General features: G+C 45.4%; 2 protein-coding genes across 2 annotated transcripts in view; one reads left to right on the top strand and one right to left on the bottom strand.

Moving 5' to 3' along the window:
- The window catches only part of CWC15 (CWC15 spliceosome associated protein homolog), a 15,116-nt gene extending 14,898 nt beyond the window's left edge, over positions 1–218 (top strand). The window contains exon 7 of the mRNA XM_053935814.1: positions 1–218. This exon is cut by the window's left edge and continues 132 nt beyond it. The gene's annotated coding sequence lies outside the window, so the exon portion shown is untranslated.
- An 11,764-nt stretch (positions 219–11,982) lies between these two features.
- Positions 11,983–66,545, bottom strand: AMOTL1 (angiomotin like 1). The gene is made up of 13 exons (XM_053935634.1): positions 66,510–66,545; positions 55,352–55,498; positions 51,842–52,727; positions 41,145–41,421; positions 37,081–37,225; positions 35,904–35,993; positions 29,367–29,512; positions 23,417–23,566; positions 19,745–19,935; positions 18,316–18,441; positions 16,848–17,074; positions 15,877–16,146; positions 11,983–14,939 (listed from the first exon to the last, which is right to left on the bottom strand). Exons 3-13 carry the CDS (start codon positions 52,666–52,668, stop codon positions 14,836–14,838), a joined length of 2,553 nt encoding a protein of 850 aa, XP_053791609.1. The 5' UTR covers positions 52,669–52,727; positions 55,352–55,498; positions 66,510–66,545; the 3' UTR covers positions 11,983–14,835.
- Positions 66,546–72,089: the final 5,544 nt, after the last annotated feature.

Raw genomic sequence — 72,089 nt, 5'->3', positions numbered from 1 at the left:
CAGTTTTATGTGCAGTAGTGCAGAAGGACTTGGTAGGTCGTGGCTGTTCCCTCCCTTTCCCTCAGAATCTAAGCCTGAATGTTTGGTCATGTATTCTCAAATGCTTTTCCAAGATCAGCAACAACTTCATAATTAATAAGTGCTGTGTCTCTGGAGTTTTTATTCCTGCATATTGTTTCCCTTTACAGTTTTAATTAAACCAGTTTGTGTCTCATGAATGATTTTTTTTTTTCTTCGTGTGTGTTTACTTTTACTGTCCACCTGTAAATGGTAAAAGGGAGAAGCTGATTTGCAATAAATGCTGCTGATCATTTAAATTGCTTTCCAAAATGCCCTGTATTTGTAGTGATGATGGTTTGTAACTTACACAACTTAGATAGATGTTAGTATTAATCAAAGGTGAGGAAGAGCTGAGTATGGTAAGCAGTGTGAGCTGAAAAGAACCATACTTTCTGTAGCAAACTGGACTTCCTCTTAAAAGCTAGTTAGAAACTTAGTTAATCTTTGTTTTTAGTTTCTTTTTTCAGGCTGTATGTGTGTCCTTTAATGGTAATAATAGAATTTTATCAAACAAGTGATACGAAGATACCATAGTACACTTTGTTTACTTCTCTAATGTCCATGTTAACACTTAGGTTGGTATAAAATATGAATGACTGCAAAAAAAAGCTAAAATGTGAAGGGTTTATTTTTTTTCTGTTCTTCTGTCATCTCAGTTGCATTTGAAATTTTGGCCAAGTGATACACTGGATAGGAACATAACATTTTCAAAATGGAGTAGTTACTTCCATGCCTAGGAGGTGACAGTAGCAGAACTCAGATGTATTTATGTAAAATTCTTGCCCTTTTTCTTGCCTGTGTTATGCTCAATTGGGTTTGTTCTCACAGATGCTGTTTCTTAGTATTATTTTCAATTTCTTAATTTGAAAACTTACCTGATTTTCGTAAGAAAGTAAATGTAGAGCACAATGTTTCAGATTTTTGTTTGGCATGACTGGTATCCTGTAAAAGCTTTCCTTAGCTTTAGCTGTGTTTGCCACCCTTTCGCTAAGCTATGCATAGCGTACTAATGCCAGCAGCTCATACCCGCCTTTACTTGGAAATGAGATTTTCAGCATGCTTGGGGTCATGTGAGCTACTGCAGGAATATGTGTTTGTGTTATTTCTGCTGCCTGCCTTACAATAGAAATGATTCTTGGGAAGCAGAAAAATGGGTGTAGTTTGTAAGTCTCGTAGAATAAAGCTACAAAAATCTTGGTGTATAGGCAGCATGTTTAGAAGGTGGGAAGAAAAGAAGTTAGGGGCGGTCCTTGTCAGGGCCTGGCAGTGGAGAAACCAGCTGCTGCTTTAGGTCCAACCTAGCAGCATAGTTGTCATGGCAACACCTAAAAATACGTTGGTCTCGCAGTATTGTGAGATCTGATTGCTGTGCCAAAGTGAGTGAGCGTAGAGTCTTATTGGATGGGGAGACATAGATGGAATGCCAGTTCAATGCCCGCATGGAAAATCACACGTGCAAAATGACCATCATTTGTGTTTCTGAAGTAATGTAACTTTTCTTGGAAAAAATAACTTTAGAGAAGTCAGATGGCTGAGGTTGAATGAAGTCTTCCACAGGCATGCAGGCAGCTGTTCTGCACACCTCCAGGAGCATCCCGTTCTTAAATTGAGGCATAACGCATAGCTGTGCTGGGTCATTTCTCCCAGTAGCTCCCTCCCTTGCAGGTTCTGGAGAAAGATCTGTAGGGACTGCAGAGCTCCAGGCTGCGGCTTCATTTGAGCTTTTTTGTTGGCATTGTTTTTCCACAGAATTTGCAGATTGTATCCCTGATGTTGTCCTTCAAAGCTTTTGTATTTTAGCCTCCTGGAGTGTAAGCTGACCCACAATCTGAGGACTCAGCAAAACACCAACACAATATGCTAATTAAGGAATCTCAAATCTTACCTTTTGGTAGGTTTTGTATCATTAATTACTGAACTTCTTTACTAGTACTGGAAAATCTGAAGTGCTCTGTAATTTTTTTGTCAGGGAAGTGCTTTCAGTATTGATGCTTTATTGATGTTTAATTTTCTACTGTGTATGCATCTAGGAAAAATAAGCAGGTAATTTGTTTTTGTAAAACTGCAGTGTGACTTTGAGTTCTTAAAAAAAAATCAGATTGACATTCTACACCTCTGCTCTCAGCAGAGTTTTTTTCCCAGAACCCCTGTTCAGTATGACAAATAGCTTTCAACAAGGACAGTGGACCTGGCAAAGGCAACTTGTTCCAGGAGGTGAAGTGGAAGAAAGTTAATGTTCAGTATTTCAAGGAAGGCATTATTTTGCAGTTCCTAGCAATCGGGATTGTTCAATCCTGTGTTTTTGTAAGCAACATCTGAACTTACTGTTAACTGGTAACAGTAAGGTAGGTATGTATAGACAAAGCCTATCTGCTTTATAAACAGTTTCCCTATTGTTCATGGCTACCTTTGGAATAGTATTGCAACTGAAAACTAGAATCTATTTTCCATGGGGGCTAATGGTTAAACTTCTAAGGTTTTTTTACAAAGCCTCATCTTTCAAATCTTTCTTGGAGTATGTTTTATACTTCTGAGGGGGTTAATAGTATGAGGAATAAAGCCTAATGATAGTCCTGTAGTTGGAAATAATTGTGCTGTGTGTATACAGGGTTCTAAAACATTTAGTGTCTATTTGTCTTCCTCGAGTAGATGGCTGAATATTACAGGCTTGCTATTGCAACCAGCAGGATTGCCATCTGCATTTTCAGGATTTCACATTGTTATAGGTACCAGGTAAGCATCCTATGAATGCCTAGAAAGAGTTCTTTTTTTAAAAAAAAACCCAACCAGACAAACCTTTTTTGGTGAATTCCAGTTTCTCTGTTCCCTTGTATTTCGTTTGAAGTAAAATCCTGGTGCAGAAGTGATCTGTTTCTTGTTCTGTTTCCCTTGGAGTGTCTCATGGGCCGCCCAGCTGGTGCCTGCTGTGGTGACAGCCCAGTGTCTCTTTTCAGCCAGGCAGGTATCAGTTCCCACTGAGGTGCTGAAATTTCTCTCTACAACTACAAATACCTGAAAGTCTTTCATCTGGAAGAGAGATCTGACACAAGGTCAAAGAATCAAATGCATGGGGGATGTTGCCCTCAAGTGTTTCACTTCAAAGAAATTTAGGATTCAAGCCTTGCAGGGATGTGCTGATGCTCAGAAAGTGCTTCAGACTCAAGTGTTTATTCATATCTGCAGCCAGGGCTAGTTGGAGTGTGAAGTTTTTTTTGGTTTTGTAAGGAAAGTCAGAATCACGTGTGGGCACTTCTCTGATTTTCTTTCTTTCTCATGGCATAGTGCTCTGCAATACAGATTCAGGAGGAGGGAAAGGAAATACCCACAGAAATGTTTTCATCCATGGACGTCCTCATTCCATCTCCTGTCAGCTTCTAGAAGGGACTTTAATTAATTGTTAACTCAAAACCAAAACTCCCTGTCTAATTTTGTCATGCCTATTTGGAAGAAAAATTTTGGGAAGCTTCTTCCAAGGAAACAAAGTCTTCTTGTGAGTTTTGCTGTGAGTTCAGCTGTATCTTCCTTACCAATGCAGATTGACAGGTCATATCTAGTGATAGAAGCAAGTACAGCCTTACAGCCTGTATGTCCCAAGATACAGTGCAAGCAGAGCAGAAAGGGGCTCATCTGGAAAATTCATGTTTCCTAAGAAAGGCTTTGAGCTCTTTTTGAAGTGTGGATAAGCAGAAAAAAGATTAATGTTTCCATACATGGCCCAGTCACTCATTTGAAGTAAATTTTTTTAAAAATCAAAAAACCAACCAAAACCACATTGAATTCTTATGTTGTTCAATCACAGATAGATATTACCATTGTGCTGCTTTCCTCCTTGGACTGAGGTCAGACAGGTTGGCTTTTCTGTATCTCAGACTTGACTTTGTTTTCTTGGCATAGGTGGGTGTATCATGGGATGTAACTCAAGAATAACCATAATATTGTGACTGGTGAGGAAGTAAGATTGAAAATTAAACAGTGACTATGTCTAGTTTTAAATTGCTTTAGTTCAGAGTTGGAATATACCTAAGGGTTGTGTAGTAAGTTTTTCTCTTCCCTTCGTAGCATCTGACCAGTAGCTCAGGACCAGAACCTTCATGTCACTGATTTTACTGAAATTTGTCATTTCATTAAACCAGACAAAGAAAAAAAGCACAAAATAGCTTGGAAGTCTAATGTGCCTAGTGCAGCTCTAATGAGAAGAAAGGGTCGTGTATATCTAAACAAATTATTTCTCCTAATCCAAATCCCACCAGTTTGCCACCAAGCCTAAGAAATGCATTCTGAAGTAGAGGGGGAAAAGCACTGTACAGGTAGTGAAAGAACGGAACAGAGAAATCTGATTGCTCTCTGTTGAAATCAGTATCATCTGCATAGGAAAACATTATTTCTACATTGTATACTAGAGTATCATTGGAAAGACCACAATGGGCATCTGTTATGGTAAGTTTTATGAAAACAGAGGCTGTAAAGGAGGCTGTATTCTGAAGGGCTTAATGCTCATTAGTCAGGGTGAAGGGCAGAATAAGAACAGGGAGTTCAGTCCCACAAAAAGCTGTATTTGGATGCTGAGTATTGAGCTGTTCTCTCCTTGGTATCTGCATTACTTACAAATCTGCTACTCCAACCAGCTCTTGTCTCAGAAGTACTCCTGTTAAGAAATTGGGCTATTTCTGGTTTTTCTGAGTTGTTTCTAGTGGGTGTGATTTCAAGCAGTTGAGCTTTCTCCAGTGAAAAATGGTTATTTTTCCTGCACAGGGAGAACAAGGTGTGAATTTGAGCTGGATGAGGGTGAAGGATGCATCTGCCAGTTAGTCTGCTTACTTTCAGATAGGGTCCCTGGTGGCTGGTCCCTTTTTTTGGGGCTGCCCAGTTGAAGTTGGTGGCACATGGGTGTTTGGGGTTGGTGGTGAAATGAGGCAGCAATGGAGGTTGTCAACACCAAACACAGAGTGGAAGAAGTTGGGGTCCTGTTGGGTTTCTTTCTTCTGGTGATGAGAACTGTCACTTGCACCTCTGAAGGGACTGCGTTAAACAAACTTCCCCAATACTTCTCCTAGCAATAGATGGATTCATCACATTTCTCACTGCAATGCTTGTTTTGGGTAGTGCAGCATTATGATTTATTTTAGAAGGTAAGACTTCATTGGAACGTCTTTGCAGCTTAAAACTTTGAGGGCTGAATTCATTTCATTTGGAGCATAAGTAAGCTGATGGTAACAACAATAAATCATGCTTTCTGAGAACTATAGAAATTATTCATAGATGTAGAAATCTCTAGCTGTTTTATCCCCACTTCATATTTTAATTTATGCTTGCTTTTCAAACTCCAGCTTTTAAAAATGTATAGTCTCTTTTTCAACACATCCTCTTTTCAAGTGAGAGAAGGAATAATTTTAGAAAATTCTGGGGCCAAATAATTAAAAAAAGATAAAAAGCAAACAAAAGTCCTTTATGCAATATCCCTGTCTACCATTTGTTCCAATAAAGAATAAAAGCCAGATGGTGTTATGTGGGCATTAGAGCAGGGGGTTGTAGCCAGGGCTCTGGTGTCTCTTTGCAGCCAAGATGGTGGCCTGGATTTTATTGCTCTTGATGGACTTGTGTTCCAGAACTTGTTATATTCCTGGAGTTGGGCACGAAGCAACAGGATGAAGCAATGATTTTAACCCTGCTCTGAGATGGGAGGGAAGCAGGGTTCAGGTTTTGGCTCTGCTTCAGCTTTTGTGAATTTACAGGAGTCGCCCAGGCATGGACTCTTCCAGTCCCAGCCCTGGATCTGAAGAGAGAACGGGGTGCTGGCATCCTGATGGAAATGGGTGTACCTTTACCCATTCAGTGCTGAACCACTTGGAGCGAGACAAGGACCCACCTTAGAGCATAAGGAGGTCACAAGAGAGATGCAGAAGCTCTGAGTTAATGTTCAAGGCAGGGGATAGCAGGAGAAGTGCTCAGCACTGGTCACTTGGGTAAGTTCTCACTTTCCAGGTCAGACTCCTGCAGGAGGATGGAGCTTGGGATGTTCCTTTGTTTGCTGAGATGTCTCTTAGCTCAGCCGTAGCTGCAGAGCATGAGAGCATGTCTGGATCCAGAGTGAGAATGCCTTTGGCATGAAGATTTCATTAAAATTCCACATTTTCAAAGTCAGTATTTTTCATCAGTTAGCAGTGATATGTATCAGAAACATTTTAAATTTTATTCTTCCTTTTAATAGAAAGCTACTAGCAATTGCTGATAGCAAATGGGAGCATGTATGGATAAAGCTTTTCTGTTCTCTACTGCTGTAGCCTTGCTGGCTCCCCTTCAGCAGTTGTTGGTTTGGAGTGGGTTTGTTATTTAATTTCATCCCTTTTTTTCCTCCCCAATAATTACTCCTTGCCAAGAGTATCAAATCTGAGAACTGGAGTGAGTGTGTTACAAGAAAATGGAGAGATGCCGCAAAGTGCCTTGGTACAAGAGAATGTGAGGAGGGATTTCACAGAAGAGTGGAGAGTGTTTGGGCTGCACTCCACTGGAGAGAAATACAGTGCAGACTGGCAGATGCAGAAAAAAGATAATAAAATAGTGAAATTAAGTAAAGGGAATAGATCAGAAGGAGGGTGATGAGTGATGAATAAGCAGAAAAGAGGAGCAGAGTAACATGGACAGAAAGGATCTCTTCCCACTGCCTCAATGTGGTTTTACACAAAGAGGTGATAACTCAGTGGGACCAGGTGGACTCGTTTGTGCTCTCCACAGCTCAGCAGCACTTGTTTCAGCTGCCCCAAAGAATGAGTTTCAGACTCAGCACAGATAGCTGCTCTTTTGACAGCCAGTTCAGGGACCTGTCAAGGGGCTTTCCAAAGGACACAGTGTCTGTGGGAAAATGCTGAGCAACGTCTGAGATTGTGGTCAGTTAAGAGCCATCTGAAAGGGAGCTGGAAGATTTTAAAGCTCTAATTTCTGTCCTAGAATGCTCAAAAAAACAGTGCTCTGAGATGTCAATCCTGTGACTGGCTTTATGGCTCTGATTTTATCCCAGTGTTTTACTGCTGGCTGTGGTGGAGTAAGTCTTGGTTCTTGCTGTTGTAAATGGGAGAGCAAGACCAAGATGTTTCTAAATACCTGGAATTCTTTTTTTTTTTTTTTTAGTGAAATACAATTTCTAGAGTGAAAATAACAATAAACCAAAGAGGTTTTTTAATATCCTGGACATCCTAAGAGTCATCTATGTCTTTTCCTGCCAAGTGTAGGGAGTCTGGTAGGATGAGCCACCCCTGGCAGCTGCAGGGACAGTGAATAATTGAGTGTTGGAGAAGTCAGCTCCAAACCCAAGGTGGCAAGCTGGGCATAGGAGGGGTGTTTTGATGCTGAATGGCATCATTATGGACAAACCCAGAAGCTGCTCTTCCTAAGAGATTTGTCAGGAAGCTGAAAACTCCTCACAAGTTTTCTTGGCCGATGCAGCAGAAACAGGGGAACTATAGGAACAGTGGAGTGGGAGCGTGAAGGACGCAGTGGGAGAAGCACTGTGTCTTCAGCAGAATCAGCTTCTGGAAATAAGGGAGTGAGTCCAGGGCTTGGTCCTTTTGGGGTTTTTTCATCCAGCATTCAGTAGGCCAAAATATACTTTTTCAATTTCATTTTGTGGTATCTTTGCTATCTTTTAATTTCATTTCATTTCTTGATTCCTCATTTCATCTATTTCATGAAATGAAATATTAAGATTTCAATTAAATAATTTCAAGAAATAAAGAATTTTCGTGAAGGAATTAAGTGAAAACAATGACATTGAATTGGAAGAAATGAAGTGCCTCAAAATGAAGCTAAAATAATGAAATAATTTTCATTGAAATCTCAAGATTTTGTTTGCTTTCATGAAATAAGGGGGTTTTGTCACAGCAGGGTACCCAGATTGCTCACTGAACACTTTATGAATCCAGCCATGGTAATGTGGATCTCAGCAGCAGCAATAAGCTGTCATTAGGGCTATAATTACTGTATAGTAATTATACATTATCACATGCTGGGCTCACCCTTCAAACCAAAACCCCCATCCCAGAGCCTTCCCAGTTTAAGGGCCAGGTAAGAGCAGCAGGATGAGCCAGCAGAGGGAGTGGTTCCCCCGCAGACGCCTTGTGCCAGCTGGCTTTGCCCAGGAGTTGGCCCATGGCTGCTGGAGAATGGCCCAGGGGACCTGTTCGTGGTGGATGGGGACAGGGATGATGTAGGCTGGTGGTGCAGTCCTGTTCGGGGTCGGGTGAGGCTTCAGAGCCCTGCAGGCAGAAGAGCCAGCACACACAGCCATCTGGGTAACACGATAAGGCACTCATGGCATCTGAAAAGAAAGGCTCAGCCATCTAAAAAAAGCCCTGTGGTGGGGATAAGGCATTATTTAACACCTTAACTGAAAGGGCTCTGACCTGTGCACCAGATTTAGGTTTGAGGAATGTGTACAATGATTTAATTTTAAAAGCAGAGGTGCACAGAGCTGGCATGCAGATAATAATAATTGTCAACAAATACACTTATTTACAGCTTATGAGTGTGATTTGGGGCTACCACACATGGCCCCACTGTGCAAGGCACTGTACAAGCACCTAGATGAGGGTAGCTCATACCTCTTAAGCTGTTCAGACTTAGGGTTGAGCAGGAAGAAGATGCTGGAGGCAGCAGAGCAGGGTAGGATGTGCACTGAGAGGATCAAAGGCAGAGCTACAGGAGGGATGTACAAGAAAGGCAGAGAGGGAGTTTTTACAAGGGCATGTAGTGGTGGGACAAGGGGTAACAGCTTTAAAGAAGAAAAGTTTAGATTGGATAGAAGGAAGAAATTCTGCACTGTGAGGGTGGGTGAGATAGTGGACCAGGCTGCCCAGAGAAGTTGTGGATGCCCACCCTGTTCCTGGAAACCTTCAAGGCCAGGTTGGATTGGCCTTTGAGCAACTTGGTCTCATAGAAGGTGTCACTGCTCAAGGCAGGGGTGTTGGAACTACATGTGGTCTTTAAGGTTCCTTCTATGAATTCAGATGGGATTTACACCAAGCAGCAATTTTTTTGCACACCAAATTGCATTGCAGTTTTAATAGCAAGCCTACCAGAAAGGGTCATCTTAAAAATGCTCCAAGTAACTGGCCAAGCAAGAGGACCTCCATCTCCTCACACCTTACAACACCTTTCTTCCTCCTGGAGCTTCCTCCAGCAGGATTTTTCCTACCTGGGCTGAGCAAGGCCCAAACCAGGGACCAGCAGAGGGATGTCAGCTGCCATCACGGTCCCCTCTTCTCATTCTGAGCCCAGCTGTCCTGGAGGAAGCTTCACATGCCTGGAGGGTCACTGGCTGTTCACTCTGCTTCTGCAGGGGACTGAGGGTGCTCCCAGGGCACCCAGGCACCAAGGGAGCCAGGAAACAAGGAGTCAGAGAGTCCACTAAACAACTGGAGAAGCCACCACAATGGTCAGGTCAGGTAGTATGTGAGTATGACCTCCCAAAAGGTGGTAGCACAACTATCCTCCAACTTTTAGCTTGCCAAAAGCTCCATTGCTGCCTCATCATGTGGTACCAGGGGAAAAAAAGTTCCCTTTCAGCACTAAAGTTTGCTGCAGGTCTTCAGCCTCTCACAGGATGGGGGGCCAACACAGACATGGGTCTCATGTCTTAATTGCTGCCCTGCTTTGTGTCAGACACAAAGGGCACTGGCATAGGACTGAGTTCTGGACTGCAGCAGGGCCGCGCAGGGTTACTCTGGAAAATATGCACACTGATATTTTGTTCGTCTAAAGCTGAAGTGGTCGGTATGAAAGAAAATAGCTCGTGGTCTTCATACCTCGAGTCAATGAATTCCTGGGCCTTTTATAGCTCAGGAATGCTGGGCACCCGTGTTTGGTTTTACAAGGCTTCGAAGCCACAGCTTAAGGTCTGGATGAACATTAATCACAGCGGCACGATGACAGCTGCTCGTGTTTTTACCCCTCTCTCAGGTGGGACTGCACTGTGGACATTGTGCCCTGTTTTCCCCACTTGCTTTGGTGTGCAGAGAGGGAGGTTACTACCTTCAGGCTGACTTATCTGACCCAGAGTGGTCGAGGAACACAGCGGGATGCTCAAGACCAGCCTGGTTTCTTGGATTGCATCCAGACACCAGACTGGGGATCCTGATGACAAGCAGGATCCTGGCAGCATCCGTCCTGCCAGGGAGTGAGATCTGAACTTTTCACATTTCACTGCCAGTGTACCTTAAGTCCAGACCCAGAGGGTATTTAAAGTCTGAAACACAGCTTTTCCCAAGAATGCAGGGAAAAACTGCTGTTTGTATGTTTGCCCCTCTCAAACTTTGGGAGGACAAAGCCCTGAACACAGTAACAAACAAGTGCAGAAGAGATGACAACAGCCACACAGTGCACTGAATCCAAGTGAATCCTAAAAAGGTCTTGTCATTTTGGATGGGACTAGATTTTTGAATGCTTCTAAATGGCAATCTTGCTAATATTTTTAGCTCTTCTGATCTCTTTCTTTACATGATGCAGGCCTGTTACTTACTTTTGGAATAATGGACTTTAATGTTTAAACAAACTGACTCCAGAAGTTTGCTTCTTTGCATGTTTATTCCTGACATTAATATGCAAAATATATTTAACCTGCAGAGAGTGTTAGAGACATTCTGTTTTTTTGGCCGGACCATCTGTGGTGAAGACACAACCCAAAAGTGGAATAAGCCCCTTCCTTGTTATACCTGAACACATGAGGCTTTTCCCATCCTAATATTGATTTGGCCTCTGTCAGTTTCCTTTTCTTCCATGGCTTTGAAAAACAAGATACATGCCAAATTTTACTGTCAAATCTTGAATTGAAGGAAGTTCAATAGCCACAATCTCAGCAATCACCAAACTTTCATTCTTGGCACAAAAAATTCTGCCAGCTGCCATATCTTGAAGATGGAGTGATAAATGGGTCAGGCTGACCTGTTGCTTGCATGAGGAACACACGGTGCTGGGATCTGGGTCAAGCAAACTTCTCCTCAAGTTTCTGCAGCCCCCCCTGGATCTTTGCTGACACACTCCTGCTCAGGACAGGAGACAGGTTGGTTTTTTTTAACATGTGCAAGGATCTGGGGAGAGAAAGTTGGGACAGGAAGAAAATTTATAGAGGAGAGAGGCCCTTAGTGGCATTCATGCCTTTCATGCCTGCAGCTCCCTGGGACCTGATTCAGGAATTTTTTAACAGACACTTTCAAGAGCATGTGAGAGCCTGCTGAGCAAACCTCCCTAACTCAGAGCCAGACACTTGGCTCACTTTTGCTCCCTTCCCCCATTTATTTCAGTTGCATAAACAAACATAGGAACAATATTTCCACCAGGCTGGAGCATTCCCCCTGCCAGCACTACGGCATGAAACGGGATCTGATCTTTATTCCTTACTGAGCACAGTATATAATTCAAGAACACCTACATATAAAAGATATTTAGGTACCTCACTCACACTGATCCAACATCTGTCAAATAAAGAAGCCCCAGACCCTCAATAAAAAAAATTTAAAAAAAAAAAAAAAAATCAGTGGGAGTTCTATGCTTAGCAGGAATAGGGCTAAAAAATATTCCTATCTTCACTAAAGTATCTCATTAAGTTTCCCCTCTCATTTCCTTCCAGTGAAGACAATCTCACTAAGACATCCTCTCTCATCTCTTCTTGATCATCTCTGAAATCATGCTCTTCTTGCTTGGGCAAGCTCCCAGTTTGATCCTCTGCCTTGGAGACCCACAGATTTCATGCCCAGGTGTCACCTGCTGTAGGGCCTTTCATTAACACCTGTGAAAAATGGAGAGGATGCAACCTTAAAAGTCCCTGAGGTATCTCCTCTTAGTCTTAACACATTGTTTGCAAAGCCTAAAAACTTTTTTTAAAGTCCTTTCTTCCAGAGGACTGAATGTATTCACACTGGAAAAGTGAGAAAATAAACATGTTTATACATTTATTATCTACAATATAAGGCACAAATTTAAACAGCAAAGAATAAGAAATCTTTGGCTGACCAACAATATCAACATTTGCTGGGGGTGACACATAACATCCTTCATTTCCCCCCCCTATGTACAAATAACCCTCCAGCTGTAAAACACTGTACACAAACTTCTCTATACAACCAACAACAATTAAAAATGACAGTATTTTACAACTAGTTATCACTGACATCACCTGGAATGGCTACAGCACAGTTTCCCAAAAACACAGAACAGTTCAAAGAGCTGGGAAAGCCAGCACAAATGGAGCTGGGCCGCTCTGCTCAGCGGGGCTGACATATGGCAGTAGTACCCCATCCAAGTCTTGCTTGGGCTGGAGGGAGACAATGACTCCTCCAGACCTTCCCTCCAGGAAAACGAACATCTCTTGAGTTCAACACAATTGGTGAGAATTTGGTTTATTTGAGCTGTTGCCTAAATGAGAGTTGCCTACCCACCGTCTCTAACAGTTTCCTGTATGTGACCATGAATCTGGGGCAGCATCAAGTGTCAAGCCAGCTTTGGATAGCAGAAACTGGAGAGACTGCGGTCTCCTCAAGGAGGAGTGCTGTACTCTAGCTGACTTGGAGAAATCGAGCTGAACCACTACCAAACATAACTAAGAGCTGATCCATGCTGATCCAGCACTGTTTCTCCTGGATGCCTCACTGCCAGCACACAACTTACTGGAGAGTTTCAGCAAAATAAATATTACAGCTGGTAACAAAATGCTTAGGAACTTTTAAGCACCTGGGTACCCTTATTTCTTGGATAAAAAGTGATGCAATTAAAAATTCACCAATATTTTACTTGTATTCCCTTGGTTTGTCTTTCTCCTGCCCCATTCCTACCACAGATGCTTGAGGAAGGGCCACAAAAGTGGATCAGTGGTGATGTCACACGCGGTCCCGGCTTTTATGCAAACAATTACAACGTTTAAATTAACTTTAGAGGGGAAAAAAATTATCTTACAAGGCATATATTAAGCTGCATAACATCTTCCAAGGGTTTTACACCTTTGGTTTCACAATGCAAAGCTGCTAATACTTGGAACATACAGTTTGCTTCCTGCACAACCTACCTACCACTACTTTGTTTAACAAGTGCGAAACTCAGAAAGAGGGTGACAACAACATACGTCTAATTCTAGGTACACGCAAAAATAAGTGCATAGCTTTAACATAGCTGTTTTGTTCTTTTTAAAAATAAAAGGTATCAGCCAGGCAGTATTGAGCACAAGGCTCTGGCCTGTGGAGGCTTTGAGTTCACAAGGACTTCAGTTTTTGGCAAAAGCAGAGTTTAAAATACCTGGTGCTCTCAACAGTCAAGGGCTCTGATTTGTCACCTACGGGAAGAGGTGACCTCGAGCCAGCCCTGAGTGCACGATTACTTCTAGCACACATCACTTTTCCACTCTGGGCAGCTTCACATTAGATCCCATCGCTCTTTTTCCCAAAGCCAAGCTCTCCTTAAAGTGCACCACAAGGCTCAGAAACTGCAAAGCCAATACAGAAATGCCTTACAGAGGAAAATTTCCCCATCGGCATGTGCAGTGCACCAAGCCATGAGTAACACAGTGGGTGAGCTGGCTGCCTCTTACTGAATTCAGGGACAAAGCTGAAAATAAGAAATGTTCCACCCTGGGTAAAATAAGGTGAAAAGAAACCGCAGCTCTGCACACAAAACACATGATGCTCATGTACTGCTTTGCAGTTAAACCCTTCCCTGCCTGCTCCTGCACTCCTTAATGTCTAGTCCCACCTCAGCTTGAACAGCAGGTTTGTATGCTCAAAGAAGCTAAGATTTGGCTATAAGAATTGAAAGTAAAGAAAAATCTTGTTCTTACCACAAATACACTGATTCTTCCAATATGATAAACCAATGCCCAAAAAGAGGTATCTTCTGATCTCACATGTGAACCCAGCTTAACTCCTCTAAAAACAAACCCATGCAGCTCCCCTCTGAAGGAACTCCGTAACACACAGCCCTTTAGGGAGCTGCTGGGATCCTCCCCCAACTTTCCCTCCTGAAACTTTCCTATGGTTACAACAGGGTTTGCTTCAGCAGGGTCCCCCCTCCCCCTTCTACATTCATCCACCAGGAGAATTCCAGCCAACAACTGCTCCTATCAAAAAAAGAAGTCTCAGCAAGCTCTGAGGTTTCAAGACATGAATATTTGTACTGTAAATTCAGCTCCAAGAGAAACATTTGTCCTGCCAGGAAAGAGGCACCTGACCTGCCTGCCCAGGAAAGCCACACCAATGCCACTTCAAATACTTACAAGAACCTGCCATGTACATCTACAGACCAATTATTCACAAAAATCAAGAAGTGAAATTTGTGAGACTGAAACCTTTGAAATGCATTGATACTGAGGAAGATGCAAGTTTTTCCTGGATTATTCAGAAACTCTCTGGCCTCCGAAGAGACAGCTTTTCACTCCCTGTCCTGGTTGCAGAGGCAGGAAAACAGAGCAGCAGCATGCAACCAGTCTGTAACTTCACTACTTTCTCTTTACAGCAGAAAACATAGTTTCCTTTTTCCTCAACACTCCCCTTCTCACACCACTTTCCATTTTCAACGATCCTTTCTGTTCAGAAAATGTCACACGTTCATTTCATCACTTCTCTTCAGTGCTCTTGACTTCTCGCCTGGTGAAAAGTCTCAACGTATCAGACTCTAGCTTCAATTTGGGAATAAACTTTGTCTTTTTTCAGACTCTCAGGGTTCGTTTTCAAGGTTGACACACTGAGGACCATCTTGGGCCTGGCTGTACACACACAAAATCCCAGAGATGCTGTCCTCTGCTCAGATGAGGACTTCCATCATGTCTGTGTCTGGAAACTCAGGCTTGTGGAGCAGGCTGCTCACTCTGCCTTTGCTGTCAGGCAGCTTCCCGTGGCTGGAGTTCTCTGCAATGGAAAGAAGGGAAAGTTGGTCTTCAGTCCAAATTCAAGTTGTTCAAAACAAATATCAACCCGTTCCTTGAAGGTGGGGCATGTATTACCTGTACAACTTACATACTGAAAGCCATACTTGTTCAGGACACGAAGAATGTGTGCTGCGGAATTCCCTGCACAATGACAGCGGGTGTGTCGGTGTGCACAGACCCCAAGATGGTATTTAAGAGATACACACCAAAGAACCTCTTTAGATAAAACTAGAATGGTCTGGGTTGGAAAGGATGCTAAAGACCATCTAGTTCTGTCATAGTCAGCCCTTTTAATTATACATAGCATGTTTTTAGAGGGAAAACTTGCTTTTGAGAGGAGATGAATGTGTAAGAAGCAGGCTTTTTCAAAATAATGTGCATAAAATAAATGTCTCCTTTGCTAGGGCTGCAAACCAGCAGTTTCCACCTTTCAAAGATAACTAAAATTGTACTTCTTCATCCCCCCTAAAAAAAAGATCTCCACTTTCTCCTTACAATTCCCCCCAGCTTTCCTTTAAAAATTAGGGAGAAAATGGCGTTTTAATTAACCATGGTTTCAATTGAAAAAAAAGAGAAGAGTTTGAGTATGCGAGCAGGTGTGGAGTGTTTTCAAGGTGTGAAACTCTACAATTTTGTATCTAGCAGCATAAATAATTGCAAATTCTGCCTGCCACAGACAAATGGAGCTTTACAGAAGCTGCCGAGCACAAAGCTCTGCAAAGCCACTCTGGGCAGCCCTAGAAAGTTCTCTCTCTACAATTTTAGTTTCCCTGAAGAAACCTCCACCATACCTTACAAACTGTGGCAGCACCACATACCCACACCTTGCCCCCATTAATACTGATGTGTCTCTGGGGATTGCTGATAGCCCCAGGGGTGCTGACATTTTGCACTGACAGGGATCTGGCAGAGCTCACCCAGTTTCTCGCTGGCCACTCGTGTCCCCAGGGGCCGTGGGGCTGGGCTGTGTGATGGGGTGGTACCCAGGCGTCCCCGGCCGGGAAAGGAGGCGGTGGCAGGCCAGAAGAGCTCAGCGGTTTTGTCTGTCTGGGTGCTGCTGTCTTTGCTGCCCGTCTTTGCATGGGAGGCTGCCGGCACTGGGATGGGCATGCAAGACAAGGAGGGCAGAGGCGGAGGCAGAGAGGGGCCTGATGGGTGGTCATGGTGCTCCTTTCCCAAGAGCAGCCCTGAAAACACATACAGGTCAGTCACATCCTGGCTCAAATGCATGTGCTGTCCCTTGTCCAACCCCGGAGGAAGAGGATGCCATGGGGAATGGCTCCAGTCATTTAGTTCGGCTTAGCTTTTCCCCTTGATGCTGCTTTTCCTGGTATCCACATGGTACTTTCCTACAAAACAGCTTTTGGAAAGCACCTTCCCTTCCCTGTCTCCCCTTCTGCACATCCATCCCAGTGACACTCCTGACACAGCCTTGTACACGTCCACACCCCATTCCTATGTGGCCCCAAACAACAGGCAGTCCTGCACTGATTTTCCCATTTATCTGCCACATCACATCATGCTATCCTCTCTAAGGGATCCTCACCCTCTTGATTAACTTTATTCAGGCTTTATTTCTAGCCCAAATTCACTCCCATAACGTTGCAAACATTATGCGCTTGTATCTGGGAGGTCTTCCCTCAACTATGGCTTTCTATAATCAGTGCAGAGTGATTTAATATGATGAAAAATGTAATTAAGATACAATGCAAGGTTAAAGAATAACTGTTTTTTGACTTAAGCACAAGGACACACATTGTGCCCACGGAAAGTGCTCTGGAAATGAGCTGTCAGGGCAATGTGTGCCAAGGCACTTTGGCTAAGCTCAAGCAGAAGGATTAGCATTAAGTGATGGATGAACCAAAGCTTAAGCAAAAGCTGAACTCACCTATGCTTCCCTTCCAGAGCTTTTCTTCCTTCCTCTCCTCAGCTATCTGGTTGCTGGTGAGCGAGGTCTGGCGCGAATGCGCGCCTGCAGCAGCGGCGATGGAGGGCACGGACCGAGCCGGTCGCAGGCTGGCACTGTCAGCTTTGCCAGGATCCTTTCGTGACCGCTGCTGAAGGACCTTGATCATGGCATCCTTCTCAATTATTTTGGCATGGAGATTCTTTATTCTGCCAAAACATGAATGCTCTGCTTACAGGAATGGAAAAAACATTCATATGGGCAGGTCTCCACACCTGGAGGCAGCAGGGAGGTCCCCAGGCAGATGCCCTGTTGCTCTGTCCTCTCTGGTTTTGGATACTTGGGCAAGACAGCTCCTGGCAATTCCTCCAAGGATAACCATGCACCTCAAAACAGACAGCATTTCTAGCTATTCAGCCAAAACTCCTTTGCAAGGTTAACTGCACTCATCTATGCTATGGTTTCTCTAACCCAGCAGGAGCAGTGGGCAGTATCCTGACCAGGCTGCACATTTCAACCTTTACAATATAAACACATAGACAATTTTCAAGCCTGTAATACACTGGGGCCAAATCTGGAAACTATGCTTTGGCAGACTGAGTTAACCCCAGGATTCAGGTCTGTTGTCAGCTGGAGTAAAGATCTGCTGAAGTGAGTTCCTTTTGGTTTCTCTAAGAGGTGGTCTGGGCTCTTCCTTCTCCCTCACTGCTGCAAAAACAATCAGCACATGGTGTTCAGAGCTGAGCAAAGCTTGCTACTTCTCTCATACAGACCCTGAAGACTCTCAAATCACTAAAAAGAATGGGATTCTCTGAACTCTTCTCCAGGAATGATTAACACCAAATCATACCGAACAACTACAAAACTATATTTTTCAAAAACTTGTACACTTTGACAGTCAAATGACTAGCCTGACTGTGCTGTACAATATATAATACAATGCGGGTGCATTTTGTGAAGCAGTGAAAGCATTTGTTTTCATTACCAAACGTTTAATTAGCAATTTAAACACAAGATGCTAATCTATACTTATGAAGGCAGTGGCAAAACTCCACTACTTCCTTGGAAGCAGGATTAGCTTGCATCTGTGAGTGGAAAACAAAACCCAAACCCAGTAAAAACAATCACTGGTATTTTTCACAAGCAACAAATACACCTTTTTTATAAAAGTGTCTGAAAATTTGTGTCTTTGCGTGCCAGACTACTTTTAATAGTGGAACAGCCTCTGCTTGTGTTGAGTTTGCCACAGAAGGCTTAACAGGAAGGTAGGGAGGAAGTTATCTAATGACAACTCTTTAATCCCTGTTAGAATGCTGGAGAGCAAAACTAAGTGAAGTGAAGCCAAGCCCATCCTTTCCAGGCACGTAGGAAGGAACAGAAGGGCATCCTGGTTTATCTGAACCCAGCCCCAACACCACAACAAGCAGGAATGGCAAGGCATATCCCTTACGTGTACTCCATGTCCTGGCAGCGGCGGTTGGCTTGCACGATCTCCTCCTCCTCCTGCCAGCCCCGCACCTCCAGCGCCGTCTCGCCGTAGCTGCCATTGTGCGAGTGGCTCGGGGCTGAGGCATCCCTGGCAAAGAGGTTCACCACAGTGAGTCAGGCTCCTGAGACTGTGAAGGTGGCTTTTGCAAGTGAAGACTGAAACTTGCAAAGAAAACCCCAAACCCACGTTCAAAGAGCAAGCCAGTGATGGTTGTCCGTCAAGCAGATCACTACTTGTCATCGGGGCATCCTGTTGCAGGCTACTCTTAGCTTGGGTTGGGTCATTAATGCCATTAATTTAACTGGGTTAAAGGAACAGAGAGCATGCTGGAATCACTGGTGACCCACACAGGGATAACAGCCACCCAGGATAGGTTCAGACATCAGAGGGACCCACACACCAGATCCCAAGTCAACAAGACTACATCATGAACGAGTAACAAAGCTCTACACTTTGGAAGTTGAAAAACAGCACAGTAATTGCTGCTTAGACTGGAGTGCAAAAGGAAAGCCCATCCTGAGTCACACATCTAAACGCATTTCAAAGGGAAAATTCACTTTAGGATGTTTTCTGGGGATTTGGTTCCTAAGAAACTGGGGTGAGAAGTTAACTATCTCATCCTCCTGATCACTGGGAAGTGTCACTGCCTTTTGTGCTTTTGGCCACCATGCTTTGACACAGACAAACTGGAAACAGATAGTCCAGACATATGCAATGTGAATGGGAAAGGGTTTTCACCAGGGCATGTCAGGAATGGCTGAGGGGAGGAAGCTAGTTCAGACTATTGAAAATACAACAGGGAATATCTGTCTTCCAAATTTACAAGGCTGTTTAAACATCAACAGCGGTCAGTTGTTCATCCTGTATGCCTGGGAAGGACAAGAATCAGTGGAGGTTATTTGCAGTGAAGAAGTTTAGCTTAGCTATCAGGAAAAACATTTTAGTTTGAAGATTAATGAAGTGGTGAAAAAGGATTATTTAGGCAACAAAATTTCCCTTATTACAGGTTTTTAAAACCAGGTTAAACAACCTTGTTGCAGGCCAGGGGATGGGTGCAGCCATATACCACATCCCTGCTCACTCCACCGGGGGGAGGAGCTGCCTTTCCTGTGCTATGTAATTTGGCACCTTGAGACTGACAGAGGCCATTGCTTCAATCTGATGCCTAGATTTGATAAACTTTTGGACCCGGTCAGAAGGATAAGTCCTATCTCAAGCAACTATGCTGTTTCACTGGCATGACACCCAGGAGAAGTGCATTAACCTTAGCAGTATGACTCAGCAGGGCAAGGCAAGCAACATCCAGCCTTAAGAGAACACCCATTCTTTATTATTTTGTCATGCTCTCCATGGTGAACAGAGCTGCCTGCTTGCAGCCAGGTCATCTTACCTCTCCGTTGCAGCTGTGGCTGCAGCATTCATGGCAAAGTGCCGGATCGTACTCTCCTCCAGATACTTCTGCTCCCACTTGGTCATGTCAGCTTCCAAGGCCAAGATCCTCTCCTCCTTCTCCCGCACCAGCTCCATGAGGGCTGGGGCATTATGCTCTGGAAGGCTGCTTGTCTGGTAGCTGCCCTGCCTCTGCCAGTGGAAACAGTGACAGATATTCATGCCCTGCCGAGCATGGCATGCTGACCCATTTTTCCTCAGTTTTCTGGCACATACAAAGACATCCCCATGTCTTTCGACAGGGGCAGGTGGATAGCCCAAGCTAAACCCCTTAGCTTGCAGGAGAACAGGCGAATTGACCGTATGTGCAACCCTAGCCCATGCTTCCCCAGACCATGCTGACAGAAGCAGGGTTTTGGCAGCTACCCTGGATGTGTAGAGATTTCCTGGGATACCCCAAGCCAAGGGAAAAAGTAGGAAAAAAAGTTGGTAGGAAAAGAGGCAATGAAGCTTTAAAAGATATTCTTCTAGCTGGGACTTCATACCCATAGCTGGGCAGTGCTAAGTATGGACAGGCAGTTATTACCAGAGGGTTTATATATTAAAGCTGAAAGAAAGCACCTAGTGACCTAGTTGCATGTATCCTGTTTAAAGCAGCAGCTGGGAAAATATCCCAGCCTTGCATTTAACCTTGTCCCTTCTGGCACATTAGCTCTCTTGTGCCCTCAGGGGATGCCTTCTGTGGTGTAACAGCTAACTTTCTAACTAGAGGGGCAGAAGATTCCCAGGCACCTGTGGAGTGGCTCCCATGGGATGCTGACAAACAGCAATGGGTGCATAACTCTTTCCACCTATGCTGCAAGAAAACTGCTTGTCCAGGCAGGATTTATTCCACCCAGTTACAGCACTTAATTAAGTCACCTAAGCAGCATGGGTAGCTACCCTGAGCTCCTCTCACTGCTGATAAGGAGCAGAGGCAGAGGGAGACCCAGTCCTTGGCTCAGCAGAGGGATGAGGGCACACTGAGGGGAGAAGCATGAAGCTCTGGGAGAACTCAGTAGAAATAAATTAGTTTTTAAATAAAAAATGCAAGAGATTTGTTATAATCCGTGGTGAACAGTATTGTGCTGAAGAGGAAACCACGTCTCAGGAGCACTGGCTTCTCATTCATGCTGCACCTTGACGTTCCACTGGCAAAGCTGTACCACTGAAACTAGAGATACCAGGAAAGGGCTGCAGCCTTTGCCTCTGGTGCAGTAACAACGTGTTTAGAAGATGCTTTCTGGAAATGCAGTATGGAGTAGCCCTTGGGAACAGCAGCTGTGACTCTGTTCCTGCAAAAATATTGTCAAACCTCTGTCAGGAAGGTAGTATTTTGGAAGTATTGTCCTGATCTATAAATGGTATCTTGGGACATCACGGGAGCTTGTCATCTTCTGAGTCAAAACATCTGCCAGCCCTGCACACTGAGCCTGCAGTGCTGACTGAAAGGGTTTGTTTATTGGTCCTAATTTGTGCGTCAGTGATAAGGAAGATTTGCCATTTGGACTCAGCTACCAGCAAGCCAGGGACAGAAGAGATTCTGGCTCACTGTCTCTTTATGTGCTGGGTCCCTTCTACTCACTCTGGTAAAAATAAGAAAAGAAAATCACCTTTTTTGTCTCTGCAGTGAGAAAATGTTTCAGTAGCTATGATTTTGATTACTCAGGGAAGACAGCTCTGAAGTGAAAAGCTGGGGTATTTTGATATAAAGTGATTCTCTGCAACATTGTGGCTCATAAACAAACAGTATAGATAAAAATAGTAAAAATACCCCGAAGTTTTCTCCCAAAGCTTATAGGTGAGACAAGAAGTTAAGGGTATCTTTCCTCTTAAAACTGACTAGATGGAATGGGTGCAGGCATTTGAAAATTATGTCAACCCAACAACCAATTGCTAATTATGGTACCAAAAAAAAAAAATTTAAAATTAAACAATCTGTAGATTACAGAAGAATTTTCTGCCAAAATGAACAGACATAGCCTGAACTCACAAGACAAGAATTTCAGCAGCAGTCCATCCCTGTTACTTAATATATCAATTTATCTCTGTACCCCAGCCTTAGTTCTAGTTTTACCTTCACTTGAATTTTAATTGTATTTTTCTCAGATGTTCTTTTCTCAAATGGCATTAGCATGTCATATTCTATGTAATTCCTTTGTTAAACTGGAAGAGAGCTCGCTAAGGGGGAACTGAGAAGACCTGAAAACCAAGCCCGTGGTGGACAGGCCAAGAAAGACTTAAAACACTTTTATGGCAGCAAGAAAGAGTAGAAATGAATGGGAAGGGTCTGCAGGGACCAGCAGCAGAGTGATACCTTGGGAAGAGTGCTGGGGGACCTGCCCTGCCCTGGGGCTGCCAGAAGGAAGGGGATGCTCTCAGGTCTGGCTGCCTCATGACTCTGCAAACCCCTGACACTGACCCTGACCGTAGAGCTATTTCCCAATGGCATCCTGCCAGCAGGATCAGCCCCTCTGCTTTCTGGCAACACAAGCTCTGTGTAACAGCTGCTTTGGTGTCCACTAATGGCTTATAAATAAGGAAAGGTTATAGTAGCAGATGCGTGCGATGACAGATACGAGTGAGCGCTTCAAGAGTTCCAAGAGCATCATGCTTTGCTTGTGCTGCTGGTTTTTCCCCAAGGTATAGTTTGATACATTTAGCATATCTGCTCACTCTCCTCCAGGGCCAATGCCCATGTACTTGGCATTTGGTGCAGGCTGCAGCCTAGAAATTCTCCCTGCAACCTCCTCATTTTATTTTTCCTTTTCAAGATGGAAAAGGACTTTGTGACTTAGGGATGAAGGTGTTATAACAAAGGAGTAACTGCACATGAAATACAAGCACAGCAATACCCCTCTAAGGACACAAGGCTGCCGAAAAACAAGGGGACACACACAGAAATTCAAAGCTATACTCCTAGCCCATTCTGGACTGGACGGATATAGAAATAATTTATTGTCTGAAGATGACATCACCTGGCTCCAGATTTGTCATGGGTTGAAGTTTCTGTGAACCACATATATCAAGCTTTGCACAGAACAAATATGGGCCTATATCTTGCTCCTACCAGATCCCACATCATCCCACTTGGCCTTTTCAATGAAACACTGGCTAAGATTTTTGGGGTAAATCTCACATATATCGCACCTTTCCTCTCCTCCTTCTGTGTGGAGCTGGTTTTTGCACAATCTGTCATTGCTAGGGAGAGAAACATGGAAGGACATTTTCACCTGCCTGCTGTTGGGCAAGGGAGCCAGGACATCTCAGCCCAGCAGCATGCAGGGCTCAACTGTATCCAGAGCTCCACAGCAGAACAGCCCCATCCTCTGCTGAAGATCAGGAATAAGAATCATAGAGTGATTTGGCTTGCAAGGGACCTTCAAAGATCATCTAAATCCAGCCCTCCTGTCATGGGCAGGGAAAACTTCACGAGTTCAAAGCCCTATCCAACACTACCTTGAACACTTCCAGTGATCAACGACCCTCTCCAAAGGAACCATTTAGGAGGAAAGCCCAACAACCCGAATCCAAAGACAAGGTGCCACCTGGCAGGGCTGCAAGTGACCATTTCTGTTCAAATCAACACCAAAGGCCCCGTGCTGGAGTCCTGCCCATATCACCCTGTCCTCACCTGCTGCATCCTCAGTGAGTCCAGCTCTCGCTCCAGGCGTGTGCGCAGCCGCCGCTCCATCTGCTCCCTCTTCTCACAGGCCGCCTGCAGCTGTGTCAGCGCCTGCTGCAGCTTTTCCACCTTCTCCACGTAGGCCTGCTTCCTGCGCAGCTGTGGGGCACAGGGGTCAGCAGTCTGGAGGGCACTGTACCCCACCCTGGGCCACTGGGACCCCTGTGCACTTGCAGGCACACACTGGGCTTGAGCATGGCTTTGGTCATTTGCTTCCAAGCGTTTCTCTAGGGAAAGGATGGTGTCTCTTTGATGGGCAGGGAATGTGCTGGGGCACAGCTACTCTTTCTGGAAGGAATGCTGCCCCAGATCTTCTTCCCACTGGGGATCCGCTAACCATGAACCCCCCAGGCCATTTCTAAGCAAGTGTTGTCATGTTGGTGAGTACTCTTTGGGCAAACACAGAGGATGGACCCAGTTAAGAGGAATCCCTATGGGTTTTATTGACTGCTGACACTCAGCACACTGCCTGCACCCAAACAGAGGGGTTCTTTCTTCACTCCTGCATATTTGCTCAGCATAGGTGGAACAAGTGGAGTGCCAGCAGCCAGAAGCACTCCACCTACTCTGTCATGCTCACAGGCTTGTCCATGGTGATCTGTAGATGGGATGTCCTGGCAGCTAAATCCAGGCCCTCTTTACATCTATAATACAATTACTGAAGGGCTAAACATGACACAAGGATTTTGCGATGCAGGGTTTTACAGCCAGAGATTGCTCAAGCAGCATACCCCAAAAGGGGTACGAATTCCTCTTTTGTCACCCTAAATCCATCCATGTCACGGGTGAAGTGAAACACAGGCTTGCTCACAGCAAAAGCATAGCTTGGTCCAAACAAACCTCCCTAATGCCTGGCACCAGCAACTGGCAGAGTGACCTCCTTAGCCCTGCTACAATCTAGGGTAATGCTTACAGCTCCCTGGGCTTTCCCTGAAAATTAAAGAGATTATAAACCCCACTAGTCTCTGGCAGCAGCATGAAGGACTGCATTCCTCAGGAGCTCACGACTTGGCAAGACCCACACAGCAGAGGCTTCTTGCTGAAAGTGCTATTTTGGCAGTAGGAAGGTGTTTGTGTTACCTCCAGCCACATCAGCACGGATAGAGAGGGCTAGGGAGCTCCCCCAGGGTCTCCATTTGGCAGCAGACCTCATCTGCTCTCCCATGTCCTACCAAATGCTGCAGGGTCCATCTGTATCACAGCAGTCAGAACTTGGCTTTGGAGCAGCCCTCTAGGCCCCAGGGTTCACACTCACACACCTCTGCCCTTGTGGGTGAGGCGATGCTCACATACCCACCACTGCCTTCAAAAACAATTTTGCAGGATATATGCAACAAGACAGTTCTCACATTTGTAAGTTCACAGAGAGGTTCTCGAGCCAATTCTGACTTTTCTATTCTGCATGTAGATTCATAAAAAAAAAAAAAGATCACCAATGCATTTAAAACACAAAGTATAAAATGTTGTAATTCAAATTAATTTGGGTTGCCCAGTGAAGCATGGATCCGTAAGGGAGGGATGGCTACTATCAGAGACATGTGACACTAAACTCCAACACTCCACAGACACAGAGACTCCAAAAAACCCCAAAACTGGATGGCAACTGAAGAGGTACCAATCCATCCTCCTGCTGCATAGTAGGATCAACTGTACATAAAACCTGGCACATATCTGTATAAGCTGTTTACAAAATCACCCAGGGTAGGAATTACACGACCTATACCTGAAAACTACTTCACAGCTTATTTCCCTTTACTGCCAGAAAACTTTTACCCTAATGCCTAATCTGGCTTTCTCTTATGCAATTTAAGCAAATTGCTTCTTTTCTGTTTCCAAACTGTGATCTACCAGAGCAAGAAGCATTTAATTAAACAATTCACTTCTTCACTAGATCAGCAAACTTGCCTGAACACTGCCCTTGTCCTGGGGATTAGGAAAATAAAGATGAAGAAGAGCTAAGGCTAAAAGGAGATCATTCAAGCAAATAAATCTGAGTAAAGATGAGTGAGTGGGTCTTGGAAAAATATCTGTGCTAGAAATGTAACTCCAGTTTGAACAATTGAATTCTACAGATATGAGATTTGAATGAAAGACTGTAAGAGATGGAGAATCCACTATCACTCTAAGTAGATTGTTTCAGTGTTAATTACTCTTAACTATTTATTTTCAGCCTGATTTGCTCAGCTTCAGCCTCCAAACATTGTATCTCATTATTTCCTCTTATGTTAAATAGCAATGTTTAATCTCTCTATAGCAATCCCTTCTTCATCCATCCCTGGATCTATCCCTGGATGGATGAAGGGAGACCAGTGGAGGGAGACGGGAGAAGTTGTCTACTTCAACTTCAGCAAGGCTCACAGTGCTGTCTCTCACAACATCCTCATGGGTAAACTCAGGAACCATGGATGAGTGGACAGTGAGGAGGATTAAGAATTGGCTGAACAGCAGATCCCAGGAGGCACAGGGCCTGACTGGAGATTGTCACTAGTGGTGTCCCCCAACGTTCAATATTGGGCCCAGCTTTGTAAACCTATGAATCAATGACTTGAGTGAAGGTGCAGGTGCCTCCTCAACAAGTTGCCTGCAGACACAAAGCTGGGAGGAGTTGCCAATACTCCAGAGGGCTGTGCAGCCCTCCAGAAGGACCTCAACAGGCTGGAGAGATGGGCAGAGAGGAACTTTCTGAAATTCATCAGGGGCAAATGCAGAGCCCTGCACCTGGGAAGAAATAACCCCATACTCCAGTACACAATGGGGGCTGATCTGCTGGAAACCAGCTCTGCAAAGAAGGACCTGAAGGTTCTTTATTATGTGGGTGATTGAGCACTGGAACAGATTGACCAGAGAGGTTGTACAGCCTCCTCCTCAACCAAGAACCATCTGGACACCGTCCTGTGCCATGTGCTCTAGGATGATGCTGCTTGAGCAGGGAGGTTGGACCAGAAGACCCACTGTCGTACCTTCTAATAGTAACCATTCAGTGATTCATGTTCATGTGCACAGACCAAAGCTCAGACAACTTTTCACTTTAATTCTTCCCAGCAAAGATCAGCTTCTGGACCCCAAATAAATTGTACAGCTGCTTTCTGAGCCCTCTCCAATTATTCAGTTTTCTATTCAAAGCATGGAACAGACACATGATTCCAGCAGCCGTCTGCTAAATGACATGAGGTGATAATACCACCTACACATTTTGAATTAAATCCTTCTACTAGCAGGCACTCAGGATAATGCAGATTTATACAGAACTCTATCTTATGTTAATTCAACTTAGCAGCTACTGCTTATTTCTCGAGGCTTGATTTAAAAAGCTGTTAATTACGTGCTGGTGGTAGAAGAAATCTGGGCAGATTTACAAGGCAGTGCATGAGCTGGAGCTCTGTTAACAATAACAACAGTCATTTTGATTTGACTGAAATTGTGTTTTCCTTAATATATTCTGAATTATAGTAAAAATCCCTGGTTTAAAATGAAGGCTTAACACTGCAGCTTATCTTCTGCATGTGTCTAATTAAGATCTAGAAACACTGGAGATTGTTGAAAAGGTGCTCTGATTCAGCCATGAAACAGGACAAAAGGGAAGTGAGTGCCGGAGCTTGGGCACATGCTGGCAGCCTCAGATTAACTGCACTTCACCCAAGCTGCCTGACACTGCCTTGAACAATTAAAACACAGCATCTGGGCTAAAATTCATTTTAACTGACCCTAGAATGAAAAAATAAGTTAAAAGGTAGCAGATCAACATGAGTTTGTCAGGTTGAGGACTCTGATATACTCTGGCAAATACCAAGGCATCACTTTCATGTATGTTACCTCTGAGAACTACCATGCCCCAGGGAGGAATTTACCACCTCCATAACTCCTGCCATGCCCTGGGCAGGTTAGGAGCTGCCTAGAGGGGAACATCTAACCTCTCCTCAGCTCTACCAGTCCAAAATCCAGGATCCAGCAGAGGCACGTTTCTGTTGGATGACTAGACTAAAACCTGACTACTGCCAAGCTCTTAGAGCCCTAAGGCTGCAAACATATTTACTACAACACAGCAGGCACAAGGTAGGTTCTTGAACCACCTGCCTGGAGATCACTGTATAAATGCTTCTGCCTTCACTAGTCTCTACTCAGCAAGTCAGTATTACCTGACAGTATCACACTGACAGTCTGTGGACCAGACACAAGCTAAGCACTATTTCTTCCCATCCCCTGCATGATTCCATGAGTGTAGAAGCAGGCAATGCCACCTAAACCATTCCTTTATTCAGCCCTTTGTAATGAAATGCAAATAGAAAACCTCAGGTTGCATTTTAGCCAAAGAGTGTCAAGTGAATTATGTATAGATTAAAGATATGCTGGCTCCTGCAGCTACCTCAAAGGGACTGCCTCAAATACACCCAGATGGTGAGCAGACTTTAGTCTAACTATCAAAGGAGCAGTTAAACTTAATGAGATCCTCTTCTTGCTGCTGAGTGCATCCATCCAAGGAAATGGAGTTTTTAAAATGTTTCTAAACAGGGAGTCAGAATGGGCCATTGGTCAGGTACAAATCAGCAGTATCTTCAGCACTTATATATAGTACTTTATATCTTCCAGACTCTAAGTAACCATTGGTTAGCCTAACAGGGAGTCTGTCACTGTCATTTTATTGTCAATAAAAAACATTCAAAAATCACAGAGGTTAATTCTCCCTTCATCTTTCCAAGACAATGAATGGCACTTAAGTTAATTGCAAGTATTTGGGAAAGGCTTTCTCTGCTCCCCACAAGACCCCTTGCATCCCCTGCTCCCCTGGCCAGCCCTGGGTGGGGGTGCAGATGGAAAATGAGGCTCTAAAGGGGAACAGAGCTGCCCAAAATCCTGCCAACAGTCTGTGCCAGAGCCTGAACCTCTACCTAATCTGCTAGGGCAGAGGGTCATCAATGGCCTTCCTGTCACCAATGACCTGGCCACTTAGGTAGTAAAGATCACGTTCCTTTTACTTCCCATAAAACATTCTCCCTCTGTTGGTCCCAGGGACAGAAATTTAAGAGGTCTGAAAGGTTAAAAGGGCCTGTTTTGACAGTTTTGCCCGACCTGCTAGAATGCAGATTTTCAACTAATCACTAGATCCACAACTCCTGATTTGAAGGTCCTTAAGGAATAGAATAAATTGAGACTTTCTTCACCAGTAATGGAGAACTGATAATGTCACTCTTAGGTACAGTTAAAACTGAGCATTATTTCCACTATGAATTTGTCTAGTTTCAGTTTCCAACTACTAGGTATTGTTCAGTTTAAAAAGTGCCCTGTGCATGGGATTTCTCTTCTTATCTCAATACCTATTTTCATTATCAGGCTTATATGATTACTTATTGGGATTTTTACACTTGGGTCTCACAGTATGATAGGCTCTCTTCAGCTCTCAAATAAAACCTGTAGCTCTAAATCCTAGTCAGTCAATCTGCTTCCAGCCAGATGAGCCAGATATTTTAAGATGTGAAGTCACCAAGTCCTGCACTGCTGTGTTGCTGTGTCCACTTTAAAAGCTTCCTGGTATTCTTTAGTGAGAAATGGGATGCACTAACACCACATGTCTTTATCACAGTCCCAGGCCAGCAAGTAGTCAGTTTTTTATTCAATTTTTTTGTTAAATCCTACCATTACCTCAGCCACCAGCTAGTTGAAGTTGATATTGTTCCTGGTTACATGTTGAAGGTTTTGCTCTAGACACATCTATGGTGTCCTTTGCTTGCTTGTTTGGCTCAGTATCGTGTAACTACACATTTTCTCTATAAAAGGGCAAGTGCAAGGGAAACAGGAAGACCTATCACCCTATGGGTAGAAGAGAATCAGGACTCTGATGGACAAAGTTCTAACCATGAGCCATGTCTATCCTCAGAGCACAGAAATATTGTCCATGCCTCACCTCCTCTTCCAGCTTGATAACCTTGGCTTGTGCATTGTTTAGGGCCTGGTCAAGAATTTCAATGTGCCTCCGCTGGTCCTCATTGGCTGAACGCACAGCTGCCAGCTCCATCTCCAACTTCTCCTTCTCCTTCAAGTTCTCTTTGTCTGAAAGAAAGACAAGAGCCACTCCATGAGGACAGCTCACAGGCCCCAGGCCACACACCCGAGGTAAGCTGTCACCTCCCTAGAAAAACAAAAATTATGAAAAGCAGCAGCGAGTAGGGCCTTGACAACACAGTGCTGAGACACAGCGGGCAGGGAGCTTCTACCGCCAGGGCTCAGCCCCCCAGTGCCCAGCCTTACACCAGCAGCAGATATAAGTGGCAGCTTGGGCTGCACCCGCACCAGCAGAGCTTGTGGCCTCCAGCACTGTGTCACAGCCTTCCATTCTGCTGAACTGCTAGCACATCCCCTAGAAGAAATTTGGCTTGCACCAACTAGCCCTTTTTTACACAACAGCCTACGTCAAGAACTGCTTATAGCTGCCAGCTTCAATTCTGCTGCCTTCTGTAATGGGCAAGAAACCTCAGCCCCATGGATGTGGGCTGTGCTGTGCCCCGTGGTTTTTATTTGCAAGGATGGAGATCATGACATAGAGAAAATTTGAAGAAGCCAAATAGTAAACACAAATCTGTGCTGGACAGCCTGAAAATGGAAAGAGGGGAAAACAGTTACAAAGGATATGATAGGAGGCCTCTGTACACACTTCCTTTGACCATGCAGAGAAAAGGGAGGCTTTTCTCTGTGTGAGAAAGGGCTCTGTGAGAGCCCTTTCAGGCCTATGGGGGCCCTGGGTGACCTTCCAGACCTGCAGGACTTAAGGATCCAGTGACCAGTGCTCCCCTTCTGTTAAGCATCACAAGTGAGACTAAAGCATGTAGATAACCTCTGTGCTGAAAAATCATCCCTTTTTTGGGTAAGATTTAAAACAACATTAAAAAAATAAACAACTGGCTAAATTCAGCTCTGCTCACATCTTTGTCTTCAGCAACAAACTGCAGGCCCACCATTGACTTTGCTGGCAAGTTGCCTGGGGAAATGCTTGGCTCCATCTGCTTCTCCCCTGACAGTGCTGAGAAGCCATTTCTGGGAACATGAGTGTCACAGGCCAATCACTGGATCCCTGATGTCAGAACATAAACAGTTAATGACTGGAGTGAGCAGGGGATCGAGGTTTCTTTCAGTGACATCTGAAATTTCAAAATCTGGCCTTTGTTCTGAATGACAACTAAAATAGATACTTGGAAAGCCTCTAGGAAGGAAAATTTCCTCCAAAAATGTATTTAGTATCAATTAAATGTTGTTTTGATTTTTGATTTTTAAAACATAGCATTACATAATTTATTCTTTTTTAACTGAAGTGAAAAATTGCTTCAAAAACACTGAAACATGGGAAATCTGCCCCAAACACCCAGTCCACGCCACCCAAATATGACCACTCAAACTGGAAGCCCAACCATCCACCTTCCCCCAAGCAGGGTCAGAAAACTTCTCATGGCCAAAGCCATTTCATTTTAGACCTGAATTACCCCCAGTAGGGCCACATTCTTCCTTCATGTGAGGTGGGATGAGAACAGGTTTAATTCATGCACCATCAGCAGGTGCAGCAAGGTGAGATGTTAGTATGTATTGTAGAAAAGTGTAAATCTGGGCAAATTATCAGGGAGCTAATGTCATTAGAGGGTGAGGAAGCTGGAAGATGAATGCTATTTCAGCTTTCCACTCCACTGCCTCATGCTGGGACCACACATGCTCTCTGCTCTGGATTTGAAACCTGTGTTTCACATTACACATGGGGATAACATAGCAAAACAGGACTTGGGATCTTAATTTTCAACTTCCATTCATGGAACTTGAAGTCCTCAGCCTACCCTGCTGCATTGTGTTTTCCATCCTGCCAAAAGAGGACAAATTATACACAAATACACAAAATAATCACCACTAAAAAGCTGGCAAGAAAAATTTCCTGAATGACTCTCAACACTTCTCCATGTCACCTTCATCCTGTAAAACCCTAGAGGTACATTTTATAAGTTCTTTACTTGCAATAATTTTTAGTGATGAAGGACTTAGTTGAAAATACCTTAAATTCTCTTCAAGTGCAAACAAAGTATCCTTAAGTCTAAAAACAGTTTTACTGCACTACCCTTGCATACACCTTTTTAACTAAAGGACTCTAATTAATAACTAATTTCTACGTTCTGTGGGGTCACTGCCATACTGCATTACAGAAGAATTCCCAAAAGGCTTCACTGTTGCAGCTCAAAGTTGTAATCTCACAGCTTTCTATAGACTGCCTCTGACTATTGCACCTCCACACAGTGCAGATATTACACTTGTATTCCGCCTGGGTAGAGGAAAAGGGATGAAGCAAGAAGGCTGCTTCAGTACTTCTCAAACAGGCTTTCTGACTTGTCAGGCTGGGCAATGCATCAGAAGTAGACAAGTCTTGAATCTGCTTTGAAATGGAAACTTTAGACAAAAAGATACAGGCATGAGATGACACAGACTCAGTGTAACTCAGATGTGACTCCCACCTTAGCACACATTATGTCCGAGTATCAACTTATTTGACCAATTTAATATTTGACCATCTCAGTACATCCCAAGCTGATTTTTGCCTTGTTCTGATGTTGCAGAGTGGCAGTGGCAACATGGACATATTTTAAAGACAGTCCTTGCTACTACAAAACGACCACTGCTGGCAGAAGAAAATATATCAAATTACAGCAGCTGGAGACTAATTTGGCTGCAGGAGATTTCCTGCAAACAAGAGTGCCTCCTGTAGCACATCCCTTGCAGCACTTCCAGTAATTTCTCTTATGCAGGTTTTCATTTCCCAGTGGCGGCTCTTCACTCACAGCTGTTAATTCCACAAATGCTTTCCAGTGACCATGCCTTTCCTCAGTGAAACCTGAGGGACTTCTTTAGCCTCTCGTCACTCTTGCAGCTCCTGACATGGCAAGTGTGTGGAGGAGGTCTGCCATCCTCCATCCCTGGTCACGAGTGTATGGCGTGGCACCTGCTGCCAGTCTCCCTTAGACCAGCTGATGTACCAGGATGGGGCTCAAGAGTCACCTCTTCTGCTCACCTAGATCAAGCTGTGTCCCAGCCAAGTCCGGAGGCCCAACCTTCCCAAACAGCCATGGCTGTGAGACAGGGGATCAAGAGCAGGATGGGCCCTCATGCTCCAACAGCCTCCCCAGACTGATTGTCAGAAGGAATCTGAAATGAGGACAGGACCTTGTTGCCTGCTCTGAAGACCTTTCAGCAGCTGGTATCCACCCCATAATAATAAGCAAAAGAAATGAATCAGTATTTACACCAAGCAGCCAAACAGGAGGTTTTCCACAGCTTTACTAAATTCTCTACACATTAAATAGGGCCAGGTTGCCAGGCCCACACATTTCCCTCCAGAGGAGTGGCAGACCTACTGTCCATCTGCCCAAGCCTCACTCAGTCCTCTGCAGCTGTGGTTTGATGCTGAAAAAGACTGGCCAAGGAAGACCTGGAGCAGCAATGCAGATTATTTCCTGATTACTTCTGGTCTGGAAATGGGAACATTTCTTTGCCTGGGATATTTGGGACAGAGATATATGCACAGGTTCATGGCACATGAACTGAACACTCCCACAAAGCATAAGGCTCTATCAATACACTGCTAAACTGTCCACGCATCCCCACTAACAGATGCAGAGCCATGTGTATGGGCACAGACCTCAATCTGTCTCAGACACCTGAAAAAACAGTGCCCCCACAGTTCAGAAATCCCCAAAAAACACACTCCACCAAAACTCATTTTTCTCACACTCCACCAAAACATATTCTCACGCTCCATCAAAACATATTTTCCCCAAGATATGACATTGTAAGCTTTCTCTCAGCCCTATGCCCTTGAAACCATCCTCAATCTTCCTGCCTCTTCCTTTCCACAGCATCTCTCAGCCTCCTCCAAAGTGTCTCTTCCCTTGCCTGTATGGGCCCATATGCCTTCATGAGTCACTGCTTCACAGCTTTCCTTAAGAAAATCCTTTTCTCTGACAAAACACCACATAATTATCTTTAAACTAATACAGTGTGAGTATTTTCCAGCCCTGCCTAGCACTCAGTACATAGAGGCATGTGGCCTGGCTTTGTCTATTACTATTGCAAAGAATAAGATTTTTTTTGTCACCTGCAGTGTCAGAGCACATGACTGATCTGCACCGTTGCACTGCTAATGGAAAGCTCTGTGAGGAACTGAGAAATGATCCTTGAACATCCTGCCTTGCCAAATTTCTTTTTCAGGGAGTTTTTCCCAGTACTGGAGTTTTACCATTGAAAAATTGGTATGCAGTATTACCAACCTCAAGAATCTTATCTTTCTTTCTTCAGCTCATCTCCAGAGTGGCTTAAAAATGACAACTTCTAGGAAACTGCTGATGTTGGAGTCTTCTTATATAACTTGGGTCATGTTTCCCAGCTGTCTTCCAAAAACATAGGGACTAGAAATCTGCTTTTGCTTTCCTAATGAAAATTAACATTTGCATTTACTAACCTTCATTTACTTAATAACCTGCTGCTCTTAGGAATAAAACCAAAACATCACCTTCACAACAAACCTTTTTCTCTTCTTCTAAAATTACTATTTCAATCTCAGTGTATATAAAGCAGCTACAATTCAGTTTCATTCTCAGTTTTCTGCCTGTATGTCCCGTTAAAAGACATAAGGAAGATACAAACTGCGCTTGCAAAAACCCTTAGGTCAGCAGTGAAGTACAACCAAACCCCAGTCATGGTCTGCCCCAGTGGAAGACTCAGACACACACAAACACCAATGTATAAATGCTGTCAGCAACAGAGGATTTCCAAGCAGAACCTTTTATGGACTCTGAGAGGGGTGTTTTAGGTAAGTCACCCTGATATTGAGGTCAGTACTGTGCACGTCCCAGCAGCCCAAAGAACATGACTGAAGAGGACCTGCTTTACATGTGTCCATTTTTCTATTCTTGGAAGCACTCTGCATTGCATTAGTAACATTTAGCTCGCTGGCCTAGCCAGGAGGCACTCCAAGCATCCAGACCTTATGTGATAGGATCCGAAAGGCTATATTTGTTTGTAAGCTGTGAATTGGTTGCAGCAATATGCTGAGTGCACAGCACCAAGTTTCACTGCTAGATATTTATCACTAGAAGCACAGAGCAGGTTTATGTACTGGAAAAGAACTCAAACCGAGTCCATCCTGGGGATTTAACTCCTCCTTGTAGCTAACAGCATGTAGCAACACTGCCAGCCTGTCTCTATATGAAGAGAGCAGATCCCAGTCTCCAATTTCTACTGAGCAGCTTATCCCATGTGAACTTTTCCCGAGGATGACAAGATCTATACAGCAATGCCATTTCCTTAAGAGATCATCCCATTGGATTTGCAGCAGCATCTACACACCTTTATGCCATTTGCTATTACGGCAAAGCTAACGCGTCATGGAAAAGACCACTGGATTCTTTTCTGGTTTGTGCACACATGTACCAAACAATCAGCTGTGCTGGCATCATCGCTGCTGGTGGGAGCCAGGAGAAGGCTCTCCAGCATTTGGAGCAGCTGCTGGACATTACAGGGCTGGTGGTGGGGCATGTTGAACAGTACCAAACTCTGCAATGCTAATGGAGGTGGATGGTTCTCCACTGCAGTTGCAGCTCATCTTCCAAGGAAGCTCTTGATGCGGTAAAACAGAAGGATGAGCTGTACACAGCAATGAGCTTCTCTGGGATTTCAGCTCACAAGATACGGCACAGCTTCCAGGTGGCCAAGCCCTTCTGGAAGCATGCTGACGATGCTTAGGATACAAAAGAAGCCACACACTGCCACACAGCATCCAGCTGAGCAGGTTGGATGGTCACACACATATCAGTGCATGGCAGGGAAATCAGCAGCACTATGGCCAGTCATTATGGGAGCCTACAATGCATTGGGAATGGAGGCTTCCATAACAATAGAAGCTGTAAAAACTCTTTGTCACTTCAGTCCTTTTTTAAAAAGCATGGTTGAGCTCCACTCTTTCTGCTGTTAGTCAAACCATGGCACTGACAACTAGTCAGCAGAGCCCGTTCTGAGCTTTTCCCAGCCAAGAGAAGAATCTGGCTTCTCTAAAAAGCATGCATCTTTAGAGATTATCTCTGCAAGCAACACTTCACAATTTCAGATAAATATTTATCAAAAATAAGCTAAGTTGTGTTACCATTAACTCCCACTGCTTGGTTCTGGTGCTTAGAGAGAAAAAACCCTATGCTAAACAATCCAGTCTGCAGCTTAAACAAGACTGTGTGATGAATTAGCTGAGTAAAACCAAGCCATAAGCAGGATAACAATTAATAGCAAAGTATTCACCTCCACTCCACTATGTATATAAGTGTGCATGTATATATATCTATATCTATATATCTATATATCTATATATCTATATATAGATATATAGATATATATATGCATTGTCCAAACAGCTCAGCACAGTACTCACTCTGAGCAGCATAAAGGCCCTCTGTTGCCTTATCCTCGTGTCCATCAAAGTCTCTGCTGGCCAACTGCCTATTGGCTGTCTCCAGTCGTTCTGCAAAAAACAGGAAATACTTCAAGTATAAATATATGTATATAAAATTGTAGGCCAACCAAGAAAATAAGATGCATGCCAGCAGAGAAGTATAAATAGACTCTTTGAAGGAGGTTATTAAAATGGAGGCTGACACATACATAAAAGATGAGGCCTTTGACCTCTTCCATGAAGCTGTGTTATTCAGATTCACACAAACTGGGGGAAAAGTCTCTGCCATTCTCAGCTGACATGCCCAGGCAATAATCTTTCACACTACTCAAAATGCACAAGGCATCTGCAATCTGAATTACCCAACTGTGTAAGCAGATGGCTGCTTTCCTGCAGTGAAGAGCTGCCTCTGGTGCACCAAGACATCCTGGGCAAAGGGAGCCCCCAACCCAGTGACACCACTCCTTGGGGATGCCCTGAGAAAGAAGGCATTTTCTGCAGCCAAGGACAGCTTCCCCTGGGAAGGTCCTGCCTTCAGAAACTTCTCCCCTTCAAAAAGACAATGTGACCCACTTACACCATTGCAAAAAACGTAAGTCAGCTTGAAAAGGCACCTTACTGCATGAGCAGTGAGTACCAAAGTATCACCCATCAGGAACCTGGATGGGCAATAGTTACCCAACATATCCTCCATTTCCTTTCTCAAAAGGATACACACTCAATTTTAAGTTTTTTAAAAAAGAGACAACCTTTGGTACTGGCACTGGCCTGTGAAGGCACTGACCTTGGAGATTTATGGGTAAAACAGCATTGTTCTACATTACAATTTGCTCTTCAGCTCTTTAGGAGTGGGCAGGTGTCTTGGTTTGAGACAACAGGATACTGTAACTGGTGGCCTGGCTGTCAAATCCATATTTTCAAGTACTAAACACAAAGGCACCATCTGGAGCTGATTCTTACACTTTGCTAGAAGGTTTTTTTGCCACCAGGAGGGTGACAGCAGTTTTGTCTAATGCCAATGAACAGGGCCTTATTTCTCATTATGTGTATCTAAATATTGAATGAAGCCACTCCTCTAAAGCCTGCTGCTCTGGAGCTTGTAAGTGAAACACCATGTCAACCAAGGGGGAAAAATCCCCAAGCAACTGTAACGTACCACGGAGATCCCTGTTGAAGTCATGAAGTCTCCTAATTTCTCCTTCGAGTTTGTTTCTCATCGCTTTGTCCAGGGACTCCCTCTTAGTGGTGGTCTTGACCAAACCCTCATAAGCTTCTGAAATCCTCTGAATCTCAATTTCAAACTGAAAGGAGAGAGAGTTCCTGTTAAAGCCCTGCAGGAATGTGTCCCGTTCCAGTGTTTGCCCAGCACATTCCAACAACACAAGGGGTCAAGGCAATGCTCATGTCCAGTGTCAAGCCAGCCACCAACTCTGCAATGACTGATCTCCCTGACAGACAGTGGCATGAAGCCCCAGCAATGCTGGTGGCTCCTGCAATGGGGATCCCTGTAAACACTGTGGGGCAGCTCACCATGTCACAACACCCCAGGACACCCCACTGGCAGCTCCCAAAAAAGCTTGAGGTGGGCTAGACTTGATGGAACTGCTTGGTTGCCTTTGGTCTATGACCAAGGGGACTGCTTTTCTCCAAGAGGAGAAAAAACAAGAAATGGTGTACTTGTGTGGGCTGTACTCTCTCCTAGAAACGCTGTAGGAGGCAACATTTACTGTTCAACAGGCCCCCGATCCAGAACTTATCTCTGAGCTCTAAATGCCACCAAAAGTATTTTAGGCTCAGGTCTGGCCTCATGTCACTTTTAAACTACTGTGATCCATTCCTTTCCATCCTTGACTGAAGACTGCTTTATACAAGAGAAACTCTCTATAACAGACAGAACCAATTGTTTTGGGTTTTCAATCTCCTTAACATCATTTCCTTGAAATGTAGCAAACTGCAGGCATGGTATGCAGAGAAATCCCTTAGTGGTGAACTTGTATCTTAAGACCTAAGCCCAAAAGACCGACAGAAGAATAGTCCTGGGTAGAGTTTTGCTGTTCAGCTCAATCCATCCAAATCTTTTAATAAGCTAATGTCATGTTAAGTGATACAGCTTTGGTAAAATCATTGCTGCAGAGATGACCAACACTGATGTGGGAATCTGTTCCCGCATGCCTGGCCCTTATCTTTGGGGAGAAAGGCTTGATAATGTGCACAGGCTGGAAAACCAAAAGACATACATAGCCTCCCACATACCTTTCTAAATCTGGTGCTTTTTTGGCCTCTTGAGTCATGGGTGGGGCAGATTCATGATTTTTGAAGCCAGGGTGCAAGCTCACCACCACTTGCTGAAGGGTTAGGTCCCTCTCAGTAAGCTTCCACACAATGCCGGAGCCACTGTCAAGATACAGCCCACAGGCAGGCAGCACCTCCAAACCATGTACCAAGGAAAGCCTGGCAGAGCCATGATGGGGAAACCTGATTACCTTCCCCAATTTCTGCTTCCAGCTTGTTCACAAGCACAAAAGCTGAAACAAGTGGGAAGATTCAGACTAGCCATGAGAAAGTGTTTCTTTATTGAGTGGGCGGTCAAACCCTGGAACAGGTTTCCTAGAGAGGTGGTTGATGCCCCAAGCCTTTCAGGGCTTTAGAGACATATGAACCATGCCCTTAGCAAGATGCTTTAACTTGGTTCTCTCTGAATTGTTCAGGGAGTTGGTAAGCCACTATCTGCAGGAGAAGATGCTTTCTCCAGACAGCTCCTACCACAGCAAAGCAGATTTGCCAGCACAAAAGTGGCTTTCCACAGCCTAACAGTCTGACCCAATGCAGCTGGTTACCACAAGGGCTCTGCTTGGCCCTCTATATGCTGGTATTTCCCAAAACACATCACCACACTGCCTGCAGCCCTGGAGGCAAAAACTTGCTGTAGCAAGTGCTCCATCGGCACTGAACAAAATTAAAGGAGAGCAGAAGAACAGCCATAAATTGTGTTGGCGTTTCTCAACAGCTCTGGGATTTCCATTGCCTTCTTCCATGGAGGGAAAAAAAAAAAACAATTCAGCCTTTTCTCTGCCTGGTAGCTCCTGGAGCCAACCCACTCAAACAACCCACACATGTGGCATGCAAAGAGCCAGCCCAGCCTGGCAATTAAACTTCAGCAGGGTAACACCTCTCAGAAAAGGGAAAATCATCCAAAAAGCTCAAAATTAAATGCACACAATTCCTCTTCCAACTCTTTTTAGGTAAGAAAATGAGGCAACTCATCAAAAAGCACAGGGACTCATCATCACCTCTCTAGAAAAAAAGTCTGTTCACACACAACTGAGAATGTGACAACCCTCAGAAATGATCTGTTTGTATAAATGCCCAAGGAGTCCTACAAGTCAGGCTGACTTTCTCTAACTTCTTCTCCTGTTCTGTAACAAATAAAAGTGATGAGAAGGTGGTCCTACCTACAATAAAATCGTTACCCACAAACAAGAACTACTCCTTCCTGACCTTTCCACTTGCAACAAGAGGGAAGAGTTTTCACATCCAAAGTACGTAATTTAACTCAATCACATTTTCAGAGGCAATGTTTGTGGGAACCGAGGAAGACCTGCCCTGACCTTGTGTTCAAACACAGCAAAAGCAGCATGGGAAGGATACCATGTGTTAGAGATTTGGTTTCCTGAAGAAAGAATGCGCTTGAGTATGTGTTTCGCTTTAATACTCCGCTTACATTCCCCCAAAGTCAATGGGACTCAAGTCCACACTTTGTTGACTGAAGTGAGACTTCAGCCCATGCTTGAATACCTTTCTGTTGGTGTCTGATGCAATAGACTTGCAGGGCATCCAAGATAAAGAGAGAACCATTTCCAAGTGTGAAAGAAACTGGAATATTTATAGGGCATTACACTTAAATACCTTTTACTGAACAACACAGCCTTTGTAAAATTAATAGCTGGAATATTTCTTTTTGCCCACAAAGGCCACAGGAAGTCAGTATTAAAGTTTTTGCAGATTTCTTCATGAATAGTTAATGTTGTTGCAAAAACAGTTTTAACTAAGTTTGGGAAATTCTGTGAATAAAGTCAACTCATCTTGTTGCAGAGAATGAGGCAGAAAGGACAGCAGCTACAAAACACTTGGTCTTTTTTCTAATCTGTTTGAACAGATTGTCACAAATTTTTTCCCAAAGCCGAGGCTGGGACATGGTCTCTGAGAGCTGCTTCTTCTCCTATGAAGGGTGTCTCCAAGAACACCCTAATCCACACAGTAGACAAAAAAAATGAGCTCCTATATAGGCTCCTAAATTCAGAGAGAAAAGACCTGCAGTCTAAGCTCATTTGTGTATAAGTGGTGGGAAGACATAAATCAAACACTAGTGCAGGGTCCTAAATAAGTTATTTGGTCCAAGCCCTTGGGACTCAAAGCGAACATATCTGGGGAGCATCTCTGATATGCCTTCAGTGAACCTCAGTTTTAAGTAACTTCTACTTCATCTGATACAACTGTTCATCTTCTTACCCCAGGCAATGCACAAGACATCACCCTTCTCCACTGGAAAAACCTGTATGCTTATAGAAAAGAGCATGCAGGACCTCTTAGAAAAAAGGGTTTCAAGCAAAATCTTTATCAAATGGTTCTTCAGATAAGGGGACAGTGCTTTTAGAACTATCATGTTTAAATGGATGTCTAACATCAGTTCTTAAAAACTCAAGGAGCAGTAACTGAAAGCCTCTAAGACAACCCAGTTCATCCATTTCCAAACAATGGACAATCCACGGGTGGCTATTACACTTCCAAAGAGTGTGGAGCAACACAAGAGCTTATTGTAATGGACAAGACCGCTTGGGACAAATAAGAACGTGCTCTTCATGGTTCTCACCTGCATCTCTAACCCATGTGCAGATGGTGCAGGACCCTGCTGCACCAGGAATATATTACCTATGGGAGACTTCCAGGGAAAGCTCCAGTGAGGCCAGCATGGAAGATGGAAGGGGAAAATATCCAGCTGAGAGATATCTGATGGACTGCCCTGTTTCATCCTAAAGGCAGTAGAATCCACAAGGCACAGGATTACCCTTCTGTGAAACCACCATGGAGAGGCAGAGGTTAGAAATGGCCCAGTGACACAGTGCAGTGGGGATGCACCACAACTATGAAGAACAGCTGCCTAAAGGCAGAAGCACCAAGATGGTTATCCTGGCCAGGCTCCATCCCAATCTCTACACCTACCTTCTGCAGCTTGTCTGCCTTCTCGTAGTACCCCTCCAGCTCCTGCCGCAGCACATGGTTCTCCTCAGAGAGCATCTCCACCATCTGCTGCGCCCGCTCCACGATGGCAAAGGCGTCGGGTGTCAGCTGCTGGCCCGGCAGTGTCGGGGTCTGGGCAGCCACAGGGGCTGGCAGCGGGGGCAAGGAGCCTGGGAGCAGAGGGCCAGCGGTGGCCTGTGAGGACATGGGGCTGTGCTGCTGGGCCGGTGGTGGCGGGAAGGGCGGCTGGCATTGTCGGCTGTGGGAAAGCACATATGGAGGAAGCGTTAGAGCCGCACGCCCTCGAAATGCTTACGGGAGCTTTCACCTAATGACTGCATGGTTTATTAACAGTATTATAACTGGACAGTCACAACCCCCAAATACCAACAATCGCAGCAGAGAACAGGTAAATTGTCTCCTTGCCTGCTCTTGACAGTGACGTACACATCTGGTATGAGCAGATAAAGGAAGTACTGATTCAAACCCAGCATTTTTGCCTAGGTGTGCAGCTAACACTTCAGCAGCCACCAGCCTCTCCCTGCCTCCCCTTCCCAGAAACGCCATGGCTGAGAAGCATAAGCTGGCAGGCTTGAACAAAACACAAGGGATGCATTACTCACCCCTCAAACACCACTCCCTGCCCAGAGCAAAACCAGTGGAACAGCTGAGTTGGGAGGCAAGAGGAAGTGATATGAGCAAAGCAGCATCCCTGAGTGGCTTTAGCAAGTGGAAGAGGGAAGTGTTGCTGCAGAACTGCTGGAGGCACAGCCCCATTCAATTACAGTGAGCCATGAAAGCCATCTTCCAGTGGGAGACCTCATTGTGTCACTTCCCCATTAAGAGCATCTATCACTCACCAGACTCATATCAGGGAAGAATAAGAAGTGAGCTGGTAGTGGATCTGCTTGTGAGCTAGGCTTGCTGTCAGCAGACAGCTCTTTAATACAGCTGAATCATAATTCGCAGTGGCTGGAAGATAATCCAGGAGGATGTCTCAGTAGTGAGGGTAAACCTGCAGCTGACAGCCAGATGGGATCAGAGCCCCTCACCCAACCCATCTCCAACCCCCAATCCACTGCAGCCCTCGAAGCCTCAGCCACAGGAAGCAGCCCCAAGCAAAATCTAACTGTGCACGGGCTGAGCCACTCCTCAGCCCTGATGCCAAAGTTCTGAAATTCCCACACTGATCTTGTTAAAGAGACTCAACCCAGACCACGTGGTACTTCAGTGTCAGGGTCCACTTTCAGGGCTGGAAAATAAGCTGGCTGCTGGACCCCACCTGAGGTCTGGGACTTGTATTTTAATATAACTACAAGCTATTAGGCTTGCTGTTGATATCATTACCCTTATTTCTGTACCCTACACAAGGCACAAGACATAACGAACAGATGCATTTACCCCACTGGGCCTCAAAGAACAATGAATGCTTTTTCTTAAACAATTTTGTGCTATATAAATACATAGTAATTATGGTTACTGTTGTCTTCAGCACCTACACAGCTTCTCAAATTAGGGTTTTCAAAAGCCTTCAGTGTTGAACTAATTCTACTGACAATAACTCACCACTTCCTTCAACTGCAGCAGAACAAAGCTGAAAAGTGAAGGCAATTTAAAAATCCTGCCCTAGAAAACGAACAGCACTGCTCTAACAAACTTGTCTCTGCCAAGCCACACAACAGCAAAGAAAGCCAGCGATTCAGCCTTAATCGTCTGTCCAAACTAGAGTGAAAGCAAATCTGCAGGCCCCCAGACACAGCATATACACAGTCCCACACTCTCATCACAGCTTTGCCCAATGCATCCACTCTGGCACAAAAAGGTGCTGAAATGGAGGAAACACTGAACACAAGTAAACTGCTAACCTGGTCAGAAGTACAGACCAGTGTCCTTGAGAAGAAGATCCCAGCAGAGCTTCATGCAGCCAGCATTGAGGAAAGCTGTGCTGAGCTCAGTCTGGCCTTGAGATGGCTTTTACCTGCCTAGCATAGACATGCTCTAAGGCTGTGTCTCTCCTGTAAATTAAACATCCACGGAGGCTGCTCAAGAGCTGGAGAGAGGACATTTCCCCTGGGCAGCTCCCAGGGCCAGAAGGGTTTGCTTTCAGTCCCAGGCATATTAGTTCTCCAGCAGAGGTGCGGGCTAATAACTAAGGAGCTAAATGTCTACTGAAAGAGGATAAAAATTTCCAAAAGACAGGAAGCCAGCGAGGTTGCTGTATGACACTTCACAAGAAAACACACAGGAATTAATAGAATCACAGAATGGCTTGGGTTGGAAGTGATCTTTAAAAACCATCTAGTCCAACCACCCTGCCACAGGCTTGGACACCTTCCACCAGATGAGGCTTCTCGGGGCTCCAACTGACGTGGCCTTGAACACTTCCCATGACAGAGCATCCAGACCATCTCTGGGCAACCTGTTGCAGTGCCTCACCACCCTCAGCATAAAAACTTTCTTCCTTATATCTAATCCAAACCTACCCTCTTCCAGTTCAAAGCTATTTCCTTTTGTCCCATCTCTGCAGGCCCTGGTAGAATGTCCTGCTCCAGCTTTCTTATAAGCCCCCTTTAGAAGGCTGCAGTAGCCTTCTCTACTCTGGAGCCTTTTCTTCTCTGGGCTGAACAACTCCAGCTCTCAGTCTGTCTTCATAGAAGAGGTGCTCCAGCCCTCTGATCATGGTTCTCACACCATCTCCACAGTCCCCCTTTCGGATGCTCCAGTGTGCAAACCTGGCAAGAGACCTGATGCCCATCGTGGGACTTGAATATTCTTTAGCTCAAAAATCTGAACAATAAATAACATGATGAGTGAGGGATGTCACTCACATTGCAAAATATGCTCCACAAGTGAATGTGAACTCAGACAAGCATGCGACACCTCCTCAATGCTGCTGACAGTCAGTCTGTGCTCATGTTTTACCACAGCAATTAATTCAGTTAAGTGTGAGCTTGTTTGTCTTTACCAAAAGAAAAGGCACCACTGGTTTTATGCAAGTAAAAGCCCAACTGTCTGGATACAGTTACACCCCTACAAAGACACTTAGTAGAAAGGAGAAAATTTGGAAGATTTGCTGCAGGTACACATTTTCTCACTTCTTTATGGGAATAGCATAGAGCAATAGAATTAAACTGATCTCTGAATCTAAACTAGTGAGATACAGCAATTTTTCTTTTTCATTATGAAGCACAGCAATCTTTGTCCATAGATACACCCTTTAGACCCTTGCATGAACTTTTGGGAAATCTTAGCCCTTTATCAATTTCATCTTTTCTTTTCACCTTAGTCTGTCTAGCTTTACACTACAGAGGAAGGAAAGGCCACAGAGATCTCTGTTTTTTTGAACTGCAAATAAAAAATTTTCTGAGCTACTAAAGATTTACACCCTATAGCAGCTGCCAGCCACCAGAGTCTCAGCAGCCATGGCCACAGGAGAGATTCTCCACTGTTTTCCAGCTCAGAAACTGAACAGGTACAACTGACTTTATACCTCTTGACGCACAGTTGTTCAACAAAATTAATGTTTCTAACTTTCTTTTTACTTGTTTAATCTGTCCCAATTTAGTTCTGGCTTAGCCAACTGCAAAATCTCTGAGTACATACACAATAAAATAAACACAGCCATTCACATTAACAAATCAGCATTTGCAAAAATAGGAATGTTATAACAGCAGCTTAGTTCCTATCCAAATTCTCATGTAAAGCTCCAAAAAAACGCAGCAATCAGGATTATCCTGAGGTCCTTTGGGCTTAGTAAAGAATGACATTCTCACAATGCTTTTACTGTATTTTAAATGTTGATCTTACTCTGCATTAGAGCAGGTTAAAATCTTTCAGCCAAACATTCTTGTCAACAATTGTCCTTCTTAAAAGCATGCAACAGTGGAACATTATGAGTTTTGGCTATCTCTGCAACATTTCAGCTACATTTCTATTAAAAACATATTTTTTGTTGGCATTATTGTAGAAGTAGGGCCCCCATAAGCTTCTGCAATGTATTGTAAAGAAGGAAAAAGAGAAAAAAAATTAAGGTAAACAGCTTTTTGAATAAAGAGCACCAGCAGGTTGTGAGGCTTTCAAGAGCTACTGTGCTGGGGTCACCAAGCACTCTCTTTTCACAGATATAGCTTGTGATACATGCATAATAGCTTACTACCTATAGCTTGCAATACAATGTCTTCAGCAAAATACTTGACAATTGACTTCACTTTCATAAGAAATTCCTCAAGATATTGGGGCTGCCCAAGCCCCCAAATTTAGACATGGTCTTAATACTCCTTTTATACTGGACCACCTGGGAGCAAGAATTACCAAGACAGAGAAATCTGGGGAGAATTTGTAACTTTATGTAGGAATAAGAAACCTGGAAATGAAAATTAATGATAAAGTCCACTTGCTGTTGATGACCAGGAAATCATAAATACAAAAGAACTGTTGTTGGATAAAGCAGTGCAGTATTAGCAAATGAAAATGCCTGTAAATGTTCTGGAAAGGAAATTCCACCTCAGCCTTGCTACAAGTACAGTGAAGCTCTCCTCTGTTTAGGGATGAAAAGGGGCCAGTGGAGGAAGGGCATTGTTTCTAACACACCATGGCATTTACATTCATAATTAAAATGCCCTCCTCTAACCTATTTAGATCATCTTTCTCTGAATGCTCTGCCTTCCTTTGCCTCTAGGGCAGACTGGTCTATTTCATCTTTCAAAGACTCTCCCAAGGAACTTTATCTCACAACTTCATGCATCTTCTGTGGATGCTCTGGCTGAGTCAGCGATGAGAATAAGGTGTTTCTGGGGTGCAGTTCTTTGAACTTGCCTTAGGCTTTTGCCTTACAATGAGAGTAAAAAAAGTATGTGAAATGTGCTTATTCCTGCCCATTGACTGGGAGTCTTCAGTCTGGATTCTAACCTCAGACCAGGTGTCTACCTGATTTCACTATGATTTCTGCAGTCATGATGCAGACTTCAAACGCTATCCTGTCTCACTGTGAATAACATGAAGAAACAGTTTTATGACCACGCAGGGAAAAAACAGGATCCTGGCAAAGTCAGCAAGCCCAATCTGATGGTCATGGTGCAAGGAAACGCAATTACAGATCCATCAATAAATGGTAATGCAGAAAGAAATGGAAGAACATTTGTCAAAGCCCAGACAATGGTATTCTCTGTCTTATGGAATCAGCAATAGTTGCAGCACCTTGTAAACTCAAGTATTTGTTTCAAAAAAACATTCTGCAGACTTGGACTCACATCTCTTGAATTCATATTTTGTTGGCGACATTTGTTAGTTCTGGAAAGACTTGGCCCAGCTTCTTTGGCAGGATTATGTGAAGATTTTGCAGGGAAAAATCATAATCTAAAAAGGCATGTACTGTATCAAACATATCCTCAATAGTTAAGAGAGGGACAGGATATTGTATTTCCTCACAGAGATCCACACTCAGAACAGATTCTCAGCATAAGGAAAAGGTGCCTTCCTGAACCTCTGCACTTCTAGAGGAACCAACTGGGATAATAACAGAGAAGGGTAAGGAGAAATGACAAGGCATCACCCAAGCTGTGGAAACAGCTTCATTTCACTTTCATTTATTTTAATGTAAGGCATATTAGACCAGAAGGAAAGGCTACAAAGCGAAGATCTTCTGCAGGGCTGCCAGCATTCACGTCAGATGGAAGTGCAGCCTCCAACCCACGCTTATGCTTGGGCTATCCTTGCAGAGAAAAGCCAGGATAAGTCAGTAACATCCTTCAGCTTGTCCACAGTGCCAGCAAACCCGCCTGCCTGGGCTGTCTCAGGGAAGAAAACAAGCTCCTTGTGTCCTGTCAGCAGCCACAGACACGGCTGCATCGGTAACTATCAACAGGTTGTCTGAAAAGAGCAGTAATATGTGTGGGGGAATAAATACACAAATACTGGAGAAGCAGCAGACTCTTTCAGCAGTTAATTATAGACTTCTACATCCTGGCAGGGTGGAATTTTATGAGGCACATAAAAAATGGGATGTACTTAAAAACAGCCCAGATTTATTCTTTTCATTGATTCTGCATGCTGACTTTGAAAATGTATGGATTAAATCAGAATAAAAAGGTGCCTGCATTATTGTCTTCTGCATGTACCACAAATTAATTCCCCTCAGTAAGAAGCAGAGTTTCCAGTTCAAGGCTTCATTTGCATTATACATGTTTTTAATTAATAGTGCAGATAAAGAAATCACTCTGAATAAAAGACACCAGGATCTGACAAGAGCTACTGGGATCAATGAAGAGGATTCATCGCACCAAGTGATCTGGATCACAGCTTAAGCATGACATGGAGATACAATATCGACTTGAGCTGGTCCAAGTTCATCCTTCCAGGAATAAATACAGCAAGCTAAAGGGTGGAAAATACTATCCTGGGCTGTGACAATCCTCACACAACTCACTCGATAACAAACTGTAGGGGGAGATCCAGGGTGCCAACTGCAAGTGTTAATGAGCTACATAAATAAGGAACACTGAGTCAAATCAGAGGTGTTACTACACCTGATTAGCCTCTGGTCCAGCTGGTACTGAACCAGTGTTCAGGCTGGCTTTCCACAGTGAAAAAAAGGGATTTTGACAACAGTGAAATAAGTACAGGGCTCCGGGCTCCATCTGTTAAATGTATTAAAGAACTGATAGTACAGGTCTCTTCACAGTATTTGACAAAGATTTTGCAAAATCCCTGGAAACAAGAAAATACAGGCTGAAACTAAAATGGAGATTTTTGCCAGAGATGGCAATTAGCTAGTGGAACAAGGCTATAAAATCCATGATGGATTCTCCAGATGGAGATTATTATACTCACCAGGACTGAATGTTTCACAAACTGGAATTAATTCACGGCATTGTGCAAAAACCTAAATTATATTAGTTCCAAGCCCTTTTGCCTAACAAGCTGTGACTTTCTGAACCTGCACCTAAGGAAACTTAGCAAAGACACAATTCAAGAATGGCTGCACATCTAGGAAAGGAAACGTTTTCTAAAGATTGTTATACTTGGCCAACTTAAAGCATTCAGGAGTTGTGAGTCAGGGCCCCAAGCATCAAGCAACTGGCTTAAAAATACTTTTAAGACATTTTAAAAGGAAAAAATACTGGTTCATTTTTATTTGCCTTCTAGTTGTTTTGTCCTTTAAGCTTCAAGGTTCAAGCTCTGCTCTGCAACTGTGATGTCCATAAAATAGAAGTCACTAAATCTAATTTATATAAATGCTGAGACTACCCCTACATCACATGACTCTAGGATTTATTCAGTACAACACCAATTAATTATCTTGAAATTTACAATGAATTTCAAGATTTCACTCCAATGATTATAAAGGTAAAGTTTCCTTTAAAACCAGTCATGTGCAAAACAAAAAGTCAAACCAAAAAAGGAAATTAAGCAGCAGCTACAGTTATTCAATTATCCTTCAACAGCTCCCAGCCAGCATTGGTCCATTTCCAGCCACATTTCCCTTGTCAAAGAAGGACTGTGGGGAAGTGGGGGTTCAGTGACCCTTTAAGTCCTTTCCATCCCTGGAATCTGTGCATGCTTTTTCTGGATCGATGCACTATCTGTTTCTCCTCTTTTCCGGAACACAGAAAACTCTTGCAAGATGCTGGTGTATATGAGATTCCCATCTGACCAGGAGCACAGTTCTGTTTCCATCAGCTTCTTTCCCAGACACTCCTGATGAGATGAAAGCTGAAATTCCTTACTTCACTTGTTCCTCTAACAGAAAAACCAGCCTCTCCAAATCCTACCCCTGTTAACTAACCTTATGAAACCAGGCAGTTCCCTATTTCAACCTCTTCTGTCAAGGTCCTCCATCCCAGTCAGATGCCTGGCAGTGAGCGTCCCCAGAGCCCAGGTAAGGAGAGAAGCAGTGAGCAAGTGCAGAGTTCACAGGAAGGTTTATGCTTGGGAGCAACCCAGGAGTGTAATACAGCGCTCCCCCTGCAAGCCTCAGACAGTGACTGCTGCCCAGGCAAATCCTCTAGTAAAGACAGGGCTGACATCCCTGAAATGCCTTTATCCTCTCCAAAGATGGAAACATTTGGAGCAGAGACCACTTTATGAAATTGCATTTTAACCATGCCAGATGTGGTCAAGTCCATCCTGTCATGCAGCCCAAGATGCATGCAAGGATGCACTGGAGCACAGCTGCTGCAGATAGAGAAATGACAAGTGATAAATAAGCACCTCCTAAATGCTTCTGTCAATCAAATCTTCCTGGGTGACAGGACCGTACAGGACCTGGGACCAGTTATAAACTAAGAGAAGCACAGAATAAACTAGGTGAGTTTATTTCCTGGTTTTTAGTGACAGCAGTTCATAATAGTTGAGAAAAAGCCCAGGTAATGAATCTTTCAGTGTGCCAAAGGAAAGTGAAAGGTTGACAGCCCTGTGTTAAAAAATATAGAGAAGCCTGAGATGAGGATGAAAACCATCACTTTGCTGAGACCCAGAGGCTCACTGTCTAACATCTGAACATAGCCAACTGTTCACCCACTCACTAACAAGAAACCTCCCCAAAATCCAGGCAGCAAATGAAGGCAGCCAAGAAGGACCTGAAAATGACCACCTGTACATCAGGATCCAGAACTACCTTAAATGATGCTGAAGAGACACCATACACCCTAGAGCAAACCCAGCTTTGGTGAAACAAGCCCTGCCAAGCCAACCCCCCTAACCTACATCTGTGCAAGCTTGCTGGCACAGCCAGCAGGGATATATGCAGACTGAGAAGTAGTAAGGCCCTTGCTGAGTTGCAAGAAAGATACCACTGAAGATTTTTTTAGTAAGTGTGCAAAACTTGGCAGCTCTGCTCTGTCATGCTGCCAGTCCTCTGCTGAACTGCATATTCCTCCCCCTGGTGCCCACATACCTGACAGGAGGGAGATTTATCCAGCACCATGCAAAGAAAACACACAGGGGTAGCAGACATCCCCCCTGTCACCCTGTTCTTTTAAAAGTTTTAAAGTTCTTTTAAAAGTTTTCTATGCCTTCTGATGTTTACATATTTCTACTAGAGTTTTTCATGCACTGTTCATGTAAATAATGATTGTTTCACATTCTTCTTTGTAGGAGGAGAGAATCGATAGACTATTGGTTTAACCAGTGTGGTTGGAGAGGTAGCAATTTCATCCTCCAATCCACTGTCACTTTTAGAATTCTATATATTGTGAGGTCAGAAATAAAAGTTCCTTCCTTTTGTTCTTTACATCTTAGAATGAGTGCGTGAGTTATTTCGTGTCGTAGTGCGACACCCCCCGCTGTGTGATTTGGGGTAAAGGATGCTGCCTTGCCAGGAACGAGCAGTGACCACCATCACGAGCCAGTGGATTTCTCCCCACAGCTGCTGGGGTGATCCAGCCTTTGCTGAGGACTGGCATGGAAATCTGCACTGAATCAAGGAGGTTTCTTAGCATTAACCTTGCTGATCAGGCAACTGGGAAAAGCTCTGGAAGTGGCCCCACAGGGTTTTCCATCAGACCCCACTGACATTCCCAGTTAGCTGAAGCAGTGCATGCAGCACCCAGCTCCTCTCACTTGCACAGATTCAGAACACTCTGTGGTTATTGAACCAGCATTTTCCAAGAGTGATAAAAATACCCAAACCAGCTCTTCTTCTGTGGGGATGAATCTGCTTTGTGCTGGAGGTGTTTGTTAGCACCGCAAACAACTACAGGAAAGAATGGCCCCAGTTGCCCTTACATCCACACAGGTCTTTCTTTGAATGAACAGGCATTTTGGCTGAGGTCCCAAAAATACCATCTTGCTCTGAAAAAACTGCATAAACTCCGCACAATAGCCATACACATAGCTGTAGAAAGACTCGGCGCAGGCCTGCCGCTTGTCACAGCCATCTTGCCCCTGTCACCCAAGCTACACTTTGAGTTTCTACCTGTCTCAACACAAAACCCATCTTTTCTGCAAGTATGGAAAAGCAGAGCATTCCCTCCTGCATTTCATGCCTTACACACTTTGGACAGAAAGAGCCAGGTCAGTTGCACCACCTTTTCTTTGTGCCTGTGCTGTGGTAAAATAACTGTGTGAAACTTAAGGTGATGCCAACAAAATCTTTGGGGATTCTGGGATCAGTAAAGACCCAATGAGGCAGCTTGCTACATAGAAACTGCTCACATTCACACCAAACAACTTCAGACTTCCAAACCCAACAAAATAACTGTCTGAGAGGTCAAAGACACAGGGATGAGACAGACAAACACTCGCATTGAGGCACAGCAAGGAAAAGGAGCCCTTAACACACCATTTCATCTCTGAAGGCAGGACCTGCACCACTCACAGGGATCAGCGCACAGCCAGCAAACACTGGATTATTTTTAATGCGCTTGGAATAAACCTGTGCTCACAGTGAGGCCTGGCATGAGGGGCCCAGTACCATGAAAGCCGCATGTGAGCTCTGTGGGAAGACTGAAGTAGCACATAAGTGAATATAAGCTTTATAGAGTGCTCTGGGAGATGCAGGTACCTCTACCAGTCGGGCCTGCCATCCCTTCACAGGATGTTATGTCCCCACTGCAGGGTGTGATGTCCCCACCGTGTGCCTGGAGCTACAGCTCACTCTGGCCGTGTCCACACGAGGCCCAAGGCCCACAGACACCGGCAGGACCAGGTGACCCTGCAGACCCACCCCCAATGGCCATTACCTGCTGAGCCCGTACTCTGGGGGCGGCTGGTAGCGGACAAGGGCCAGCTCTGCCCAGGCGGGCTGGGGGGCGGCGTAGGCGGCCTTGAGGACATCTTGTGATGATTGCTCGCCGTAGAAGAGCCCGTGCTCCTGTGCCTTGCCACCTGGGGCTGCTGCCTTGCCTTTGTAGGGGTACTCGGGAGGCGGGCCCCGTGGGTCCGTGGTCTTGCTGGGTTGTGGGGCTGCCTTGAAACCCTTCCCACCTCCTGGGGCTGGGGGGTGCTGCTTGGCCCCGTTCCTCTCCAGCGAGAGCTGCATGATCCTCTCGCTCAGCGAGCGGACGTGGCCCTGCTTCAGCTCCTTCAGCGCCTCATCCTTATGCGCCTGCCCGCTGTTGGCCCGGTTCACTGTTGGCCTCCCCTCCGTCCTGGACTTTTGGCTGGAGGAGCCATAAAAACCCGGTGTGGCAGAGGTGGCTGGTGGTGCGGGCTGGCCACGGAAAAACTGAGACTGGGCTTTGGCCTCCTCATAGGTGGGGAGCTCCTCGGTGCTGTGCGGGGGCTGCGGGGCCCGAGGCTGCTTCTCCATGGCAGCACCGTCACCCTGGTGCTCCTGCCCCTGTGGTTCCTGCCGCCCTGACGGCTGGACCATTGGCAGGTCTTCGGGAGCAAGGTTTTCTGCGGAAGAGAGAGTGCTGGCAGTGCTGTTGGAGGGGCCGGCGCTGCCCGTCGCCTGGTGCTGGATGGCCAGCAGGTTCATGTTCTCGCTGGGGTTGCCATACCTCAGCCGCTCCTGGATCAGGCGCTGCAGGACGGTGCCGGCTGCCACCTCCTCCGCCCCTCGCATCTCCGCCTCTGGCACACGGCGGAAGCTGGGCGGGCGCAGGGTGCAGAGGGTCTCTTCAGCTGGGCAGGGAGAGAAAGGTGGCCATTAGCTCTGCTGTCCAGGAGGTCTAATTCCCCCTGCTGTTTCTTCCCTTCCTACATCCCGCAATGGTAACCCCATGCCCAGGATGCACTCCATGGGCAGTGTCCTGCCAGGATTCCCCTGGCAGCACAAGGGACATGGCTGGAAGCCAACAAAGGAGGCAGAGCATTGCTCCCTGCTCTTCCTCCACCCCTACACCCTAATTCTGTTTGGCAGTAACCCCTAGGAACACATTCCAGTCCCCTCCCTGGCCTTCCCCTCCATAATATTCCATGTGTCCAGTGCCCAGCTCTGAACCTCCCTCTAAGTCAACAAGGGACATTCCATGTCACAGGGAAATTTGGTATTTTCGAACATGGAGAGGAGAGGAGAGGAGAGGAGAGGAGAGGAGAGGAGAGGAGAGGAGAGGAGAGGAGAGGAGAGGAGAGGAGAGGAGAGGAGAGGAGAGGAGAGGAGAGGAGAGGAGAGGAGAGGAGAGGAGAGGAGAGGAGAGGAGAGGAGAGGAGAGGAGAGGAGAGGAGAGGAGAGGAGAGGAGAGGAGAGGAGAGGAGAGGAGAGGAGAGGAGAGGAGAGGAGAGGAGAGGAGAGGAGAGGAGAGGACGGGACAGGACAGGACGGGACAGGACGGGACAGGAGCCTACAATGGTTATCTCATCCCACTGCTTGGCCAGTTCAAAGCTCAGAAAAAGTTAAAGCATTTTATTAAGAGCTCTGTCCAAATGCCTCTTTAAACACTGACAGGCTTGGGGCATTGACCACCTCTCTAGGAAGCCTGTTCCAGTGTTTGACCTCTCCCCAGAGACAGCTTGCACAACTTACAGAGGCAGCCTGCACGGCAATACCAACTGCTGTATTTCTGATGGCCAAAGGTGTAAATGTACTGTGTACCATGACAAAATAAAATGCAAAATGTGTCACAGAAAACCTGTGAAATGGAACTGTGAAAATGAAACAGTCCTAAAGGTCTGAGAATAATCTGTGCTCTGGCATCTTCCTCTAAAACTGCAATTTCCCTTCTGGCTGAAAACACTATTTCTAAGGGAGTCAATACTAACTGTGGTAATTTTGCTGGGTTAACACAAGGAAGGCATTATGGTTATAGATGTAATGGCAGCATTTAAAAAAGAAGCACAGACAGATTAGCTACACAACCCTAACACAGGCTACTGAAGTCATTCAGAACCAATGGCACCATGTTTGCATTGGATTTGATGACCCCAGTGGGTCCCTTTCAACTCAGCATATTCTGTGATTTAACCACGGCTGAGACCTCTGGAATTGCTCCCTCCTGGAGCCCCCCTTCCATCCCAAAAGTGCTATAAGATGTCTATCTGAACACTGTCTGAGCTCAGAGGAATGTTCCTGAAAGATTCCAGTGCAGACAAAAGTGAGAAGAGTCTTCCTATGTCCCTAGGCAAGGAGGTGCTTTCTGCAGTTTGGTTTCTTCAGGTCACTCTTGGCAACTTTCTCTCTCCTGCTGTTCTCAATTCTCAGAGGAGTTTGTCAGGACTTACATTTGCTTTGTGGCATTTGAAAGCAGTTTAAAAGCAAACTTTCTCTTGAGGTCTGGTCATTTCCCTGAGGTTTCATTAGTTAATACACGTGCTGTGGGATAACTTATATACAACCCAGATGCCAGAGGGAAAGAAAAGCCTTTGACTCTTAACAATGGTAAGAGGTCATTTCCGCTAACATTTCTGTCGCAAAGCCTTAAAGATGATTGTGGGGCTCAAGAGGGAGCGAAGATTCCCAGGCTGTTTCACTCCACACCTGCCCTAGCAGATACACCTCTCCTGCTTTCCCTGAAACAATGTTATCTGCCCGCCAGCCTCACCCGCTGGGGTTGCAGCCTGGCCACCAGCTCTCAGAGGGTCTGTCAGCTCCTCGGAATGGTATTTGAAGCAGGAAGATGCACAGACACACAGTGCATCTCCATCTACCTCTTTGCTCAACAGCCAAGTATCCAGCTGCTTTCAATGTCCCTGCAGTTACAGCAAGCTCTTGCTGCTTTGTTCATGTTATCAGAGCACACAGAAGCCTCATCACACTGCACATTTTCGCAGACAAGCAATAATGTCTCCCTAACACACCAGACAGCTTACAGTCTAGGTTGTTAGACAACACCTGAGAAAAGCCTGAGGAAAGGGGATAAAGCCAACATCACACAGTCAAGGCAGTTCTTTATAATACACCAGGATTTCCACTTCTGTGCTAATCATGTTATCATCCTTATATCTGAGAGGTGTACTTTATATTGTCTATTATTGAAGTCCAGAAGGCTTGACCACAGTGAGCTTTCCACAGTACCTATGGTCTTGCTCCATCAGCAAAAAAGCCATGGAAATTGGTCCAGCTGTGCAGTGAAAAGCAACCATGTCCTGAAGGACAAGTGGAAATGATGCACCCTCCACAAATACAGGTGACAAGTGAGGGTGGGTCACAATACACAAGTCAAAGGTAACTTTGACTCTATGAAGAATGAGAAGCTGGCCTTCAACTCTCTAAATGTTACTTGTAAATGGCTTGATGCTCAATTTATACTTTGGGAAAAACATGGAAGCATATGCAATGGGTTCATACAGAAGTGTGGCCATGCACTTACCAGCTTTTTCTTTGGCACTGATCACTTCAGCCGTTAGCGGGGACACTTCATGCCTGCCAGCAAACAACTGGTGATCCTGGTAGAGAAAGCCAGAGTCTTCCAGTACCTGGACTGGGCTGGTAGGCTTGTAACAAACAGATGTGGAGCCTGTAAGAAAGAAGAACAGAATGCCAGTAAAGAAACTGCATGAATGACAAAATGTGAAGCCATGACTTATGATAGTAGTCCAAAAAAATTTCTTGAGCATGGCTAGGTGCTGAGAAGCCCTTCTGAGGCCAGTGAGTAAACCATATCTTCCGTCTGCACTTTCCAAATGACACATTAGCTCTGAGGAACAAGAGGCAAAACACCAAGTCACCAGTGCTGTTGCATGCATTGACCCAGCCTGGCCTACAAGGTCCTCAGTCCAGGTACAAAGAAAGGTTTGTAAGAGCTAACAGTGAAAAGTCACAAGCTCACAAATCAAGGCATAGCCCCAGGACATGAAGTCAACAGAGCCATTGTAAAGGGATGAACAAGGGAGTGAGTAAAAAGAAGGAAAGGTGGGGACACAGCCACACATTAAATAGGACTATAGTCTGGGAAAGGTCTTACCACAGAATCTGCTCATGAGTAATAGTTTAGCAATACAGAAAATTGCTGAGACATAAAATACAGCCAGTGCTATCAAGGGAGAGAGTTTATAAATCACTTTGTCCAGATGTTCTTAATACAGTAAGGAGCGGCCGTAGCTGGAGGACCATGGGAATTTGTGCTGCAGACCAACTGCACGGGAGCTGCACGCCCCAGCCCCAGCATCCCACAGACACTGATGGCTGGACTGCACTGGTTTTGGCTAGGACAGAGTTAATTTTCTTCTCAGTAGCTAGTGTGGGGCTATGTTTTGGATTTGTGCTGGAAACATTGTTGATAACACAGGGATGTTTTAGTCTCTGCTGAGAAGCACTTAGACAGCATTAAGGCCTTTTCTGCTTGCAACTTGGCAAACAACAATGCTCATCCGAAATCTGTTCTCAAGGGTGCTTGTTTTAACAAACTGATACGGAATGCATCACAGCAGCCTTAAGCCAGGAATGACATTGGCTTGACCCTATATTTCAAGCCACAAATGACATTTGAATAATCCTACAATTCAAGAAAGATACAGACTGTACAGGATCCAAAGGAGGGCCGCAAAAATCATCAGTGGGCTGTAGAACCTGTTCTGAGAGGAAAGGATGAAGGAGCTAGGTCCTTTCTCCCCGGAGAAGAGAAGGCTGTGAGGGAGCTCTCATTACAGTCTAGCAGCATTTAAAGGGAGGCTACAGAGAGGAAAGAAGCTCTCTTTTCACCAGGAGCTACAGTGAGAAGGGGCAGTAAGCATAAGTAGCACTAAGAGATGTTTTATCTTGACATAACCATGAAACCTTTTACAGTGAAAACAATCACTCACTGAACAACCTCTCCAGGGATGTGGCAGACTCCCCATCACTGGAGGTTTTCAGTATGCGATTAGACACTGTCCTAGATAATCTCATCTAAATTGTCTCCTTCCCTCAAAAGGTTAGACCAGATGATCTGTGAGGTCCCCTCCAACCTGGTCTGTTCTACACTTTTGTGATTTTTTTACTTTCTCATTTTTCTGAGAACTTACTCATTTTGTAAAGAGAGGCTCCTAGAGGTTCAAACCTTGGAAATGAGCATCTCCTGGCTGCAAGTACCTTGGCACAACAGGCACACAGCAGGCTCACTCTCCACTCACCCCACTGGTTGTCACAGGTTTTAGGCTAAGGGAATGGTCATCAACCTCCAGCACCAGCCACTGCCAAGGACTTGCTTGAGCAGGAGGCAGAGTGCTCCAAGTGGCACCAGTGATGCATCCAGCCATCCACCTGGGGCAGGAAGCCCACAAGCATCGGGATCCACAGCACGCCGCTCTTGCAGGAAAAACAGTCATCCACGAATGACCTGGATTTATTAATCCTGACTGCTTGGTTTGTGCTCAGCTAACTGCATGCTGCCTACATATATTACACAGGTCATCACTAACCCCATGCAACTGCACGGAGCAAGGGAGCAGGGGGATGACAAGGGTGTAGGATCCAGACTGTCATTTCTACAGGCATGAAGATACTATTTTCTTCTGTGCCAAGAGGAGAGGAAATAGGCATTTCTGCAAAATGTTAATGAATTCATCACTTTACCATTCATATTATGCATGAATGTGTATGGCAGTTATCTATATTTAGAAAGCAAGAGGGAAAGATTGTTTGCTTGAGTAGATCTAAGCCATATATGTATGTGAAAACAAGCATAGGAGACTGGTCTGTAAATTGTGCTGATGCTGACACAGACCCAAGAAAAATCTCAAGTACACTAATTACCAAAATTATTGGCCTATTCTGGTAGAGAATAGGATTAAAGACACCCTTCATTGCTCTTACACACACACAGTCCTGCCTTGGAATTTGGAATCCTGTATGTAACCAGTGCATTTCAAACCCAAGCTTGTTCTAGGAATAAAAAGTATATTGGGGTGAAGCAAAGAAAACCTGCACACCCAAGGAAGAAGACAAGTAGCTTCAAGCACTACAGGCAACCTGGGCAGCCAGCAGATACTGGCTTGGCTCCACTACTCACCAAAGAGAATTTAAAAAAAAAAAAAAAACTTGTTAGTAAAATGGTACCCTCACCTTTTGCATTTTGAGTCTGTAGGCACCCTTTGGTCATGGTTTCTAATTTTACCAGATGAAGAACAAAGACATGGCTTTTTCTTTAACAGGAGCAGAAATTCTCACCTAACCACATGTCTCTGGTTTTCACGGCAGAGCAATATTCTACTAAAATCAGGACTGGTAAATGCCAAACTGCCAAACTGCTCAGTTTCTGATCTCTGTTATATCACAGTCAAAATCAAGAAGCCCCAATCCAGGCAGAAACTACTGGACTGTGCTGTACCCATGCTGATGTTTTATCATCATAAAATGATGTCATGATGTTTTATGATGTTAAAAATGATGTAACAATATTTTATGTTCATTCACAGTAGGTTTTAATAAAATGTCAGCTGTAACTGACACAGAAAACCAGTTTCTGTGTAACACAGAAAACAGTTGCCAATAGATCAGGACTTGGCACACAGCCAAAATCCAGATCATAGTGGTGGCAATAAGGCACCACTTGAAAGCTTAGTGGAACCTCACAAGCCATTTAGAGCAAGGAACAAGCCTTATTTCTTTCTCCCCTTGCTGTCACTGAAGCCTTCCAAAAGCCAGCTCCCCTCTCTGAAGGGAAAGGCTTTACTACATCCAGCTCTGATATGGTGCAAGGCACCCATCCAACGGTCAGGCACATGTTCCTTTCCCAGACCTCCTCATTCCTCTACAATGCTCACCAGAAGAGCAATTTTCATCCCTATAACTGATTCCTAGTGCCAGAGCAGTGGTGCCCAGCAGCCAGGAGTTAAGAAGCCAGTTGAGGGCAACCTAGGATGAAGATCATCACCCTGCCAGGGGTATGTCCCTGGGGAATGGCTTTTTACCCATATCTAGCCCAAACAAGCCACAAACCACAGCTGCTGCAGCTGCTGCCCCATGTTTTGTGACAGCCACTGCCAAGAAGAACTGACCTCATCATGCCTGTAGGTGCCTGCAGGCAGCTGCCAGCTGTGCTGTGCCCTCTGCTCTCCCCCTCCCAAAGCCAGCCCAGCCCCCTCAGCCCCAGAATGCCAGGATGCAACCCAGTCCACAGACATTATGTCTTCAATTGCCATGTATCTAGTGTCTCTTATAGCCAGCTCTCTAAGACATGACCATATTTCTGGCCCAGTTCAGTCCTTGCTAAATTGGGTGGCTGCTCCATTTCTGCATCTCTACCAACTCTCCTACATCTAGTGACTGCCTGACACCAATTCATTTGTTTTCCTTTACTTTTAGATAAGCATGCATTCCACTGTACAGAAGCAGACATATTATCCTGGAGGTTACTGCACAGCAGTGCAATTCATTTGAAGATTCAGAACTATTCAAATGAATCAGTTGCTAAGATTAACACCAGACAGTCAGCCAGGACCCAGAGACAGTGGAGCAACACATAAATATTTTCTGTTTCTGATGTGGCTTCAGTCTGGTTTTGAAAAGGATCTAAAGCAAACCACATAGGAAGCTGTGACATGAGAGGAAAGCCATGTTTTTAAAGCAGTAACAGCATCCCCAAGAAACAAATTTGCAAAAACAGTCAGAGAAGATGGTTTTCTTACAGCCAAGCTGTACTACTACTCTCGTCTTCAGTAAAACACCAGAAGATGCCAGTTGTGAAAACACAGCTTGCTGCTATTTAGAGGCAACGCCTCAAGGCAGAGCCCAGGTAATGAGTTTCTGCATCACACCCACTGCCCACCCAGGTAACATAATGTGGCTGCCCGCAGCACAGCCCATGCTGCTGGCACATATGATGACTCTTCTACCACCCAGCCAAACAAAACCACAGAGCTGACCTCCAAAAATTCCTCTTTCAATCTGTACCCTACTGACCAAGTGGTTCAAAAGAAACTGAGGTGTTTCCAATATGATCCTAAGCAATCATCTGAAATTAAAAAGTAAGTAAGGTGGCTTTACACTTTCCTATAAACCCTGCCACAGTATGTAAGGGAAGTCCAAAAATGACAGGAGAAAAATTACATCGTTTCCAAGCCCACATTTGTCCCTCTGTATCATAGCCGTGCCAAAAAGGAGTATAAATACCTTATTTGACATTTAAAACATTTTCTCTGCCCTGCTGCTGCATAAAAATTTCAGGTCAAAAAAGGAAGAGAATTCTTTAAGGGAAATAACAAAAGGACAGTAAAGCACTCCAAGGTCCCAGGGGCTGCACAAAGGCTATGCCATGAATTTCCCAGGGTGGACAATCAGTCCCTGCAGCATGTCACAGGGACACTCTGTTGAGGCTGGACACCCTTCCATGTGCATCCTGGCCCACAAACTCTACTTTCTCTCCTAAGCATTGGCCCAGTCTTGAGAGCACGGATTGCCATACCCCAGACACACAGCCATGCCACTCTCCCAAAGCTAGGAGGAAGATCTGAGTTTCCTTTGGCACAGAAAAAAATAACTCATGTATCTCACTTCTTGGTTTAAGTATGAAAATTGGACTCCTAACAATGTCACAAGGGATACTTTTGGTACCTCCAACAGCACTGGGATTCTTTTGCAGCCACAGCTCCAATGAAGTGCAGGGGCTAAGGCAGCCACTGGATATTGTTTTCCATGAGCAGCTCCCCAGTGAATGCACAAGTTTTCTAGGTCACTTCTTGGGTGGCTGACTCATCCTCACACCCCACAATTCTGGTTGTGAACCTCACATCCACTGCCAGGGCTCCTGAGCCCTGTGAGGACTGAACAAGCACCACCAGTATTATTTTCACAGGAGTAAAACAATATCTTGCAGGACAAAAATCCAACGCACATAATGCACACCAGATGTGAGTGAGCAGCACCTCTCACTTCCCACATGAAAGTGAGAGAAGCTGCACCCCTGTGCCTGGCAGGATTATCAGACCGAGCTACGCCTCCGCAACTCACCGCTCTGGGGAAAGAGATCCTCATCCCAGTATCAGCTCCAGGATACACGTTGTGCTATTCCCCTGCTCAAGAAGAGTTTCTGGAGTCACCCATCCTTGGTACTGTCATTTCACTCTCCAGAAAGTGCATTGTCCAAGTAAGCACGAGCAAGACTAATGGGAATACGCAATGGAGTCAGTCAAACCCCGTCTCTCCCAAAGAATTGTGCTAACATGTCCAAATTTAACTGCCTACAAGGATGAACGTTCTCCATGGAACTTCAGCCTCACATGCTTATTTTCATATATGCTTCCCTTCAGCAAAAACCAAAGCAGAGGAGGAAAAAACCTATGAGAGAAGCAAAGCAAATGTGCTTTGAAAGCAGCTCCCAAACCTGGCATGAGATCAGATGGATACAGGAGAGAGCGGAGCCAAGCTTGCCTCCCCGGGAGATCCCCTCGGATGCCTGCACTTCTCCACCTTCCCGATGGAAATCAGGTGTGCTGGTGTGTAGGGGCAAACAGTGCCCATCACCACTGTTTCATCTCAGATGGTTAACAGGTTTATAATGCTAGAATAACTGGAATAACTGCTAGAATGCTGGCTTTTCCCCCTCGACCCAGGCTCAGCCCAGAGGAGAGGCAGGATTCAGGCAGAGTATTCTCATCACACCTCCAGGTGCCAAACCATTACCTGGGCATTAACCTGATGGAGGAAGAGATGCATATTCCTTAGACAGCTGTGCTAGGCTTTACAAAAATATGTGCATTTTTAAGGTGTCTCTATATTATAAGCTACACTATTGCCTTCACAGCTATAATGTCAAGTCTACAAATACAGCCAGCCCAAATTTATTCAAAGAATTGAACCAATAATTGAAACTCCTGCTTTGATCAAAGTGCCAGTGGCACAATGACAACTCATGTCAGCATTGCTGCTCTGAGATGAAAGGATAAATATTATTCAGACCTGAAAGTAGGGGAAGAAACTCCCAGTAAGAGTGAAATACAAAGGCTGACATGGAGTTTGCAAATGAGACAACACTTCTGCTACAGCCACACCACTTGTCAGCCCAGCAACTGTCTGCAGACATTTTCACTACACTATAAATTCTGATTTCCAAGCAATAAAAAAAACCTCCAAGATAAAAATTCATCACATAAATTCTTAGGGAAGGAAATCTGCTTCCACTGGGGGAAAAAAGCAAAATCATCAATCAGCTACAACATACAGACAAGACACGTGTAGAGCTGGAGTTTAAGCCACGATAAATTTTTACTTACTGCTTTTAAAAATGATCCCATTACAGAAAAGCACTGGCATGATCTATGTCACTCCGATATTTAAACCCTTCCATTAATTAACCAGAAGTGAAATAGGACCTAGGTCTGTGGATCATTCAGTCTTAGTTCCTTGTTACTTCAAACAACTATGTTATAAAATTCCCTTCTTGAACTGAATAAACAGCATCCTGAAGAAGAGGAATTTTTTTCACCCCATTTGGAGGAGGTTTTGGGATCTCTCTTCCTCAGACACACACAAATATTCCTCTTGGTTCCCACTCACAGTCACGGACATTGCTCTTTATCCATTTATGTGTTTTTTGTTTTTTTTTTTTTTTTTGCCAGTGGTGTCCTTTAGGTTAAATAGCTTTCTCCCTGAGTCATTCCCACAAGCTTGCAGTGTACAAAGGAGCCTGGGATAAGGACAGAACAAAAATAGTACAAAGGCTGTACAGTACTCTCTAACTGAAAAGGCGGGCATTGAACTCTATCGTATGGATTTCTAGACTTTTTCCATTTTTTTAACACAAGCAACAAACCATCCTAAGGATCCACAGTTCTTCACTTGATCTGTGTGAAAAACTGCTTGTTCTTCATTAAGATAACCCTACACTAAGCAGAGTCTTTGCACAATTCTTAAGTGTCATAACTTGAAGCAAAAAGAAATTAAACCTTCTTCCCACCAGAATATATATTACAATTATGATCCTTCCATTATTAAAATATTACATGCAATTTATATTCAGCCACTTTTAAAATGCAGAAATTTAATAAAGGTGCTATACGTAGAAGTGCTAACAAGATAATTGCCTGTAGTTCTTGCTCCCGGATAGCTCAACTCAGATGTAGAACAGGGAAAATCACAGCAACAGCCACCGGTATGGAGCCAGCCTCAAAATGGTGCTGGTCACATGCAGAAGGACACATCCCAAGGAATGGGACATGTCACTAGCAGAGACCCTCTGTCCATCCCAGGAAGCCATCACAGAGAGGAATTTCACTAAAAACATTTAAAAGCATTAAATCATTCATTAAATTAAATTAAATTAACAATGTTATTAATTTCCAGCCTTAGACTTGATCACCGGAGTTACTGTTGTCTGAAGCATGTTTGTATTTGTGTTAACCAACATGGTCAGAGCAGATAATCCCAAGCGCTGCTCAATTATTTAACTCCATGCTATGTGTCCTTGAGACGTGCCACGCCCCTGTAGATCACCCCTCTCCTTGGCTGGGGCTGCCTTGACACGTGCTGGCTGCCATTGCCTGGTTTGCACAAAAATGACGTGCTACAGCTTCAAGATGTGGGACAGACATGCATCAGGAAAACCACAGCCACACACCGTGGTCTGACACATCTGACCTGGACAAGGCCACTGAAAGCCAGCAAATGCTGCAGGACCTCCTGTCACTAATGGGATACACCTTACTGTGTGGCCAAACTCTGCTCTCGCATGCACCAATCCAAACCTGGAGCAGTTTCACTGGCTTCTACAGATTTACCTGAAATTTGCACCCACAGTACTATCTCACCTACTCAAAAAGACACTAAAAATGACCAAAAATAGACATACACATTTCCTAAATGCAACACCTGGACAGAAATGTTGCCCTAAGAATTTATTTTTTAGAGGTAATGTTGTTCTTGTTACTATTATTTTCTATTTCCATCTATTTCTACTTCTGCCCTGAGTGGAAGGCAGGCCGTTCCATTTAAAAATTCAGGACACAAATGGGGACCAGATTACATCTACCCCAAAGCTGCCAAAAAGCAGTTGCTATATGAAACCAAAAATCCTCCTGGGATTTTTCTCAAATCCGCAAAATATTCCTGAGCACTAAACTTTCCACTGGGACTATTACATTAGCAGATAGTCTGTGTGTGAAAATCCAAGTATGCAGCTGTCCTCTTAATGGTTTCCAGGACAAGAAGGCTGCATAGGGCACACACTCCTGCCTTAGCACCAAATAACATTTATACCAGACCTAGCCTTTAAAGCAATTTACATGCCTATCAGTGAGAAAAAAAAGGCACTGGGGACTCAGGCTTTTGTTTCCTGAAGGAAGGGTGCAATGGTCAACAGTAACATCTCCGTGTAACCCTGAAACACTCATGTGCACAGAGTCTGGTTGTGCCTGACCCTCCCTGGGCTGCTGCTGGGATCCCTTCCAACCCCCTTAGGTGTGTCTTTGCTGGAGAAATGCAAAGCCTTTGGCTCTGTGCTGGCGTTTCCTCACAGAGGAGCTCTTGCAAGGAGCACCAGAGCTGTATCCATCCATCCAACCCCCATCCAGGGACTAATGTGCAGAGGGCTTGGTCCAGATCACCATGGGAGGCCAGGACTCGGAAACTGCCCTCATCATGCCTGTCACCAATCCTGCAGACATCTGGACTTAGGAGAGGTCACATGTGCCTCTATGGATCGAAGCTGCCCTCCTCCAGCAGCTGAGCACTTTCCAAAAAAGGGGGAAAGCAAAGCTTCCCCTGCCAAATGTTGAGAGAGGGAAAAGGGGAGCAATGAACATCAGGACAGATGAGAATGGACATGCAGGTGATTGGGGGGTCACAGTGGCCCCCACACAGCCTGGGGAAACTGGGAGGCCCAGCCCCAGCAACACTGTGGGGCACATACCTCCCCTATTTAACAGCCTAAAACCAGCCTCCCCAAATTCATCCCCTCACACCACTGCTCCAGTCGTGGCTGGGGATGAGGAAGGCTGGGCAGGACAGGGATCCTCCATGCAGGGCCATACCATGCACCCAGCACAGCCCCAGAGAGGGTTCTACTATGGGCTCTTGCCAACCCAATATTCCCTGCCCTCACCACTTGGACATAAGGTAATTGTAGAACCCTTGGAAAAGCTTTTCTGGCCATTAGAAATGTATATATATATATATATATATATATATAAAAGTAAATATATATACATGGTCTATATTTTATTTATATACAATATATGCAGCCATATATGTCTATATATATGTATGTAAATATATAAAACTACATAAACATACATCTACATATATTTAGATATATATTTAATATCTATATATAACTATATACATGCACACCTGTTAGCAGGAATGGCGCTGCCAGCTAGCTGTGCTCAGGAAAATTCACAGGACTCATGTTCACTGCCACCATTCTCTCAGGAAGCTTTTAGGCTTATTTCTATACACAAGAAGGCATAACCTGAACTCAGTGGATGCACAAGAAGGGTCTTGCAGACTCAGTCACCAGATCCTCGTCTCTTATGGCAGCTGCCCACAGGTCCCCGGGATGCTCTCACAGCACCAGGAAAGAGAAAAAAAAACCTCTTTCCATCGAAAGAGGAAAAAGCCCAAGCAGCGACCTTCCTGTACTTAAAGCTATGAATCACAAAACCTGGCAGGAGGATTCGGGTTAAATTCACGTCGTGGGTTTTTTTTTTTTTTTTTCCTTTCAATGCTGACTTTTTTTTTTTTTTTTTTTTAAACCGGAGTTTATCTTTGTTCCTTGCATGGGTAGGAAGGTTAAATATAAAAAAGTTCCCTCTCACCATCCCTCTGCAACAACAACGTGAGAAAGCGCTCTCCCGGCGTGGGAGGCCCCTCCTGCATGTCCCCTACGGCCGGCGCTGCCGCCCGATGCACCCACGGGACGGGACGGGACGGGGCCGGCGTCCCCGGTGGGCGCTCCGGGGCCGCTCCGAGTGACAGCCGGCGCTGGGGACTCGCGGGGACGCATCGTGCGATCGCTGCTGCGGAAACGGCAGCGGCCGCCCCGAGTGCCGCTCCCCGCCGGCGGACCCCCGGCGCGTTCCTCCTTCAGAACATAGTACGGACACCCCGCTCCGACCGGGGCTGTTTCGGGGCTCGCCCCGCGCTGCTCTGCCTTCCCGGAGCGGGGAAGATTCCCGGGGAGGACTCCGGGAGCGGAGGAGCGGGAGCAGCGGCGGCCGCCGGGCCGGCGGCTCGGGTCTAACGGAGCGTCGGGCCGGCTTAGCACGGACCCGGGCCGGCTTAGCACGGAGCCGGCCCCGCTCCCGCACCTCCTGCGGGGTCCACGCAGCCCGGGGGAGCAGCGGGGTGCGCTGGGTCCGGTAGCCGGCGGAAGGCTGCTCAGGCCTTCCCGCATCCTCCCGGGAGGGCGGCGGGGCACGGCAGCACTCACGGGTGGGCATGAGAAGCGACATCCCGCCGCGGCACGCCCGCACACCGCGGCGCGCTCCCCGGCACACACGTGGACACGGGCACCCGCACCCCCCACGCACAGACACACGTGTGCACAAACATGTATGCACGGACACGCAGCCGTGCGGCGACACCCGGACACCGTCTCCCTTCCCCGCCATTACCTCCGGCTCCGCGCCCCGCCGTCCCCGGCAGCACCGCTGCCATCCGCGCCGCTCCCCGCCGCCGCCGGGCGCGCTCCGCCGGCCGCCGCGGGCCGGGCCGGGCCGGGCGGGGACAGCCGGGGGCGGGGGCAGCCGATGGGGCGGGTCCGGGGGCGGTCCAGGCACCTCCCGGCGCGGGGAGGCCGCTGCCCGCCCCTCTCGCCGCTCCTGTCGGGGTTGTGGGGGAGGCGCGCTCGGGGGAGCTTCGTACCCCGGGTTCGAGGCTCGCAGCCCCATCCGGAGCCACTGAAGGCACCTGGGTACGCCCGGGGTGAACCTGTGTGGCATCACGGCTGCCCCGCCTCGTGTCTGGGGATGCTCGGGATCTAAATCCCGACCTAGAGACCGCCATAGACTCCCTGGTCCCTTGCGGGACAGTTGGTGAGGGTTACGCCGAGTCCCAAGCCCGTGAATTAACCCTGGGCATCCTCTTCGTCTCCCAGACCTCTAGCTGTCCATGGAGGAGTCGATGGCTGTTCGGCGATTGACTGGGGATACCATTTCGTTCCTAAACTCAGCTCCCCGTTCCTAAACTCAACGCCCCACTCCTGAGCGCAGCCCCTTGCCCTGCTGCCCACCTGCTCCATCCCGTCTTTGTGGTTTGGCATACCACCTGCACGGGATGAGCGTTCGTTAGGGCTGGAGTGACCCACTGCTCCATCTCCCCAGACCACTCCAGCCCTGCTGCCAAAGGTTTGACAGAGGGGGCATGGCAGAAGAGCTCCTCTGATGTTTGCACAGCACTTCATTCCCATCCCTGCAGCCATGTGGGCACAGACTGCGTTCGGCAGTCCCAACACACTCTATTCCCAGCACTGCCCCATAGGGTAGGCATCTTTTGGGGTAAGTGGCACTGCCAGGATGCTGCTTGGGTTTCCCCATCTCATTGCTTCAACCTCTTTCAGTCCAGTAAGCTGCCCAGTGATGCCAAGGCTGTCCATTGTATTTGTACTTCTTTCTCCCAGGGACTGATGGTGGCTTCTTCCTCCTCAGTATTGTGCCAAATGGATAAAGACAGGTAGGAAGAAATGCAGCAACAGGCTGAAGAAGAAACCACTCACTGTCACCAGAGCCCCATAAAGGGGCACTGCAAGAGAGGACCTGGACTAGTGCCATGGCCACAGGACTGGATGGATGCAGAGAGGACTCCCAGCAGCTCCAGGCATTGGGACAATGCTGTGGTTCACAGCAGTCTGAGGCATTGCTTTTTGCATCACAAAACCCAGCTTTGCTCGGAGTTTGGGTTTTGCTCAGAGGGAAGCTACAGGATATGGGAACAGGCAAAGGAGGAAAAAATATTCAGTGGTGAAATCAGGTTCCTCAGTTCATGCATCAGAGCATCTCCCACGACAGAAGTTACCCCAGAATGATGTTTGCCATGTGAGCTGGGCATCCTCAGAGGGGCCCTTCCCTCCATGCCTGTGTGCAAAGCAAGGTGCCAGTCAGGTGCTGCAATGTCTCTCTGAAGCTTTGAAACTGAAACATCTTTTACCTGTCTCCATGAAGTCACCTAATACAGGCTAGGCTTATGCTCAAACAGGGGAGGAGCAAATGGCAAATATGCTGCTTTTTGAGGTGTGGGGCAAGGGGAACCATCACATCATTGACCACTTCAGGAGAAAAACTACAGGCTTAGGGCACCAGACTTGGATTAGAGATGGATGTTACGTTCCTTTGTCATCTGCAGATGCCCTGAGTATATGGGAGAAGATTAAGCCCAAATTCAGGTTTTTGAACGCCTAAATCCTGGGCAAAGTCATAGAGAACCTTGACAATAGAGTTAGATACCTCGGTCCCCAAGAGGAATTTGCCTTGGATTTTTCAGATTTTCCTACCTCCCACAGAGAGGTTAGCTTTGTGTATAAGCACAGGTGACCCATGAACCAGGTCAGTTGTAAAATTAAGGTGATGTTTTGCCCTTGCTTGTTAAGTGCCTGTTCACTGTGGCAGATGAAGTGGAATGAGGGCACTGCTGTCCAGTGAGTCCACTGAGTCCAGTTCAAAGTGCCAATTCAAGCACTACTTTTTGTCATGTTCCAACCAGATCATTTGGCTGGGCAAAATGGGACACATTCTTTTGGTTATTCTGCTTCCCAGTACGTGTCATGGGGGCCTGGGCGCAATCTGCCTGCACTGCCCTTGACGAAGCAGATCCAACCTGTTCAAGGGCTTATTTTTGTTTCTCATTCTGGCCCCAGGGTTTGTGCTCCCCTTTCACCAAGTGCTGCATGGTAATCAGTGGTGATTTTGGTGGTAGAAGAACAAATATATCAAGAAAAAAAAAATTATCTGCCAGCTTGTCTTTCAATAGACTTGCAAGTGGTGAACCATGCTGTTATATTCCCAAGGAAAAGACTCCTTTTTTTCTGCTGAAGTAAAAGTGTGGTTTCAATTTTCTCTCATGTTATTCATTTTCTGGTGTGTATTTCCACATGATTTTCAAAATCTTTTCTCCTGTTCAATTCCATTTTGATTTGATAAACCGGTAAGTGGCCACAAAGGATGGCAGATTGGAGAGGGAGTTCTCTAACCCCTTGTGGTTTGATACATCTGATAACCTCTGGGGAGCTATGTCTGCCCAGGAAGGCAAGGCAACTGCCACCCAAGCTTCTCCCCTTTGCAGCTCAAATATTTTAATAAATTTCATATGTACTTAGCATTTTGTTTATTTATGTATTTTATTAAAATGTATTGTTCCCTCAATTTGGGAACAGCCCCAATATTTTAATATTTCTTTGTGTGTTTGTCTGTTTTATGTCACTCTTCTAAGGAATTTGGGGTAGGAAATAAGTTACTTTTTCACCCCTTTTGGTTCTAACCTGCTCAACCAGGACCAAGTGCCACCAGAACTCCAGTTGTAAGGTCAGCAGATATGATATGACAGTGATACATCTTTTCAGGATATGACAGTGCCATCTCTTTTCACTGCCTCCCTCCTGCTTCTCCCTGGTAGCCATGGATTCAGGAGACCTGCATTATCCACACATCTCATGTCTCTTATACCCTGCTAGGAAAAACAAACACCTCTCATGGCTATCCCAAGCATTTTGGTGAGCTACATGGGAAGGGAGAAGCGTTTCCAGGTGCCACCACAGCTTGGTCCTTAGCAGCCCCCTGCATCACTCAGCATCCCTGCTGCATCCCAGACACCTGCTGGCTGAGGAGCTCTGAGCAATTGCTACTGACAGAGCTGGGGCTGGAGCCCTGAGGCCCTGCAGCAGGGATGTAAGCCATCCCAAACCACGAGTGCACACGGGTATTGATGCTCGTTACATTTGCAGCCAACCATGCGTGTAATCCCACAGATTCCAAATGCTGCAAGCAAACAAATAATTGTCCCATTCCGCCTGACACTGCGGCAACCCCAAATTGCCTGCACACATTTCCACTTCTTGCTGTCTCTGCTGCTTTTACCAGTGGCTGATGGGCAGACTGAGGGGTCCAGCCGTGTTAACACCACCTCTGGGGATGGCACAAATAGCTGCCCTGCAATGCAGAGACCACAGCAAGAGCTGAATCAAGAAATATGAATACACTGCATAGAAATCTCCACCCAGGCAAATTTAGCAAATAAAAGCCACAAAGCCTTTGACATAAAAGATGTTCTTACCATATCTCAGGTGGAGAATACCCTCTCTTTTCTTGATAGCTACAGGCTTTACCTGCCCTGCAGAGACTTCTAGCTACTGGGCAGAGGCAGATCCTCTTGCAGCATTGGAGCACCACTTTCTAAATCACATCTGCAGAAGGTTTTCAAGTAATCTTGTAACCTGGCAGCCAGTAAACTCAGGTCCAGTAAACCTGGAGCCCCAGAGGAACCCATCCTGCTAAATAATTAGCCACTGTTAAAATTTCTACCACAACAACTGCACACATTTATCAGATCGCCTCTGATACACATTTCATAGGCAGCATTGTATTTGGAGGCAGCAGAAATATCTCTGCACATCTGTTTTTCCAGTTCTGCCGAAGAGCTTTCATTTTTCTCTAATAACTTGACCTCTTTGGTTTCTGGCAGAAGACAGCTAAGCCGAGCACTCACTCTCTGGACTTGCTCCAGTACAGGATGAGGTCAGGACAAGAAAGAAAAAACAGCTGGATGGTTATGAAGCAGTGGGAAGAAACAGGGCAGGGACCAGGGCATTTTCTTTCCTTCCCTTTTATATCCAATGGGATTTTGTTTCTGGGCGTGTTTATTCCCTAGGTAGACAATATCACCAAAGCAGTATTTCCTGCAAGCCGCTGTTGTGGGGAACCTCCTCCAGCAGCTGACCATGCCCAGGGTGCACTTATAAATAGCACAGCCAGCTAATTCCTCCTCTGGTCGGCTGTCGGGAAATGTGAGGCGCAGGTCTTAGGGGTTTCCACTGATATATTGCATCTCCTATAAATATTCATCACAGTTTTGGCAGAGTGAGGTTCATACCCCCCACTCTCACTTTATTTTTCCATTTCATCACATTCTCATTACTCTACACAGGGCTTTCTGCGCTGGGGGCTTTCACCTCACATTTTTTATTCAGTCTGCTTCCAGTTTTTCTGATATTCAATTTAATCATCTTTAAGCAGCAAGCAGAAAAAATGACAGTGGGGTGGGAAGGAGCTGGAAAAGAGGAAGGATGAGGAAATGGAAAATGGGGAGAAGATATGCCAAGCATGGGAGAGACAGAAAAGCAGTCTGCATATGTTCCTCTGTTGGGATAGTTTTTCTCTCCCTGATCTCACTTTCTCCATAGCCAGACATTCCACCTCAGGATTTGCCAAGGCAAAAATGTAGCATTTCTTTGCTGGGCCACAGAGCAAGTGTGAAATGTTCTGTTTTAATCATTTACAGAACAAAGGGAACACAACAGTCACCATCTGATTCATATCTGCTGAAATCCAGCAGCTAAAGCTGTGGGAGAGGAGATGAAGAAAGGAAAGGGTGGTTTGTTTGTTTTGTTTTGTTTTTTTTTTTTTCTTCTGGTTAGTCACTATTGACCTAAGACAAGGAGGACCACACTGGATTATTGCAAAGTTTAAGAGCTCCTAGTGTCCTATCCAGTAGATGACTGCAGAGAAAATACATAGAACATTACCAGTGCTGTTTCCTCTAGTACATGATCCCGTTTCACTTCCTGAGCCAGAAAGTTTAGCTGCATCATCAAGTTTGAGAGTCCTTCATAGACCTTTTTCCCATGATGTTTTCTAATCACTTTTTGAGCCCTTGCATACTTTGGGCACCCTGGACATTCTGTGGCAGCAAGCTGCACAATGGAATTGTGTGCTGAGTGAAGACATACTTCCTTTGGGCTGTTTTATGCCTTTCCCTCTTTTGCAGAATCTCAGACTGGTTGAAGTCAGGAAGGGGCTCTGCAGGTCATCTGGTCTAAACACCCTGCCCAGGCAGGATCACCTAGAGCCTGTTTCCCAGGACCATGTCCAGATGGCTTTGGAGAAACTCCAAGGATGGAAAGTCCACAACCTCCCTGAGAAATGGGTGCCAGTGCTTGGTCACCGTCACAGGAAAAAACTGTTTCCTGATATTCAGAGGGAACGTTC

This window comes from Vidua chalybeata, chromosome 2 (assembly GCF_026979565.1).
Source record: "Vidua chalybeata isolate OUT-0048 chromosome 2, bVidCha1 merged haplotype, whole genome shotgun sequence".
NCBI lineage: Eukaryota > Metazoa > Chordata > Aves > Passeriformes > Viduidae > Vidua > Vidua chalybeata.
Note: the sequence above shows the minus strand (reverse complement) of the source record. Positions and strands in the feature narration are given on the sequence as shown.

Coding starts and splice junctions, on each gene's coding strand:
- AMOTL1 (XM_053935634.1), bottom strand. CDS start 52,668: ATGCGAGGGGCGGAGGAGGTGGCAGCCGGCACCGTCCTGCAGCGCCTG. Junction 19,936..23,416: donor ACTCACTGAGGATGCAGCAG/GTGAGGACAGGG, acceptor TTCCACTGGCAG/AGGCAGGGCAGCTACCAGAC. Junction 14,940..15,876: donor AGTGGCCAGCGAGAAACTGG/GTGAGCTCTGCC, acceptor TTTCCATTGCAG/AGAACTCCAGCCACGGGAAG.